Source organism: Peromyscus leucopus, chromosome 14 (genome assembly GCF_004664715.2).
Source record: "Peromyscus leucopus breed LL Stock chromosome 14, UCI_PerLeu_2.1, whole genome shotgun sequence".
Lineage (NCBI taxonomy): Eukaryota > Metazoa > Chordata > Mammalia > Rodentia > Cricetidae > Peromyscus > Peromyscus leucopus.
Genome location: NC_051075.1, coordinates 72,057,138 through 72,129,226, shown reverse-complemented (window position 1 = coordinate 72,129,226; position 72,089 = coordinate 72,057,138). Strand labels below are relative to the sequence as shown.

The following is a 72,089-nucleotide window of genomic DNA, read 5'->3' as shown; positions in this document are numbered from 1 at the left end:
GAGAAGCATCTCAGAGACAGGAAGTCTCCTGGAGAGCTCCTGGCAGACGGGGATCAGAATCAAGTTGCTTCCGTGTTGGGGACTCTCAGGGTTCCCGAAGAAAAGCGTTCTGCCCAACAGTGCACAGAGCTTTTTCCAAGGCGGAAGAAACTTCAGCTTTGCAATAGCTGGTTAATTGCAGGCAGAGGTAGGGAATGTATTCCCCGGTTAGGTTTAACTCTGTATTTTAATAAACAGTTTAGAAGAAAGAAAAATGGCTTCCTGTTGGCTGGTGAGAAGCCCCCTCTGCGCTGCTGAAATATTTAGCCTCCTGTAATTGCCGGCCATCCCTCAGGCTCAGGCAAACTGCTGTGAGGGGGAGGAGATTTGAGCTGTGAGTCAACCCAGCCTTTGCAGGGAGAACCTCCTGCCTGGGGGTAACCAGGATTGCTAACAGTCTCCTGGGCAAGTTCATTGGGGATTTATTTCTGGGTGGAATTAATTTCTTTTTAGACTGAGCAGTCTCATCTGCCTCTTCCGGAAGTGTGTGTGTGTGTGTGTGTGTGTGTGTGTGTGTGTGTGTGTGTGTGTAGGGGTTGTTCATTTCTCTCTGTGTAGCTGCTTTCCACAGGCTTGTGGGCTAGGCTAGTAAGTGCCTTTGGACAGGAAGGCAGTTTTGCTTCTAATTCAGATGAATTCAGTTTGTTTTAACTATCGTGCATTGGAAACATGAACAGTGTGCCCATTTCTTGCAAGAGCTGGGACACCAGAGACCTGGATGGTCCTACAAAGAGTCCTCTGTCAGGAGGGAGAGGAATGGGCAAGTCCAGATGAGCAGCGGTAGTGATATGTGCATACCGTTCCTAACTTCAGAACCCTCAATGGGCTGACTTGAGCATCTAAACTTTGAAGACCACATCCTTTGGATGGCAGTTTCTCTGGAGGGAAATGACTCACAGGAGGGCTGGTTGGAGAAAGCCAACCCAGGGAGCACATATATGGGAGCAGCGGCATCTGAGGAAGGCTGGAGGTTGGGAGAAATCTTTGCTCTTTTTGTTAGTTGATGGATCTCAGTAGACCCCGAAACGGGCCTTCTGATGGCTCCTTGTTCCTTTAGGCTATGAGAGAAATACATGAACTACAAGAGAACTTTACAGTTTATCAAAACATGTCACATGTGCCCTTGGTCTCTCACAACCCTATGCAGAGGCAGGAAGCGTCCAAGTCACAGTCACCAAACCAAGGAAGCAGAGATGGGTTCAGAGGTGATGTGATAGTTTGGGTTGTTATGATGTCTTAGGATCACCATGGAAACAACCCTCTGTGCATGACTGTGAGGGATCTTCTAGATGACATTAATTGAGGTGGAAAACTTACTCCCAAAATAGGGAGAGCCATGCCATGGGGTAGAGTCCTGCGCTGAGTGAAAAGGAGAAAGCAAGCTGAGCAGCAGCTTCATCTCTCTCTGAGTCCTGTCTGTGGAGGCCATGTGACCAGCGCCTCAGGCTCCTGCCGCCATGTTTTCCCTGCCATGATGGACTGTGCTTTTGAACTGTGATGCACATAAACTCTTCTTCCTTCAATTACATCTGTTTACTTTTATGCATGTGCATGAGTGTGTGCATGCGGTACATATGTACATGGATGTGTGTCCATGTGTGAAGGTCAGAAGACAATGGTCTTTCCACACATCATGTCAGGTATCACTTTCCATTTTATTCTCTTGAGAAATGGTCTCTCACTAAATGTGGGAGGGGGGTGAAGGGGGGAGGCTGGTGGCCAGCAAGCCCTCGATATCCTCCTGTTTCCAGTCCCCCCAACAATTCTGGGGTTACAGGTGCATGACCACACTGGCTTTTGATATAGGTTATGAGGATTTGAACTCAGGTTCCCATGCTTGTAGAGCGGGCTCTCCTACCCACTAAGCCGTCTCCCCAGATCTTAAGCAGCTGATGTTCGCTACAGTTTTCACGGCAGCAAGACAAGCAGCTGACACGTTGGGGAAACTAACCCAGTGCATACCACACAGCACAAAACTGGGAGTCAGCCCAATAGGCAGGGATAGAGAGGAGGCTTCGGATGGGGAATGTGAGATGCCAGCAGGGGCTGATGATTCTAGATCAGAGGTATGGGGGCGGTACTGTCCCTACACTTCCTTTCTGAATACCCAGCAGTTTGTAACTAGAACCATTCTGTGCGGTTCTCTGCTTCCTTTGGGGACTGTGGCATTTCCTGTCAGAAGGCCACTGCAGTTTTAAACTGGTAGCACACAGAACTTGGAACAGAAAGGGATGAGGAGCCCTGCCCCCACCTCATTTTCTTGAATGGTGACAGCCTCCATCCAAAAACATTCAGGTAACAGCACTCAGGATCCAGGCAGGTTTATGTCTAAATCAGCTGTGCATTCCGTCTGCACCTGGCGCTTGAAGCACAGGTGAAGGACAACCCACTCTGTAGTTTAACGAGTCAGAACGGAATGTGTGAGGGGTATGATGATAGCTGGCACAGGTGCCCTTTGTGCTAGTCACTACTCGCTACCCACTGTGTGGGTATTTAGCAATAGTAGCATGTAAGGAATGCCTGACCATGTGTTGCTCAAGAGTTGTGCGGGAAGGCCCATACTACTGAGCTAAGAGATGACATTTTCCAGACACTCGCTCTGTGCCTTTCCGACCTAGCGAATAGAATTTGGGGTCGCACGTGGCTACTGTTGTGTCTTTACCATCAAGTCAGTGACAGTTAATTTAATAATCCCAACACTATGAGGCAGGTCAACTGTGCCTCTGTTTAAGGATCAGGAAGCCTGGAGAATATGGGTACCCTACCTAAGGTCTACTTAGCTGGGGTTGAAGTCAAGCACCCTGCCTCTGGCCACTGCATGCCTCACCGGCACAGCACTCTGCCCCTGACTGTTTAATATGGTCCTGCTGCCGCGATGCTGCCGATACGCCTTTCCTTATCAGTCTCACGGTGAGGCTTCCCGTTACAGTGGCCAGCTTTCCATAGAGTTAGAACTGAGCCTCCACATTGTTGCCTTCTTGGCATACTTCCATTGTGTGAGAGACTGGGGTAGAGCACGATGGCAGAGACTCTTACCAGAAGTTTCCTTCAGTTGCTGTTGTGGTACGTAGGTAGTTAACCGGCATTGGTTTAAATGCTTATCTTACAATAGCGAGACTAAAATCTACAGAGGACCTTATTGTACGTGACACTTCCTATATGTGATTTTTATTTAACAAACTTTAATAAGCAAATTCAAATTTTAATTTAATATTAAATCACACCCAGTGATATGGGCGTAACTCTCCCCACTTTACAGAGAGACTAAATTTCAGGGGTGAAGAAACCTGGGTTTTGTCACACAGTAAGCAGGGAAGTTAAGGCTATGTACAACCTCTTGGCCACAAATTCCTTGCCTGTTGAGCTAGGTCATAATGCTTCAAGTTGCCCTGGGAAGGTAACTATAGTTTTTACCATAGTCACCCCTGGATGGATATACCTTTATCTGTTGGAGCCGAAGAGGAGGACAATGTTGGCTTTTCTGGAGCCCTGATCTGGCCACTGTGGCTGCTCCCCTAAACTTGTCTTCACAGACATGGCCTCCCATGAGAATGGACTATGTGTTTATTCTGTTCTCTGATATAACCCTGCCAGCATACAGCAGGCACCAGACACTCAAGCATTTGTTGAATGAATAAATTAAGGAATGGATGAACAAATGAATTGCCATCATTGGCTCTTCCTTAGAAACTTGGATTTCAATTGCTTTTCATCTTCTTCATGCTTCCTGACCACCAGAGATCTTGCCCAAGTTTCTGTTATTCTGACACAGGCAAGACACATGGACAGAAGAAGAATCACCTGGGAATTCAGGGTTCTGTCTTTCCTTGAGGTACCAAATCTGTGGAGAAGGTTGGAGAACAGTCTACCTTGTGAACAGTGTCTTGTGTGTGCCTGTGGGCAAGCCTGTGGAGCATTTTCTTGATTGATGGCTGATGTGGGAGGGTCCAGCCCACTGTGGGCGGTGCCACTCCCTAGGTGGCTCCGGGGTGGTATATGAAAGCAGGCTGAGCAAGGCTTGATGAGCAAGCTCATAAGTGGCATTTCTCTATGGCCTCTACTTCAGTTCCTTCCCTGACTTTCCTCGGTGACGGACTGCGAGCTATAAAATGAAATAAACCCTTTCCTCATCAAGTTGCTTTTGGGCAGTGTTTTTCTCACAGCAGTAGAAAGCAGACTAAGAAAATGGGCTTCCCGCTGGTGGAAGTTAGAGGCCCAGGGTGTCGGTCACCGTAGATCACGTGATCCAGCCTGTCAGAGCATGAGCAGAGGGGCTGGTCCAGACAGTGACAGGAGAGGCGAGCAGAAGCCACTGGGCACAGTGAGGCGTGAGACAGCTTCAGAGCCCACCTTGGAACCCGACCCTCTCCTTTTTTGCTTGGCACAAAGAGCCAGGCTTATGGAGTCTCTGGTGCACCGAAATGTCCCCGGGGATTTCCCCTGAGCTCTTCGGGCACTCGTAGTAAATTATTCACTCTTTCCATTAATATTTGATTTCCGACAAAAGAGTAGGTTTTAAGAGGCTCTCGACAGAGAAGGGAGCCAGTGTGAGCCCCGATCTGCAGCCTCATGGTGAGCCGGCTGTATCTTTGACAGCTAAATATTTTAGGGAGTAGGCAAGGGCCCGTACCATGCTTCATAAAAGCTGTTCAGAGGTTGAGTCTGGCTGTCGAGATTAAGGCACATTTATGAACACTAGCAATGAAGGTCAGCCTACTCTTCCCCAAGCTGGAAGACTCCGGTGAGCCTGGGATCTAAATATCCACACAGTGAGAAAACTATAAAGTTAAAAACCTGAAAACATTAGGTTTTGAGACAACTTAGTGCCACCAGACAGCAGACAACTATGAGAGTCTGTGTCCTGGCATGTGTCCCTGTCCCCTCCTCTTCCCGGCCCTGCCTCTACCGTCTACATCTTCCATCTAGAATCCCATGACCAAAGCCTACCCGTTATTCAAGGAGATCCTCTTCCAAGAAGGCTTCCGTTAGTTTCCATCTTGTCCTAGGTACATCTTGGGTAATGGGCTACTTCCGGATCTGTTTCCCCAGCTCCACCACACCCTAGCTTCTCATGGTGAGCCAGCAGGTGACAAACATCTCTGACGTCTCCAGCTGCACGCGTTGCTCAGAGCAGAGTGGTAGATGGTAGATGGATGAATAAATGAATCGGTGTCCTGTGGTCTCCGAGGAGGGCTAATGGCGGGGAGGTCTGTGGAAATTTGATGGAAACTGGTTTATGTTTCTGTGGGTACAGCAGGGGCCGTCGACAAGAATTTTGAGCACCCGAAGATGGCAAAAAGTGACAGAAGAGGCAAGTTTATGTGCACTCTGTCCAGGCTCCTAGGACAAAGAAGAGGGCAATAGACACTTAGTCTTCATAGTTCTGGAGGCCAGGAAGCTGGGATGCAGCCCCTGGTGAATTCAGTGTCTGGTGAGGGCCCATTCTGCAGAGATAGTGACTTCTTCAAATTGAGTCTTACATGGCAGAGGCCAGTTCTACTGTCTTTCACAAGGAAACTGACCCTAGTCCCTGGCTGTTTTACCTGAATCAAGACCCTCAAATGCATGGAGCTCTGCATCCTCTTCCTGCTCAGATAACATGCAGAGGGCTCTCTGGCAGAATGCAGAGTGCTGGTCAACCTGCCTCCCATGAGGATTTCTACCCTTGCTAGTCTTGCTCTGGGGCTTTTTAGCTCTTCCTGAGCCCTGGACGAGTCTGCTTCCATGAGCTGGATTATTTTTATAAGTCTGTATGTCTTACACACTTTAGTTGGCATTGTGTTCCAAGACCACAGCTCAGGCCACTGTCACAATTAGATATCCTCTCTGGGTCTCCCTTTCCAATTGAGCAGAGCAGGGCTATCGTTAATGCCCAGTGACTGCTTCCTGTGCCTCCTGTTCTCCTCACTCAGGACTGCTTTCTTCACCCATCAGACACTCTGTGGATTCCCCTGTTCTCTTTGTCACTGTGTTTAAACCCTTCTGTGTCCGGGGAGGCTGCCCTTCTTCTCTTCTTCACACGATGTCACCAATCAGTTCCATAATCCTTGATGCTAAAGGCACTCTTTCTCCCCTTGGATTCCTAAAAGAGGTCCTTTGGTTATTGATGTACACACTGAACATTTACACCAAGGGAATTGGAACATGCTGCAGAGTCCCTCTTGGGTCTTAAATAGTTCATATGGTCCTCTCTATGAACCGTTGCCATGACCGTCACCACTACAACCACGATCATCACTGCTATCACCATCCCACCATCACTACCATCATCACCATCACTACCATCATCACCATCACTACCAATATCAACACAGCCACAACCACTACCGTCACCACTGTCACCAGCATCACCATCACCACTACTACAACCACCATCACCACCACTAAGACCACTGCCACCATTCATGTGATTCCTGCTGTCACCACCACCACCACCATCACTACCACCGTCACCATCATCATAACCACATAGCATTTTCTCTGCCTTCCCTGGGACAGAGAAAAGGCACTGCTGGATGCCAGGGTGATGCAGATAAGCACAAATCATTCTTGCTTCCCAGGCTTTCTCAGCTTTAGCAGGGGTGTAGCATGAACCCTGACCCAAGTTACTTCCACCGAAGCATTGCAGGTATGAGATTTAATACATGGCACATCTGATTACTATCTATTTCTGAACATGAGCTTTACTAACTGAAATAAAGTTCAACCGGGAAGGAAATCGTGCTGAGCCTCTTTATGAACCCTCAGCAGAGGACCGTGTGTGGCTTTGGACTTGGGCAACTCCATTTCTGCCTCTTCTCCTTCCTCCTATGGCTAACTACTAGTGAAGAAAGGAAAGTGGCTTATGTCTGGTGGCAGCAGTTCTCTGTGGAGCACAGTTTCAAATCAATCCGATCCAGTAAGTGCTTACTGTGTACCTACCTACTGTGTGACGGCTCCAGCCTGAGCGATGAGCGCATCAGAGGGATCCTGGGTGGATGTGTCACAGAGAGGTTGTGTAAGGCCCAAAGGTCTCCTGCTCATAAGTAGCAAAGTTATTATTTAAACACAGAGGGCTGAACTCTGGGGTCTAGCTCTTATTCAGAGCCATGTAATCTCTTGTTAAGTTGCGGCCCCTTCCTTCTGCCCCTGGCTTTCACCCAGACACCCTGTCCAAGCACTCTCCCCAGCTCCCTCCTTGCTGTACCTGGCAGGTTACACAGTCCCCTGGGGGCAGGCCGTGCTTCATTTGGAATCACGGCTCATGGGCAGACCTTTGGAGGAGTTTATACAAATCTGGGCTTGGGAAGAGAAATGCTTGTTTATAACCAGACAGCCTGCATGGCAGCCTTACAAGGCCAATAAAAACTCTCTATTTGGACCAGATTCCCGGGGTAGAAAACCCAGTGGCCAGCTGTTGACAGAGAAAATCAACATCCTACCCAGCAGGCTAGAGGGCCATTCTTCCAAGGAGGTCAGGACAGTGTGTGGAGTCCTTCTTCCGATTAGCTGGCAGCTGTGTCCTCTGCCCAGGTGACTGTACATGAAGCAGCACCTGGAGTTGAGGCCTACAGCTCCCCCCATGCAGTGGCATGAATGAAGTGAGTGGTCCTCATGGGGATGGACCTCTGCCTGATGACTTTTACTGAGCTCGGCTTCCTGACTATAAAACTCCAGGGATGGGCTGGGGGATGCTGAAGAGGTCCGCACAAAAATCACAGATTCATGCATTGTGAGAGATAGGGATGCTGATGTTAAATTATTTGTGTCAGGTGATGCTGAAGTGTCTGAAAACCTTTTTTTTTTTTTTTTTGTATCTGCCTAAAGGGATATTGAGTTAGGAACACATTCATTTACCTTGAGTTTTGTGAAACACATTTATGTCATTCACAGTTAACCTTCACATATAGTTTAGCTGTTTCTAGCAGAAAAAGCTACCAGAAATATTGAATGTCACTTAACTGAGTTAACCACATTATGGACCAAAAGCCCAAAGACAAAGGTGGATTCTGTGTGTGTGTGTGTGTGTGTGTGTGTGTGTGTGTGTGTGTACGTGTGTATGTATGTGTGTGTGTGTATGTGTGTGTGTATGTGGTATGTATGTGCTTGTCTGATGTGTGTACATGTGCATATGGTGGTCACTGGTTGACATCTGTGATATTTCTTAATTGTGTTCTACCTTATTTTTTGAGACAGGGTCCCTCAGTGAACCAGGAACTCACCAGTTCAGCTAGTTCAGCTGGCAAATGAACTCCAAGGATACTCCTGTCTCTGTCTTTATTGATGATGGGCTTACATATGTCCTGCCATGTATGTTTTTTTTTTTTTTTTTTTTTTTTTTTTTTGTATAGCCAGAAGACATAATCATTCAGATGGTTGTGAGCACATGTGGTTGCGGAATGAATCAGGACCTTTGAAGAACACAGTGCTTTACCTGAGCTCTCTCTAGCCCGCCAGATGGAATCCAATCCAAAATTCAGGCCCTTATATTTGTGCAGCAAGTGTTCACTGAGGCATTTTCCCAACCACCGAAGACGTGTTCCTAGTGTGAGCTTTGTCTGTAACACCAGACCCCAAAGAACATGGCTAATGGGGAAAAATGAGTGTGAGATGTGGAAAGCTCCCTCTTCTAAGCACACAGATTTCATTGTCGGACTGTTTTAAATGCTGAGGCCTGTGGCGCTTTAATCCAGCACTGGAGCAGAGCAGGCGGATCTGTGAGTTGAGGCAGCTGGCTACAAGTAGCTCAGAAAGCGAAAGCTACACAGAGAAACCCTGTCTCAAAAAAAAAAAAAAAAAAAAAAAAAAAAACATGCCTGAGAGGTCGTGATGACGTGGCACACAGAGAAGATGTGCATGAGGCCTTATGGGATTGGTAAGCTTTGAGCTCTCGGTAACACAGCAAAGATTCTGAAGGGATTTGGAAGCCACAAACAAGATGCAACTGTCTTTATTTAGGTGAGCGAGTGTGCAGCTGGTGTTTGCCTGACCATGAAAGGTGCTTGCACCTGATCGTTCATTATTTATATGCCTTTCTTTGTTCAGTATTTGTTCCTGTCTTTTGCTTATGAAAAAACTGGGCCATATTATTCTCATTACTGATTTGTATGTGGTCTTTTTATATTCTGATTACAGGTCCTCTGTTAGATGGATGTATTGCAATTTTTTCCGTTCATGTCTTGATTATTCAGTTTTCTAATGATGGTTTTGATAAGTATAAGAATTATTTCTCAGGGCTGGAGAGATGGCTCAGTGGTTAAGAGGACTAGCTGTTCTTCCAGAGGCCCTGATTTCAATTCCCAGCAATCACATGGTGGCTCACAATCATCGGTAATGAGATCTGATGTCCTCTTCTGGCCTGAAGGCAAACATAACACTGTATGTATAATAAATACATAAATCTTTAAAAAAAGAATTACTTCTCCTCTTCCCCTTCTTTCCCTCCCAGCCTACCTCCTCTTCCTCTTCCCCTTCTTCCTCTCTTCCCTCCCTCCCCCCTCTCTTGCTCCCCCTCCTCCCCCTCCTTCTCATCTTCTCATCTTTTCTTCTTCCTTCTTAGTTCTGAGAGTCAAATCCAGGGCCTCCAGTGTGCCAGCAACTGCTCTACCTCTGAGCCACACCTCCATCCTTAGTGAACTGGGGTTGAGTTTAATCAAGTCTAGATTATCAACTGGTGTTTTACAGTGAGTGTTTTCTGTGTCTTATGGAGGAAATCTTTTCCTACCCCCAGGTTGGATGGATGCTTCCTTGCATTTTCTTATCGATTTACCTTTAGCATGGCGTTCACATCAATTCTGTACCGGGTGAGAGGAAGGGGACCAGGTTCACACAGACTCAACCATTTTCCTCAATGGCTTCCACATTGTTGAAAAGATTCTCATTTTGCCACCAAATTGCACTAGGACCTTCATGAAAATCCACTGTTCTATTAGATGTGAGTTTATTTTTGGATGCTCTATTCTGTTTCATTGATCTCTTTTTCTTCCAACCAAGCCCCAAACACCTTGTTCTTTGTTGCTTTAAAGTGAGTCGTGAAATTAAGTGAAGTGGGTCCTGAGGCTTTGTTCTTTTTAAACACTGCTTGGTTGTGCTAGAATTCCCACATACATTTCCAAATTGTCTTGTCAATTTCAACCCAAAACGACAGCTGAGGTTTGAAAGGGATTTTGCTGAATTCATGGATAAAATGTAGAGAAAACTGAATCTTAACAGTAGCAAGTCTTTTCATCCGAAGATCTGGAGTGTCTTCTCTTGCCTAGATCTTTCAGAATCTTCCTTAGCAAAGGTCTGCCATTTTCATTCACTTATCCATATTTAAAAAATTATCCTTAGTCAACTCATAATTTTAAATTGATATTTTGCTTCCAGCTTTGAGAGGGAAAGAATTTAAATTTTTACCATTAAGAAAGTGTTTAAGTGAGCCGGGTGGTGGTGGCGCATGCCTTTAATCCCAGCACTCGGGAGGCAGAGACAGGCGGATCTCTGTGAGTTCGAGGCCAGCCTGGGCTACCAAGTGAGCTCCAGGAAAGGCGCAAAGCTACGCAGAGAAACGCTGTCTCAAAAAACAAAACAAAACAAAACAAAAAAAAAAGTGTTTAAGTTTACTTTCTCCTCGTAGATATGACTTGGGGTGTTTAAACTGTCCCATTATGAGGCGATGTGATACGAGTTTTAGAAGCCCTAAGTGAACATCAGACTCCGGCAGCTTCTTTTCTGAACCTCTCATGTTCACCTCGCTCTTCTTCTGTGCTCTGAATGCGGTGGACTACAGCAGCCCCTTTCAATGGTTAAATTAACCTTGCGTTTCTGAGCGAGACCTCATTTTGTCATAATATATTACATTGCAGATTGTGTTTGCTAATTTTAAAGTGACTTTTGTATCTATGCTCAGGATAGCCATTGGTGCCCTTGGGAAAAAAAATCATTATTTGATTTTTGTATCAGGGTAATGTTGTGTAATGAGCTGATAGTTATTCCCAACTACTTTGCTATCTGGAGGCCTTTGCACCCTGTTGGTGTTGTTTCTACTGCACCCAGAGACCCAGAGGGTGCTGTGAGTTCTTCTAGTGACCGGGCAAGGACATTGAGATAGCTCAGCAGGTAATGATGCTCTCCAAGTCAGATGGCCTGACTTTGATCCCCAGAAACCACAAGGTGGAAGGGGAAAACGGACTCCTACAGGTCATCCTCTGACCTCCACACAGGTGCCATGGCACATGCGTGCATGCGTGCGTGCGTGCGTGCGTGCGTGCGTGTGTGTGTGTGTGTGTGTGTGTGTGTGTGTGTGTGTGTGTGTGTAGGGGCCCTGAACCCTGCCATGGAGCTCTGGAAGCACGTCTCTGTTTTCTCCTTCCACCTCACAGAGTTGCTTCTGATGTTCACCAGGAACAAGAGGGTGAGGCGCACAGCAGGGTCCATCTCTACAGAGGGTTCCCAGCACTTCCCACACTGCCATATGATTCGGGACACTCACACCTCTGCCTTCCCCACAACCGTGTCCCTCTCTGTTTGTTTCCTTAGTCAGTAAAAGATAGAGCACAAACCCCAAGTCTCTACTGGAGAGCTCACTCCACTTGGGCTTCAACATGTCGCTACTTGCATTATCTTCACACTCCATCATCTGCCTCCATCATCCACCTCCATCATCTTCACACTAGGCGTTTTCAATCAGGTAACCTGGACACCATCCCTGGTTCCACTTCGACAGGAAAAAGATTTTGCAACAATATTGAATCTGAACTGAACCTAATATTATCTATCCCTTAGTATGACCAGAGCTGATACATCTCTCTATCATCAATTTTTAATCACTTAATTAATGGCAAATTAAAGCATACATTTCTTTGCTTCCAAATGATTTTATATTGAAATGTAATTCATATGACATTGAGGAAATGAAGATTCAGAAACACTGAGGATTTGGTCCAAGGTCAATAGCCAATAAACGTTAGAGCCAGAACTTAAATTCAGATTTGTCTTCACATATTGTATTTCTGTTTCTTGGTCATGTTTTTGGTATTCAGAAAAAAGAGGGAATGTCCTGGGAAAGGAGGACTAGACAGGCTCTCTATATCCATTTACTGCTCAGACATCCACCAACTTTTCTGTAGAAAAAGGTGACAATTGAGAGCTTGCATGGCTGAGCCAATATCAATCACATCATAGGACACTTCAATACTGAGGCGACCTCAGAACTTCAGAGCCCAAAGTCCTACTGTGGAGTCTTTAGTGCTAAAAACACCGAAGCGAACTCTTCAGAACCAAAGACAAGACTCAAAGACAGAACGGGCCTGGCATGGTCAGATGAGGACCTTGGTAACCGAGATAATGAATTCCATCGATGGGAAGGGGAGGGGGTGGTAATTCCCAGGGAAAGATGGTGGTGGTGTGATGGGAAGCCAAGAACTGTGAGTGTGAATCCCCTTGTAAACCGACTGTGGAGTTAGGTATGTTGATTCTCTGTAGACTCCAGGAGAAATCAGCAAACCCACGATAGTTTATTCCTGAATACATCCCTATGGGCAGATACCTGCAGTCAACTGCTGGATTGGAAGTCATAGGGATGAGGTGACAACAGATAGCTCAGTAGATTTCACTCATGACTAGTCCACATGAACAGTCCATGAGGAGGCAATCCCCCCTTCTCAATGACAGAAATGAAGGACAGATGGAGAACAATTTTTAGATATTTCCAGAATTAGGACTGACTCAACCTTGTGCTTATTCTAACTTTGATTCCTATACTCCTGATCAGGTAGATGGTGGTTTTTATTAGTATTAGTATTATTAGTATTACTGACCTTCAGCATTTAAATTCTGTCATTGCCCCTCTGTTTCCTGAACTTGGCTAGGCAGGACATAGAGTAGTGCTGGCCATCAGGGGACCAGGACCAATGACAGAGTTGAATACTCAGGTGTGAGTCCAACTCTCAGAGTCCCTAGGAGGTACACTTACCTTTAGTAAAAGGCCTTCTCATTGAGACATCCCTTCTTGACTCTGTTCCATCCTTCCATGGAAGTAGAGGGAAAAAACACACCTTTCCACAGTCTTAAGAAAAAATTTACAGAGGCTGTGTGATTCTATTTCTTAGGACAAAACAGCCCATCTTCTGGGAAAGCACGCGTAGATTTGTGTCAAATGTTTACGAACACAAAATATGAGCAATCTGTTCCTTCCATCTGCTTTCCACGAGAGAGCAAGAACCCTTATATAACAATGGGAGGATCTTCGCAACCACATGGTGGTCTTTCTGAAGGACTGCCATGGCAGAGGCCCCGTGTATAGCAAGGCCAGGTCACAGGGTATGCGAGGAGGGCTTTCAGAATAGGAGTGGGTAATTTGGTCTCTCAGTTTTTCTCTTCTCTGGATGTAGTGGTATCATCATCAGCCTGGGCTTCCAAAGTAGCTGTTAGGGAAGTGCTTGGATGCTCAATGGATTGTTTCCATGGAGAACAATGAAAGAGGGAGGTGAGTAGGTTTCTCATGCTCGAAGGCAGCTAATACAAGGGGCCCTACGCTGAGCCTATGTGTTGGTTATGTCTAACGCCCTGTCCTGGGTTTTAGAGGCAAATCTGAGAGTGGGTATATTGGATATATTGGAGAGAGAGCGGGAGAACACACACATTTTGAGATTGTCTGTGTTCCACAGCGGGTGGAAGGTGCTGGAACCAGAGTGTGGGTGCTGGCTGAGGCTGGGCTAGACTGACCCAATCAATGGGAAGAGAAGGTTGTGCTCCCCCTGGGTCCAATATCCCAGCCCCAAACTTCAGGTCAGGTGATGGCTATGAGCCTGCCCAGTGTGTGTTATTATTATTTTCTACTAAACAGCCAGAGTGGACACAGGAGCTGGAGCTATGAGAAGAATGGTCCCCACTGTGTGTCAGTCACACAAAGGGCAGAAATGGTCCCCACTGTGTGTCAGTCACACAAAGGGCAGAAATGGTCCTCACTGTGTGTCAGCTATGCAAAGGTCAGCCTTATTTCCAGGCTGTAGATTAGAGCCAGGTAGAAGAACGGACAGGATATTGTGCTGAGGTTATGAAAGGTGATCTCTCCCTCCCCTCCTCTTCCATACATTCCTAATTAACACCCTCAAAAGTCACGGAGGCATGCCCAGTTCAAGCCACACAGAATTCTGTTTAACAAAATCACATTCTTTCAGGCTATGGTGGCACACGCCTGTGATCCCAGTACTGGGGAGGTGGAGGCACAAAGATCGGGAACTGAAGGTCATTCTCAGCTACATGGCAAGTTCAAGACCAGCCTGTGCTACGTGAGACTCCGCCTCAAAGTCAAGAAACTGAAATGAAATAAATACAGCCACGGTCAAGTTTTATTAAATAAAATGAGGACACGGACACTCCCAAGGAAGCTGGCGACACCGATAGTGTTTTTCCCCATCGCACCTTTATTGCTCACTGTCCAGAATTACAGTTTTTCCAGAACCACACAGCCTGTGGGTAGCGCTCTCCCCTCGATGGCTCTCACATTTCTAACTAGCCTCTCGCCGCTGTCTTTATTTGTGTCCTATTCTGCCAGCATCCAAGAAGTTCTCAGGTTGTTTCCTGTTATGGGGGTGGGGTAGGGAGGTATGCTGAGCTGGCCCTCCGCAAAACAATAGGCTTTCCCTTGCTGGGATTAAGGAAGTGGACAGGCTGGGGCTAGGACCTGACTCCACTGGGTGCCAGGTAATCTCGGGGAAGATTCCTGGTCTGAACTGTCCTTGCTTCTTCACAGGTGAGAGGCTCTCTTTCTCTCTCTCTCACGGGCAACTAAGAGGGCCCCGGTGGCTTGTGTACAAGGTGTCCTTCCTTCTGGTGGGGAAATGGAGACACCTCTGGCCAGAGCCAGGTGCTCACGGGTATTTGATTTATAAGAGAAACTGGTCCCTTAGTGGAGCCCTAGAAATGACTCCTTCATGGTGTCATTTAAGGAAGGGGGCAGGCAGAGACCCCCTCGGTGTGTATCATCTGAATCCACTGGGGCAGGCTGTTGCTGTTTCTGCCAGGGGCGGAATGAACACTGGCCCTTTCCTCAAGGCCGTCCACGGCAGCCAGGCTGGGGCCATGTTAGGGAGCCAGGGAGCAGGGCAAACTTGTATTTATTCAACCGCCCCCTCAGAGAGAAAACAGCTTCGTGTGGGTGGAAACCCGCTTTAAAATGTGCAAGGGGTCCTTTACAGAGATCACTAAGTCCCCTGCCAATGCCCTTGAAGGGTCACTTGTCACAGAGGCGTCTTTACAGCAGGAACTGACTGTGCATGCGTGCTTACAGTGGGGAGGTTTCCCATCATTCACATCCCATCGACTTCCGAAGAGACCACCCACCCCCTAGGCATCTCACCAAAGAAGGGATGGCACACCGAACATTGAGCTTCACCCATTCCCATCCCTCACAGTCACAAAAAAATCAAAATCTGATAAAAGAATGGTTACAGGAGTGAATGAGCAACACTGCCAGTGAGCTGCTGACCGCTCCATCCCACGGGTGACCCGCAGGCAGGGCACCCACGCTCATCTTCCTCCGTGGTAGTCCTTTTAAAACACGTGGGAAGCTGATCTGTCACTCAGCCCTTGTTCATGCATAATTCTCACGAAAGACAGGGTGCATCTAAGGTCCGGCATGCCCACAATCATTTTAGATCTCTGACAGAACAACGAAAAGCCGCTCGACAATCTTGAAACATGCACCAGCCAAGACCATGGCTGGTATTACGGAAAAATGTCCTCTAGACAGGAGATGAGGGAGAATGGGAGAGAAGTGGGGAGGGGTGGAGAGGAGGAGAGGAGAATGGGAGGGGAGAGAAGGGGAGAAGAGAGGGGAAGAGGAATGGGAGGAGAAAATGGAGGGGCAGAGATGGGGAGAGAGAAGAGCATGAAGGCAAAGAGTTGAGATGAGCTGAGACAACCGGAAAGCTACAGAAAAGGATGTCCTGTGGTTGATGGAGCAAAGCGATTAAAACCAAGAAAGGCTATGGATCCAGAAGCGCTTCTCCAAATATTTGGTTCATGCTAAAAAATAGAGCACATTTATTAAAAATATATATTTATATACCTTGATATGAACAGATACACACATCAAGCCAATGAAAAATGAAAAATAAGTTATCTCCCGTATCAAACAGCTGGAAACATCTGATGAATGGGATGCCTGTGAGCGGACCACCCCTACAGCTGGTCCCAGGAGGTGGCCAGCTGAGCTGCATCTGCTCGGCTCATCCTCCTTTCCAGTATGGGATGTGGTCAGTACTCCAGGATGAGGCATTTTCTCACGCATTTGCTCACCACTAGTGCCAAAGGCTGGTCTTTCCAGCATCCCGTCAGCTCCCCAGTCAGAGATGCTGAGTTCCTCGTGGCCTGAATGAGTTTTGTTGGATTCATTGTGCTTCAGAGTGTCTGCTCCTCACAGCAGGACGGGTTCATTTGGTGACCTACCAGAAAGTTCGAAGGTGCATTGATGAAGTAGTGTGTGGTCTTCAAACCCGCTGGCCCCCTGCCGTGTCCGGTCACCGATATGTGGACACACAGGACCCGTGTCTCGTGGCCATCCTGAGGCCGCCGAGGCTGCGCGGGGCCATTCACAGGGTGGTATATATGTATACAAAGATGATGACGATCAGGTTCAGGATGGTCCCAATGATGCCCAGCATGGCCAGCACGCTCTCTTCTTTGCTCTCTTTCTCTTGGCCTCCCCGGTCTTCATCATTTCCACTCGTGATTACCATCTTGGTTGCAAATGTCTTTATCTTCCGCGCCAGGCTAACCTGTAACGAAGAGAAACAGAACAACAAAACCAAGGTCATCTCCCAGCATCCTTGCTGAGGCCAGGTGGAAGGGCGGGGCGACTATAGGCTTGAGGACTAGATCATGGGTTGGAGTGACATCCATCGCATCGGACACCATCTTGGGTTACATCTCTCTTGGTCACTGGGAGATGGTAGAACCTGGGGGCTGGGCAGATTGTTCAGCCAGTCAAGCGCTTGCCTTGCAAGTACAAGGACCTGAATTAGATCCCCAGTGCCCACAAACAAAGCATGCATACTTGGAGTCCCAGTGTTGGGGAGGCAGACCCAGGGGATTCCTGGAGCTCACTGGCCAGCCAGTCCAGTCTAATTGGTTAGCTTCAGGAAAATAAGAGATACAGTTTCCAAGAAGGTGGACAACTTCCCTAAGGACGAGAGCCTGAGGTTGATCTCTGGCCTCCACACGTGCATATGTGCACACACATGTCCACCGACAAACACACACACACACACACACACACACACACACACACACACACACACACACACGTCAGAACGTAAGTTTTGAATTTCAAGGATGAGATATTAATAACATAAAGACATGTACCCTGAAGTCCAGCCTTCGGGCCACCCACTCTGTGTACCTTGCCCTCCCCTTTCCCATGAAGCAGAAACAGACAGCTGTTGCAGTCACACTAAAACCAGCGGGGAGGTCGTATATGTTTACGTGCTGGGTCAAAGCCAGGAGATGAGTCCTCCTCGGTGTTCGGGAGGGCATGGGGCATCATGGTCACACATGTTCTAAAGCTCTGGCTGAGAAAGGGACAGGAGTAGGCAGGTCCGAGAGGAGGTGATTCTGTACCCAGAGAGGCTGTGAGCACTCCCTGCAAGGTGCGAAGGAGGTGGCCCTGCAAGAGCCTCTCATGGTCTCTGGCGGGAATACATGTTGGCACAACTGTTCTGGAACGCCATTTGGCACTAGTTAGGAAAGCAAAGAGACACAGTCTGTAGCTGGGCACCTGCTCTCACAGCTGTGCATGGAGGGAGGGAAAGGGAGGGAGGGAGGGAGAGAGAGAGAGAGAGAGAGAGACGAGAGCGAGAGCGAGAGAGAGCTGCTTTGTGTACCTGGAGACTAGAGGCCACTCACCCAGCTGCAGAAGCAGCTGTCCCAGCAAAGGGCTGGAGGCCGCCCAGGTGTGCGTCAGTGACCATGTGGTAACAGAACCACACAACTGGAATATTCCATGACAATGAGATGGCTGAGCTGCAGCTGTCTGTGACAGCAGTGGACCAAGCCCAGACACTGGAGGGAAAGATCATGTCACAGCAGAATGTGCGCAGCCTGACTATCTGCGAAGGCTCCAGACAGTATACTCTGGCCAAAGTGCATTTTGAGTTCTGTAACAAAGAATGACGGGACAAGAAATTCAGGAGCGTGTCTTCCTCAAGCCAAAGCAGTAAGGAATTCCCTGAGGGCACAATGACCATCACTGGGCAATGGATTCTGGGGTGTTCGCTGCTGTCATTGTGAACGACAGGTGTATGTTTATGCTATTCTTTTGTATGCCTTGTGTATTTTTAATAGGCAAGACTAACGTTCATGTGTTAGGGTACTTAGCACAGCCATGCAGAGGTCAACGGTTGAAATCTTCCTTGTCTATTTCTACCCCAATTATATTTAAAATATGCTGACACATGGGGCCTTTGTGGGGATGGGATCCGGGCACAGACCAGACTAGACTTCCTCCACGAGGCAACTGCATCTTTCCAGCCTAAAGCTTTCTGGTATTTAGGGGCTAGCATGGGTGATAATACCTCTGTATGTGCTGGTTGGATTTTGTTCACTTGTCACAAGCACAGATCTATCTGTGAAGAGAAAGCTCACCGGAGAAAAGATTGCAAATGGTCTGTAGACAAGTCTATAGAACATTTTTCTCGATTAATGATTGATGTGGGAGGGCCCACCTCATCAGGGGTGGCGTCACTCCTGGGCAGTTGATACTGGGTTGCATAAGCAAGCCGTGGAGAACAAGGCAGTGAGGAGTGTCCCTCCATGGCCTCTGCTTCAATCCCAGCTTCTGGGTTCCTACCCTGACTTTCTGTGATGGTGGGCTGCAGGCTGAGAGATGAAATAGACCTTTTACTCCTCAAGTTGCTTTTAGTTCATGTATTTATCACACTAGAAATCTAACTAGGACAATATGTGTAAATAGAAACACATATGTCGATGTGTGTATAGAGATACACATAAGACACACACACACACACACACACACACACACACACACACACACACACACGTACCCCCCACCACACACACACACCACACGTGCCCACCCAAACATGCTTCCTCACACACCATTGGTTTTGTTTCTCTGGAGACTCCTAATGCACAAGTCAAATAATGTCTCAGGACGTCCATCCCAAGAGGATCATCATTGGAAATCTGGGTGTTAGGAGTGAGGATCAGCCATGAATGTCTTCTCACCCCTTCTATGGTGCATGTGAACTCCTGGAAAACCTCACAGAGCCACTTGTTATACTGAGTAGAGCATCCTGTCTGTGTGAAGGACAGAGCCCATCAGTGACCACTGGAGAGACCGACGCTGCGGAGTGCGTAAGTGAATGAACAGATGTATTCTGAAGGAATGCATTCTGTTCCCTTCACAGCTGTGGGCTTTGAGTGGGTTCTGATGCCCCAGAGCAGTTAGGAAAAGCTGTTTGGTCTTCCTTCCTTCCATTTCCAATGCTGTATAAAGGGACACATTCTTAAGTGTATAGCTTGATGCACTCTTTAGTGCTAAGATAAAAAAGAAAAGCCAGCCTTCTGCACCCCTGGGGGCCTGCCTTGGTGACCCACTAAGTCACTGTTCCTCAATTCCTCCTTTTGACAACTCTCAAGTGACTCCTAACACCATAGACAGCTTTGCTTGGTTTTGAATTTTTTTACACACAGACTCACACAGCATTCTCTTTGAGGACTCTGGCTTCTTCCCCCCACATTGCTTTGTCAGGCTCACCCTTGTGGCTGGGCGGTAGCCTAGCTCATCTAGGCTTTCTTAGGAATAGCGGTCTCTTGGATCTACACACCGGAGACGGGTGGGTCTAGTCTACTATTAACGGAACCTGAGAGGAGTTGTTGTTTGGGACTGTCATGGATAGCACCACTGTGAACATTCTTGTTGTACTCATTGTCTGGTGCCACACGTGCACATTGCATAGGAGAATGGTCCACATTTAGCAAAGCTGAAGGACTCTTACGGTGAGCATCCACACACCTGCTCCACCATGCCTGTGTGCTGGCATGCGCTTGTTTCAACACACATCCACCCACCCCGTCTACTCATCTTCTGTTTCAGAACATTTCAAGGTGAAGCAGATCTGACAACTCTCCCTTTAAACACTGAAGCATGCCTGTTTTAATTCTAGTCCCGTAACCACTCACATTGTTTTTCTAATGTAAAATGTACATGTATGTCATTTCTTCATAGCTACATATACTCAGCAGGAAAACAGGCATGGGGTGTGCATGTGTGTGGCTTTGGTAGTGTTGTCAAGCAGATTTTCAATGCAGTGACATCTGTTTGCTTGTTGGCCAGTGAGGACTGACTCCCTTCCCCTTGATTTTGGCCACTCTGTGGTCCAGACATTACATAAGCCTTAAGAAGATACAAGCTCTGTAGAAACCCACTCCTCATTCTGCTCTGGCTGGAAGGGTCTCCAAACACTGGTCCCTTCTGTGCTGGGGTCTGTTGATACTTATCTGCTTTCTTCTAGACGCTGAGGATTCTGGGACAGGAGCAACTGAGCCTCTACTTCAGAGCACAGTGCCCAGATGATCCATGCTGAGTGAACGAGCAGGTCCTGTGAGGGACTGGGCATCTCCTGTGTCTACAGGGCAAGAGCTGGACGGCCACAGCTGCTCTCCGGAGATGAGATTAGTGCTCTCCTTCTGACCAGAGACCCATCATCGCAGTCACTCAAGCACAACAAAGTGCCTGTCATCCAGGCGGCTTGGTTTCAAGGCTTAATTTAGCCCCTTCCCTGAGTTAACCCCAGATGGTTCTGACTCAGGAGGAAGGGGAGGGCATAATCAGGTCGCCTGTGTTTACATTCCAAGGACTCTGCAGCTAACCAGAAAGGCCTTTCTGACCCATGGGAGAGAGCTGCAATCCTGAAGTTAGTCCCTGGTTGTTGCTAGGACACCAGCCCACCTTTCTCCATAGAAACCACCCCAGGAGGGTGGCTGGACTCTCAGGGGTGTAACTGAGGGCCCCACTGGAGGGAAGCTCTTAGGACATTGTTTCCTTATGTAAACTGGGTAGGGGACGGGGGACCGACAGTATTGACTGGAGGACATGAGGGGCTGGGAGCTTAGCCTGGAAACCAGGGCAGTGACAGAGTCAAAATAAGTGCTTCCTCCTTCAGGCAGCCTTTTTACCGGTTGTCTGGTCACCACGATGAGGTAAGCAATACACCATATCAAGAGTGAAGTCAAACCGGTAGATCATCAATTCCAGATGGAGCAGAGATGAGTGGGGAATATGAAAAGTATGATCTCTAATAGTCAGGAGAAAGGGGTGTGTTTGTGACCACAGGGTAGAGACAGCTATCTGAAGACAGAAAAGCTCTAACTATGAGCACAGCTATGAATGGATCCCCAGGAGTTATGCCTGAGATCCTTGGTTATCAAATGCTACCATAAAAACGAACCACAGAAGCTGCCAACTAGGAAATAAAGACATACGGCTAGTGAGTGACATGGAGTGGCCTATGACATATGATTGCACATTAGTATCAAATCAGTAAGAAAGTGATAAACACACAATAGAAAAGTGGGTAAAATCCTAACTGGGAACTTCTCAAAAGAGAAGCCACAGAGACAATGAACATGGTCCTCAGACAAACGGAAATGAAAACACAATCAAGTACCCTTCAAGAACCATGAGACTGGTAAGAAAGGAAACTCCAAGTGACAAACACTAACCACGACATAAGGCTGCAGGGACACCAGATACTGGCTTCAGGACCCATTGGGCCACCTTGGAAAACTGTATGGCACCTGGTAAAGCTGAGCACACTCCATCCCTGATGGACAGCCATCGACTTCCCAGGACAAGCCCTGAATACACCTGCATATGCACACACCAGGGCACGTGGACAAGATCTTACATTTGTGGGCAGTTAGTATTCATCTCAGCGGAATGCTTGAACACTGTGCAGATGACCATAGACCTTCGAGAGCTCTTACACTGTGAGTAGAGGGAAGGCAGGAGATGTTGGGACCTCACAGGCACAATGTTGAGAGGAAAGGCGCACTGCAGGCTACAGAAAGAGGTTACCGTTAATACGGAAAATGCACCACCACACTGTTTGGAAGTCTAAACCTGATGAATCTGCAAAAGAAAGCAGCGGAATGCCAAAGCCAGGGTAGTGGTTCCCACCAAGTGGATGGGATGGGCGGATGCTGATGGATGCTCTGAGGCTCTGGTAGTGCTTTCTAAGCTGGTGGCTAGCACATGGGTGCTTGTGCGTTATAACTTCCATTTCCTAAATGGCTCCTTTTGTCTATCCATTAACTAATAAACCCATTACTTATGGTCATAAGTGAATTAGCCAATTAATAAGCTATACTAAAAGTGAATATAATAAACGAGTAGAAACAACGTTGAGGGTGTATTTGCAGGTGGATGTTCACGGATGGGCACGTGCAAGCATGGGAATGCGTAAGTGTGTGCGTATGCATATGGGCCAGAGGTCAACCTCAGGTGTTCATCTTCAGGAACCATACCCCTTGTTTCTGGTCTCTCATTGAGAGCCAGGGCTTGCCTATTAGGCTAGGCTGACTGGCCAGGGAGCTCCAGGGAGGCCCAACCTCCATCTCTTCCCACCACTGGGATAATGCGCACACCGCCATGCCTAGCATTTTACACGGATACTGGGGGACTGATTCCAGCTCCTGTGGCTGCGTGGCAAGCACTTACCCACTGAGCCAGCTCCCCAGGCCATAACAGAAACAACTTTAAAAACAACAATCATGTTTTAAGGGCTGCCATGTTAACCTTCAAAAGGAGCCCTTGCTTGTCACCAGAAAGAGGGTCATGATTCTGCAAAGACAGAACACTGTCCACAGCCTAGCCTCCCTAAGGTGGAAAATTGATGGGGCCCTTACTTTTGAGCAGACTCAGCAAGCTGGTCCTCCGCTGGGCTGCTCCTGCTAAACACACTGGAGAGTTTTAATCGCTTGCCTAACTGGGATGCCCGTCTTGGGAAATAAAGCAGGAGTACACAGCGATACAGTGGTACTGTGGTTTGGGTGTGGAGGCTGTGGGAGAGCTGGGAGCACAGACAGGAGTGGAGGCTCTGTGTGCTTGCTGGAGTCAGAGCTGGTCAAGAGAGGGGCAACAAGGATGCTCGCTGCTGCTCACAGCATCGCCAGCATCCATGCCCTCCTCCGTGTATCAGCATCTCAGGTTTCTTCTGGAAAATTACCCTCCATAGCAGATGCTGTCAGTCAGGGTACTGAAGGGATGGCCTGCATCTGGCTAAGCTTACCAAATGGATGGTCTCTTTCTACACTCAACCTTAGAAAGAGATACAAGGTGGGCCGCAGTAAACTCTGATTCATCCACCCTGATAGTCAAAGATGCATTTTAGCCACGCTGCCCAGAGGAGAACCCACTGGCTGCTGCCTCTTGGAATCAGCCCTCTGCAAAGCTTGGCTCACCATCTCCTCGTGCCCCCCAAGAACAACCTCTGTATTCCTGCCATGAAAATACTATTCTTGCTTAAGTGAATTGGAACCCAGTATGATCAGTAATGATCTCAGGTAACCAGAGAACATTTACTCTTCCAGAACGGATATTCAAAGTTATTCTGTTTTTAATTCCTCATCTGAAACCTAAAATACCCTGAGAGGAGAGCCTGACCATTTAGCATTGCAAAACAGCATCATCAGCTACAGAGTTCATACTCAAGAACCACACAATGGAGCTATTTAAAAAATTGTGAAAAATCTGTTTTTAAGTAAGTTTACAGCTTTGTGTTGGGTTATCCCTAGCCTTATGTAGCTGCACACAGCCCTGCAAGCTATAGGCTGAAGGTGTTCGCTAGAACTCTATGGAGTGTCAGCAGTATTCTCCCCACCATTCTGGGATTTACCACCTCTCAACACAGCTGACTCCACCTCCTGACAGCTTTATTCAGGACCATTCTTCTTTGCCTTCAAATAAAATCTCTTCACTATATCTTGTACCCACTGGGGTCATTTTAAAAACTAGTCCCAAAGCCAAAGTAAATCCTCACCATCCCCAGCAACAATTCTGTTTTTGAAAAATTAACATTGATAGCTCTGGCATCAGTTACAGCAGGGACCCTATCTTATCTCCACGGCTGGCCAGCTGTAAGATCTGGTCAGGATGCTGCATTCCTCAGAGCCCCAGGTTCCTCTTTAACGTGAGGGGTGGTACATAGCTTGTAGGATGAAAGCTAAGGGATGAACCTGCATAGCTGAGTGACCGAGAGCTGCTGTGATCAAAGGTGACATTGATGGAGACTCCTTACGGCTCCACAAGACCCCGTTCTTCAGTGAAGCACCTTCCTGCTCCCTACTCATCCAGAGAACCCATCTCATTCCAGTTCTTCTCTTGAGAAGGTTCCAACTAAAACATGACATTACTCTGGGATAGGTTTCCCAGGCTACATAAGAGGATCCTTCCTCCTTTCTTCTGGAATGTTCTGACATGGTCAGCTTTCCCCTACAGCGTGAGCCTCCATGTACTCTCCAAACAGAGTAAGAAGTACAACTAGAACCTGCGAGTGACTCCAGGAGAGAGACACGGTTGAGGGACAGTCAGTTTCAGGTGTCAACTGTGGTTTGTTCTAGTTATTTTCTTTGGCTGTGAGAAGACTCTCTAACCAAAGACAACGTCGGGAAGGAAGGGTTTGCTCATTTCCAGGTAGTAGTCCATCATGGAGGGAAATCAGGGAAGGACCTCAGGCAGGAATTGAAGCAGAAACCATGGAAGAATGCTTCTTGTTGTACCTAGGATGCCACCCACAGTGGACTGCACCCTCCCATGTCATCTTCAGTCAAGGTAGTGTCTCATGAACTTGGCCACAGGCCAATCCGATCTGGCAACTCCTCCACTGAGCCTCTTCCCAGGCGACTCTAGGTTTTGCCCAGCTGACAATAAACTTACCAACACATGGTTTGAATGTAAAATGCCCCCCTCGGGCTCCTGTATTTGAACACTTGGTCTCTGGGTAGTGGTGCTGTTTGGGAAGGTTGTGGAGTATTTAGGAAGCAGAGACTTCCTGGGGGAAGTGGAATCAAACCAGACTGGCCTGGAGGTTTTACAGCCCAGTCCTACTTCCTGCTCACTCTCTGCTTCCTGACCGCTGATGTACTGTAGTCAGCCAGTCTGTTCCTGCTGCCACCACTGAGCTGGATCATAAGACCTGGACTATAAGCCAAAGCAAACCCTCCTGTGGTGATATTTTATTTGTGCTCTAACAAATAAAGCTTGCTTGGGGATCTGAGGACAAAGCCAGCCACTATGTTAAACACAGAGGTCAGACAGTGGTAGCACACGCCTTTTATCCTAGCATGGGGAGACAGAGATTCATCTGGATCTCTGTGAGTTCAAGGCCACACTGGGAACAGAGTCAGGCGTGGTGGCACACGCCTTTAATCCCAGCACTAGTTAACCATAGAGGTCTGGAGGTCTGTACAGACAGACGGGAAGTGATAGAGCTGAGCGGAAAGAGGAAGTGATGTAGCTGGGCAGAGAGAGGAAGTAAGATGGTAGGGCACAGAAAGGTATATAGGTGTGAGTATACAGGAAGCAGCTCTCTCTTGGGCTGAGGATTTCCCAGCATTAAGAACTTGTGGCTGGCTTGTTCTATCCCTCTGGTCGTTCAGCTTTTACCCCAATATCTGGCTCCGGATTTTAATTTTTTTAATTAATAAGACCTTTTAAGATTCGTGTTACACTCTCCCTTCTTTAAGTTGCATTTGTTGGGTGTTGTATCACAGTACCAAGAAACATCATTAATACAGCTCCTACCCCAGCTCTAACATGCTCTGTCCCTATGCTTTGAAGTCCCTTCTCTCTGCACTTGTTTCTCAGAGAAGCTTCCTAAGAACTGGAGATCAACCCTGGCAGAGCCAATGACTGGCTGACAGTGACCTGGGGACCAGAGAATGCTGGTGTGGCAGTTAAGAACAATGGTGGCAAAGACCATGCGGCACATGACGTCCTGCACGTGAAGGGAAGACAAAGGATATCAAAATCCAGGTCCACTTATGATTACAAATAATAATTCCAAAAGCCTTACTTGCATAGGAAAAAAAAACTAGAAAAACATGCCTGGTTGGGGGGGGGGATTCAGAAATTTTCTGCAACATGGTTGATCATTCTTTCACTTGTGTCTTGTTAAAAGCAATCAATGTGTAAGTAAAAAAAACAGTGAAGACCCTGAGTATGTCTGCTTTATCACAATCTTAGAAGAACCTCAGCTCCCAAGAGCAAGGCAGCCTCTGCTGGTGTGTGAGGAGAGACCTTAGCATCTGCTGCTGGAGAGGCAGGAGTGGGTCAGAGAGGGGCTGGAGCTGGCTGTGAAGACCACAAGAGACGAAGGTTCTGGGACTGGGGAGAGCTGAGACGCTCAAGTGTTTGTCTTGCAAGTATGAGGACCCAAAGTCAATCTCCAGGATCCACAGGGTTTTTTGTTGTTGTTCTTTGTTTGTTTATTTTGTTTTTGTTTTGTTTTTTGTTTTTCCGAGACAGAGTTTCTCTGTGTAGCTTTGGAGCCTGTCCTGGAACTCACTCTGTAGCCCAGGCTGGCCTTGAGCTCACAGAGATCCACCTGGCTCTGCCTTCCGAGTGCTGGGATTAAAGGCATGCGTCACCTCTGCCCGGCAGGATCCACAGTTTTTAAAAAGGCCAGGGGAACAAGGAGATGGCTCAGTGGGTATGCTTGCTGCCTAAGCATGAGGACCTGGGTTCAGATTGCCAGCTGTGTGTTCCCAGAACCCCAGCATGGACAGGAGGGGAAACAGAGTCAGGTGGGGACTACTGACTGAGTCTAGCAGGAAAATAGTGATCTCCAGGTCTAGCAAGAAACCCTGTTCCAAAGGAATAAGGCAGCAAGCCATGGAGGACACCTGGTATCCTCTTCCTGCCTCTGCATGTACACACGGGTGTGTGCACCTTCACACACACATAGTCACATATGAAGGCAGATGTGGCGGTATATGCTTATAATCCCAGCACTGGGTCTCATTGGCTAGCCAGGTGGCTCCAGGCCAAAAGGAGAATCTACACACACACACACACACACACACACACACACACACACACACACACACACTTGAACGCGCGTGCACACACACATGCGCACGCACACACACATGAACACGCACGCACACGCACGCGCACACGCACACGCCCACAGACGAAAGTCTCAGTACTCTTTGGACAAGCAGCGCTATTTACCTTGAGTGGGAGTTGGCACCCGTGTCCTTTCACCCCATCAGGTACATCTCAGAATTCAATCTTTGCTCCTCAGTGTGTGAAAGGTACCCCGTGTTCCAGAAGGCCAGGGGAGGAGACCTTGCGTCCACACTCCCTGCATCCTTGCTCTGCAGCCAGTCACCTGGCTCAATTGTCATTCCGAGCACTTCCCTCCCAGAACATCTCACACGTTGGGACGAGGACGGTTCATTCTGGCCCTATTTACAAGGACAAGCTGCTCTTTTTAAATCCAGACTACTATCCAGTTGATAAGTCTAGTGGATGGTGCTAGAGGGCTGGGCTGGGGCAGCATCAGCTTTTCCCTCAAGAAAAGACCTCAGTGGTCTCCAAATCACAGTAGCTCCTGGAGAACTCAGGCCGGCCTCCTTGAGCATCCTCTGAGTGTGACAATGAGTCGAGTCCTACACTAAGTGGTGGTGTGGCACAAATGGCAGACAATGCTTGAGTCTGAAGGTCTAAATGCAAGTAGATCATGAAGGCCGTGTGAGTCCAGGGTGCTATGGGAACCCAGAACGGGGCATCTGACTGCCTGGGATGGCAGGCCAGGGATCACTCCTGGAAGACAGGCAGTCTAAGCCAAAGTGGAAAAGGAGAGTGAGATTAGCTTAGTGAGTGCTGGAGAGAACAACTAGTGAGAGACTGACGGACATAAAGGAAAAGGGAATATAAACACACAGGACCGTTGCAAGGCTAGGCCATGAAGCTCACGTGAGCTAGGAGGGCCTGGGCTGGAAGGAGACGCAGCAATCGTAGCTAGGGCTCTATAAGCCTCAGAAAGCAATTTTGGAATTTATTCAGTAGATACAACATAGATGTTCATTTCGTATATTTTCTCAGCCACACACATTCACTATTTACACTCCCTTGCATGCACGAGATATTTCGTAATAAATTTTTAAAGCTCAATTAGCTTCTCAAATCAAACCACAGTAAGCAAACACGGCTAGCTTGCTCACTGGGTAAAACACAGCCCCTCGCCTCCGGCTCCGCCAGTGCCGCACACACAGCTCTCACTTCCTGCTTTCCTGGCTCCCAGGGCATGAGCTGGGAGCCCTGTGCAAGTGGGCGACTTCCTGTGCTCACATAAGGTCTTCATCAGGACCAGGGCAAGAGTTTCTCCAAGGGACAAACTCCTCTCCCTGGGTCCCTGCACAGCTCAGGTGGTCACAGAATGGCCTGCTGTTATAACACAGTTTCCTGACGGAGAGTGGTAACCAGGTTGTCCGGCAATTGGAATCCTCCCCTCCCCCACCCCAGCAGCTTTTAAGAGCCACTTAAGACAGAAAACATTTGTAAGACATTTAGCTTGCTCAACAGAGCATCACAGTTATGACTATTAATTAGAGCACTGCCTCTCTAATTGCCGCTATGTGGCTGGATCTAGCCTTGTGCTTGGTACCTCTCATGATGTAGCCGGTTACTGCTTTCCAGTTACATAAGACTACAATAGTCACAGCTATTTAGCAAGCAAGAGTGTGACCAGGCCCTATATGGTCTTCCACCCATCCATCCATCCATCCATCCATCCCCTCAGAAAGGGACTTCAGGATTAGAAATGGAAAGAGGGACAAGCTACAGACATGGTAAGATTTTTTAAAACTTAATAACAGTAATATGTACAACTGTATGGCAAGTATCTTTAAACATTTATTTAGTATCTACTATATGCCAAGACCTGTTTTACTATATTGGGGTGCACCAGGAGAAGCATACCGATATTAATCCTATTTTAGGAACAAGGTCTTCAGACTTGAAAATGATTCCTGAACACCCACACCATGGCAAGCAATGGTTGTAAACACCAGGAATACAGCTGTGATTAAAGCGAAGAACCGGGCAGAAACTGAGTCAGGAACTGTATGGATGCTGCTCACAGCATTACTGTCTCCTGCCTGTCAAATGCTTCAAATGCCACGTTCCAAGCCCGTGCCTCTCACTCCAGTTCATCTGCTTACACACTCCTCTTGACTTACGTAACTAACTGCTGATCACCCTCAGAGGCGCAGGCTCAGCAGCATTTCTGGGACCCTGTATTCAGGCTGCATCGGAACATCTCTCATCCTGGCCTGAAGTCTTCGTTTTACCCAGTCCTTCTGCACTAATCCATGAGTTTGTTTGAGATGGATGATCCATTTTTGCTGCCTCCAACCCCTGGGTCTGGTATGAAGGCACCATGGTACTCCAGAAATAAACAAGCTAATGGATGGTTGATGGATAGACTGAGGATGAGTGGATGAATAACGGGAGAATGAATGATGGATGGATAAATATGTAGGTAAACTATGGGTAAATGTATGCATGGATGATGGATGGATATAAGGATACGTGGATGAATGATAGGTATACCTATCATGTGTGTGTGTTTGAATGTATGAATGCTATATGAATGGATGATGGATGGATGGATACATGGATGGATGCACAGACAGAAGTAAGTTATAGGGAAAGCACAGGAATCAGATGAGCTGGGTGAGAAAACAATGCAGCCCAGACTTCCAGCTGGATGCCACTGTGTATGGATACCCAGTGAAGAAAATGGCCCAAATAAATAAATAAGTGTGTGTGTGTGTGTGTGTGTGTGTGTGTGTGTGTGTGTGTATGTGTGTGTGTGTGTGTGTGTGTTAGGAGTGTGGCATGGGGAGACAATAAGGAGTCCTTTGCCTCAAGGCTAAGTGAAAGACCGTCCCTTCCGGTTCAGTAACTTCTTGTGTCTTGTCTTCTCTCGCCATCTGAAAACGGTGACACCTGTGAGTGTCAAACTCCAAGTGTGACACTAGCAGTTCACAGACAGGACTCAGTTTCCAGCCGTGCTTGCTCCCAAGGAAAGAGCATGATCGGTTGCCCCAGGATGCGTTTGTCCATGAGCACAAGGAGAAAATTGGGAGATGACCTGGTCAAGAGCCTTTGGTGGACTGACTTATTTTCTCTCTCGCCTTAAAGTCCGATGACAAGAAAGGTCAGTTTACTGTGGTGAGTAAAAAAACAACCACAAAAAACAAAAACAAAACAAAAACCTTGAACACCAGCATAAAGAGAACAAGCAGCTCCCCATACCCACACTTAAGGATAAATTAATCAGCATTTCCCTTACTCAGTGAAAGAACATGGTTTTAGGTGTGGGAAAATCAATTATATCAGCCGAAACTTCCCTGAGGAGTGCAAGCCATCAGGTAGTCCTGAGGCAAGGGCATGGAAACTAAACAGGACACATGAGATCCAGGCCTGAGGGACTGTCTTCCGTCAGAACTCTACCCTGCCTGCCTGCCACTTCCTCTGAGCCACAGGCCCTACTGACGAGTCAGCAGATTCCACTCCACCCAGAGAACAAGCAAGACCCAAGGGCAATGGCGGGGATTCGAACTCATGCTTGGCTCCAAGGAGCTGTGCCACAAAGCTCACACAAGCCTGGGTGGTGATGGCTGCCACAGGCGACAGAATCCTTGGGATCACTTTCATTTTTACACACATCTCATTGGTGGTTAAAATGCTAAGGCCCCTCTGAGCAAGACTGTAACTCTCAGCTCTGACCAGAGATGCCCAGGAAGAACAAGACCAGCCCAGCAGCTGTGTGCACACCTGGTACCCAGATCTTGGTCGGGGTATGCCACTCTTCAGTGGAAAGAACCAGGGCTTCCCGACTCTTGGGTTGAGGAAGGGCAAATTCGAGGTGGGGTTTGGGTACCCTGTGCTGCTACAAAGTAAGGAAGTGCTCAAGAAAAGATGGGTGGGAGGATCTGGCAGAGGATGCCAGCACAAACCTGAGTGGCTAGAGCTGGGACAATGTGACCGAGAAACCAACCCCAGCATTCGAGGGCAACTCATAAAGTAAAACACACGCCTACGAGTCTTTACTGATACAAATGACCACAGAAAGGAATAAATGTGTGGGTGGGTCTGTTGTTTTTTTCAGTAGAGCCCCAGATAATAAATGCAGAAGAAAACAGAGGTGAACAATTGCCACAGGCAACAGCCCTACACAGTAACTGTGGACCAGATCCACTGAAGGATGCTAAAACTAGAGAGGAATGTTTGACAGAAAGATTCACCCAGATTCACATGCTCTCAAGTATCACTTTCAGGGCAGCGGTAGAGAAAGGAAAGATGGCCAGTCTACTAGTCTGTTGGAAGCCCCTTAACCAAGCCATCAAGGTCAACATCACCATGGAGATACTGACATCGCGTACCCTGACATGAAGGGCCAAGAAGGACATAGCATAGCTCCAGGGGAATCTGTCCTGAAAAGTTCAACCTTATCCAGGGCTGAGCTTAGAGACAGACATTGGACAAAATTGCTAAGTGCTCTTCTGAAATGCCAAGGTTGTGGAAGACGAGGAACTGTCACAGGTTGGGGGACACCGAGCAACGGTGTTCACCACCTTTGAGGACTAAGGTACTGCAGTCACAAAAGATGTAAATCTGAGGGGACCTCAGTAAGATAGCTGCATGTTTTCTATAAGTCCAAAGTCTCCCCAAAAGAAGCAGTTCAAGAGATGACAGGGTCCATTTCCTGTGCAGTCTGTTGAGCCTGGACACCAGACACCAGATACCAGACACCAGACATCAGATGCACCGGACACACCAGACACCCAGAAGGAGCCTTCATTGCTCCAGCTTCAACGCCAAGAGCCCAGGAGAGCCATGCGAGAGATCACTAGGTCCTGTCAGCACAAGCCACAGAACCAAGAGAGATATGAACAAGTTTTTGGTTTCAAACCAAGCACTTGAGGATGAATGACCAGTTATTCAGCAGTAGACACAGGGAGGCAGGTTCAGAGAGGCCGTTTGCCATCCTACGGGAAGAAGTGTTTTCTTCAAGCAGGAGCAAGGGATTCTGGGGACATCTGAGAAACAGGCAGGTCAGAGCCTGTTTTAGTCAGGGTGTCTATTGCTGCGAAGAGACACCATGACCATGGCAACTCTTACAAAGAAAAACATTTAACTGTGGTGGCTTACAGTTTCAGAGGTTCAGTTCACTACCATCATCATGGCGGGGAGCATGGTGGCGTGCAGGCAGATATACTGCTGGAGCTGAGAGTCCGACATCTTGACTCAGAGGCAACAGGAAGTCGACTGACTGTCACACTGAGGAAAGCTTGAGCAAAAGAGACCTCAAAGCCCACCTCCACAGTGACACACTTCCTCCAAGAAGGCCACACCTCCTGATAGTGCCACTCCTTTGGGGGGCATTTTCTTTCAAACCACCACAGAGCCTCTAGAGAGCAGCAAAGAATATGAACATCGCCGGGCCGGGGTGGCGCAAGCCTTTGATTCCAGCACTCGGGAGGCAGAGTTAGGTAGATGTCTGTGAGTTCGAGGCCAGCCTGGTCTATAGAACGAGATCCAGGACAGGCACCAAAACTACATGGAGAAATCCTGTCTCAAAAAAACAAAAAACAAAACAAAACAAAACAAAAGAATGTCAATTTTCTTATCTGTAAAGTGGGGAGAATAATTCTCTGGGCATTTGAATAAGTGATGTTAGCCGAACAGCAGACCAAGCTTGCTGAATTTGTAACTGTATCCAAAGCATGCCACTGTGTGCGTAGGGGTACTGAGGTGTGGGCTTGCTTATTCCAGAACCTTGTGACTTGATGTCTTCATTGTCATAGATCCAGATGGTCACAGAGGTTCCCTGGGTTTGGTTTTCCCTAACAAGGACAGTGCCACTGTGCTATTCTGACACTGTAACCACATGCTCCATGCTAACTAAGCCACCCTAGACTCACTGATCAGCCCTGTTTTTCTGAGCTTTCCTAGGGCATAGGGGACATTGTTTTAATCACTCCATACCTGCTGACTTTTATTTGTGCATGGGGAAATGCCAGTGAGTGCACGTGTGTGGCCAGAGGTCAACCTTAGATGTCATTGCTCAGGAGCTATCTGCCCTGTGTTTAGAGACAGGGTCTCTCCTTGGCCTGGAGCTCATTGATCATGCTATATACTGACCGGCCTGCGAGCCTGGAGGAGCTGTTGGCCTGTCTCCACCTCCTGAGTGCTGGGATTACAAGCGCATACCACCATGGCCAGATGTTGTCACATGGCTTCTGGGGTGCAAACTCAGATCTTAGCAAGCACCTTATCCACTGAGCTATCTCCCCAGCACCCCCTCACTGAGTGCTCACATTTGTGATAATGAAGAAGGGACAAGCACCACCGTCCTAGTTCATAAAGGAGGGGGATAAGCTGTGCAGGAGGAGGATTGCTCTCAGTGGATCTCACAGATGGACCCACGGCTGGCAGGGCACAAAACGAGTCACACAGTCTGGACCAAGCCCATGATCTAAGCGTGTCACTACAGAGCATCCATGCCCTAGTCTCCCTGCTGAAAAATGAGATCGTACACCTTAGCTGATGATAACTGCTGCCCATATTAAATGAGGAACATTCTAGAAGCTGTTACACCTTTCTCCTCTTTTCCCTGCCATGCTTTATGGCTCAAAGTCACAAATAAATGGTATCTACTTAGAAAAAAATATATGTTCTAACACCCTAAATCCCCTCAAAGGAAAAGGCAAAGCTTTTAAAGAAAATTTACTTGGGGACACTGTTGAGATCAGAAATCAAAGAAGTTGGAGCATGTGGAAGGTTTTGGAGACCCCAACTCTTGGCAATGTGGAGGGGTCACAGTCTCCATTCTTTGCCCCTAGATGCAAGCTGAGATGTCCCAACAGAGACTGGCAGGATGCGATTAGACCGTGCTGTTAGGAAGCGGGCTCCCCACACCACTTCATGACTGACAGCACGTGAGGGCCCCTGTTTCCAAATGCCCTGGAGAGAACCAGGTCTGCACAGAACAGCTTCATTACTGAGATTTCCCGGTGTTCACTATGGCTGGGCAAATGGCTGGGCTGTGCTAGCAGTGGATAAACAGTGCATATTTCATGAATCTCCTCTGGTAGGCTGCTACTCATCCGAATTCCACTTACTTGGGAGCATTTACATTTTAATGTGATTTTTTCCGACAAGACCAGACAGCTGGGTGGGTTTTTACCAGCTCTTGAGATACAAAAATCTCATCTCTGCATAGGAATCCTTGCAATCATTTTTGTGTGTGCGTCCAGGCTGGAAATGGCCCCTTCTGAACTTTCTGGCTGATAACTTCCTGAAGAAACAGCTATTGACAGGCAGAGAAAAGTCAGGCTGACAGTTCTGATCCAATGCTTGTCCACAACTAATAGAGAGAAAAGAGATTTTTCAAGAAGCCACCATTGCTGAGAAATGTACACCGTGTCATCCCTGCCTACCCATCCCAAATTCTCCCACGCTCTCCCTGAGTCAACCCTCTGTCAATGGCACTGGCATCCTTGGTCTTTTGTGAATGCACCATCTCAGGCCCCCTGCACTTGCTGTTTCCCCCAGTGGCACACACTGTTTAGACCTTCAAACTGGCTTGTTCTAACCTGACACCCAGAGGCCACCTCCTGAGCACAGGTCTCCTACTCTTCTCACTCCCCACCAGAGTAATGGTCAGTGTTGTCAGTTTGGCAGAAGTTAGAATCACCCCTGAGGATCCCTGTGGGGGTTATCTTGACTATTTGATTTGAGGTGGGAAGACATGTCCACTGTGGGTGGCACCATTCCCTAGCTGGGATCCTGGACTGTGTAAATGGGGGACAGGAGCCAAGCAGCAGCAGGCATTCATCACTCTCTGCTTCTTCATTCTGGATACAATGTGACCAGCTGCTTCAAAGGCCTGCCGCCTTGCGCCTTGCAATCCCCACCACGAAGGACTGTACCTTGAAGTGTGAGCCAAAATACATACTTTCTCCCTTGAGTTGCCTGTGTCAAGGTATTTTTATCACAGTAACTGGAAAAGAAATCGAGATCATTGGCATCCCTCCATCTTCCTCAAAGCACTGATCACTTGGGAGCAAGCAAAAAAATGTTTTCATTTCTCATTCCTACCTTGAAGATAAGCGGCATCATGACAACGACCTTGATGGCAGCCCCTGTGCCAAGCCCTGTCCCAGACATACTGGAGAGGCTCTGTGAGTAGACTTTGCATGAATGAGGAACCGCCAATTCCCCAGAAAGCGAAGCACTAGCTCCTGGGGGCAATTGTTCAGGATGACATGGCTGGGTATCAGTATTCTTAATCCTGGGGTTGTCATAAATCCAGTACTAGTAGATTAACTCTTATGTTCTACACTTGCATAACTGACATTTTCTGTCCTTCTCTCTCCCTTAACATCTTTTTATGTTGTGTGTATGTGTATGCAGGTGTGGGTGCATGTATGTGCACATGCATGCAAAACCCAGAGGACACCTCGGTACTGGTCCTCAGGCAATGCCTATCCTTTTTTGAGGCAAAGTCTCTTACTTGCCCAGACCTTATCAGGTAGGCTTGGCTAGTTGGCCAGCAAGCCCCAGGAATCTACCTGTCGCCACCTCCCCGGCACTGGCATTCCAAGCACATATCACCACACCCAATATTTTTTGAACATGCCTTCTGGGGGTTACTGTCAGGTCCTCAGGCTTGCAAGGGAAGCACTTTATTGACTGATCCATCTCCTCAGCCCTCCCTTGAGATCTGTGTCTCCATCTGGATCCCAGCAGGTAAGAGACCTCAGGGAATTCCTGCTTATGGAGGACACGTATACAGGCATAAAGTCCCCTGGCCTCTGATTCTCAGAAAAGGAGCAGACATTAAAGCCTTGCAATCTGATCCCCAATGGAGCCCTCCACCTTGTCCAACAGTTTAGCCCCATGGTTACCCAGAATTCTCTGGGAGCATCACAGAGCCTGTGGCTGCATGAGTGGAGGCCTCCCAAAGTAGCTTGTAAGCCATTGCTTCCGACAGCTCTAGTGGGCAGAGTTCTCACAGGGAGCCACACAGCAGAGCTTCCTTCTGTCTCCCTATCCCCCCTACCCCCACATGCTGTTTCCTACATCATCTCTTACCCATCACAAACATGAGGCTTGACATGAAAAGAAAATCAATAAATAATTACAGGAAATAAAAAGCAGAGAAAAATGTGCTTTCAAAATATAAGGAAAGAAAGGAAGGAAGGAAGGAAGGAAGGAAGAAGGAAGGAAGGAAGAAAGAAAGAAAGAAAGAAAGAAAGAAAGAAAGAAAGAAAGAAAGAAAGAAAGCCAGCCTTCCTTAGCCACATCTTGCTACAACAATTAGCCACATTCGATTGGCCTGACCTTTGGATGAGGGTTCAGCTTAGTTGGTTTTACCCCATCTGAAGATGTGAACTGCTTGTTAAGGCTGATAATAGGAAATCCCCCACAACTCGCCCTCCAAACAAGTCCTTCTCTGGCTACCTACCTTGTGGGCAGTGCTGGGAGTTGCACTGGATTATGACTTATCTGCACCCAGACAGAAGCCAGCACAATCTGGCACAGCCCTGAGGTAGACAGATACTGTGTCCTCATCTGCCGAGAAGCCCACATATCCAGTCCAGCCCCAATGGCCTGTGTTCATTCTGCCTGAATTCCCTGGAGCAAATCCACTCTCTTCAGTCAGCTCATTGCCTTAGGAGAGCAGCCCTGCCATGCAGACTTCAGCCAGCCTCTGCTCATCTGTTTACATTCGCTTGTCTCTAAGCTACGAGAATAGCTTCGAGCTCGAAGACAATGACTCCATTGCTCTTGCATCCCCGAGCTTCTTGTATTGAAAAGAGCGATTGTGTGCTTATAGAGAGATTCCACATACAGCTGCTGAAGACGTGGAGACATAAAGAAATAAATAAAAGTCCCTGGAAGCGGCTCCCTCTGAGGCACTCGCCCGGGCTTACAGACTGGAAGAGCCTCCTTTAGTTTCTTTCCTGGGTCCTGTCAGAAGTTCTAGAGAAGAAAGTTCTTACATCTGAAGTGACGGCAACATGGGCTGAAGTGACTGCTTAATGTTTATGTAACATTTCCCTAATTCTGCACTGTGTGGTCCAGATTCTGTGCCCTCGTCCAATCCGTGTGCTGGCATCTTAACTCCCAAGATGATTGTACTAGAAATAAAGCTCTTTGGGGGAGGTGATGAAATTCTGGAAGGTGGAGTCCCCAGGGATGAGACCAGTGTCCGTACAGAAGGGACTCCAGAGAGAGCCCTCCTTACTTCTATACCACAAGAACACCATGAAGACAGAAAACACAAACAACAACGAAACCATTTAAATTAAAACCCCTCCTTAAGAACCTGGCCCTGAATACTTGAGTTATGAAGTCTTGCACAGGCATCTGGAACCTGACTCATAACGGAATCCAAACCCAATGGCCAGTCTCAAGAAAAAAACATCTGTGCTGTAAAATTTACTACTGAATGAGGTAGCAAGATGTCTACCTGCTGATCCAAATATGGATAACCCAGAAATGACTCACAGGACAAGACCAAGGAACTTAAGAACTTAAGTAAGAAGAATCTCCCACTCCTTCTTGGTGGTGTGGTCTCCTCTGTGGGAACTCACATACTACCTACCATCTTAGTATATTTCATTAAGTTCTCTCTGCCTGTTTGTGTCTTAGTAAATTCTTTTACTGCCCACATCACATGTAGCCAAGGCATCATCTATGAACTGGTACCCACAAGGACTAAGACATCTATCAGTCTGCAGTCAGAACTCTCATTGAATATGTCCCAGTGTGGTAGAGATGTCTATCTAAATGATCCCTGGGTCCCAGGAGTCCTTTCAGTGGGTGCTCCCCAAACTAGCCAGCAGGCACACTGGGTTCCCCATATGGTACCCAGAATAGCATCTTCCGATCTGAAAGGGAGAATCTTGAGTTTTTAGTGGTGCTTGTCAAGCACATAGTATGGAATTGAAGGCCTTGCCTTTGGCAGAAAATGTTGTTGGCTCTGCACAAAGAAACTAATATGGTATGATGGGACCACCCAGTTTCTGAAGTCTGGGAGCACCTCAGAACTTGGGACAAGGGGGGTATAAATGTCACACTTATCCCGAAGCCTATTAGTAGGAAAGATCAACTTTCAGTCAGTAAAGAGGAAATATCCTTGACCCTAAAACTGCTTCAAATCTATCAATTGCTTTGAATGATAAGTGGTGTAGAGATCAGAAAGTCTGATCACCAGATGCCCATTACCACCCCTGTGATCCTAGCCAATGATGCAGACTTTCTGGGTTTGATGACCAGAGTCCTTAGTAGACACAGGTGATTGGTTCCATGATTCCCAAAGTTACAAAAATCCATAAACATGAAAGTCTCATATAAAAATGCACAGTATTTTCTTATAACCCACACACCCTCCCATATACTTTAAATTGTCTCTAAGTTATTGATAACTCTTAATATGATGTGAATACCATGTAAGTCATTGTCATTCTGCGGCGTTCAGCAAATGATAGCGTGAAATGAAACTGCATATTTGGTATAGGTTGTACCACTGTAGGCCTGCCTAACTGCCCAGTCTGCAGTGCAGAATCCATAGAGGCAGACCCTAAATATGAAGCAGACTTTTCTCAACCCGGGATGAGTAAGTCTGTGAGGAATCGAAGGAGTATGCAGAAGAAGACTGAAAAAAAATGCAGAAACTGACCTCCGAGGAGAGAGAAATCATTCCCAGCCTGCCACAAAGGCACAGGCATTCCAGTACTCTGTGCACCTGCAACCACCAAACAAAAGTGATTTCCATGAAAAAGGGTGATCAGAGAACAAGACAAAGCTCCCAGAAAATAAAGAAGAATCAGCCCTGACAGTGTATTAAAAAAAAAAAAAGTAGAGTGGAAAACAAGGCCAATAAACTGTACAAAAAAGTAAAGAATGGGAAAACACAGGAAAAGGTACACAGAGAACTACAAATCCTTTCTGCAAGTTCTTAGAGATGGCAAATAGGTTCAAAAAATGAAAAATGGAAACCAGGATTGTTTTAGTTTTAAACCAAAATGTACTAGAATCCCTAAAGTAAAGGAGCCCATGGTGAGTCCAAAACAAATTCCCCGGTAATATATGTACACTAGGGATGAAGAAGAATTCTTAAAACCTTCTAGGAAAAGAACACAGAGCACAGATTTTCAACAAGGAACTGAGAATCAGGATGTGTATCTGCTGTGAAGTTTCAAAACTCTGGAGGAAATTGCCGTGGACCTGGAAATCCACCTTCAGTATGAGTGTAAAATGCTGGCATGTTCGGGGAGCCCATGGTCCAAGATCTGAGCTCTAAGAGGCTGGTGACATCACAGTAATGCTGGAGGCAGGAGTCAAAAATTGAATGTCATCCTTCATTACACAGTGAGTTTAAGGCCAGTCTAAGGTAAGTGAAAAGCTGACTGAAAACACAAAAACAAACAAACAAACAAGCAAAAAACGAAAAGAAAAGCAGTTAGAAACCTCAGGAGACAATAATCCTGGCCAATAAAGTCACAAGCTACGTTAGTTACTTTGTGTTGCTGTGATTAAAACACCATGACCAAAAGTGATGTGTGAAAGAAAAAGTACTTCGGCTGACAGTCCCAAAGGGAGAGTCCAAAATGGCAGGGAGGCGTGGCGGTAGGCAGCTGGGGCAGGAAGCTGAGAGATCTCATTTTCAACTACACCCAGAAAGCAGGGAGAGCTAGAAGTGGGTGGATGCTAGACCCCCAGGTCCCGCCCCGCCCCCACCCTGATGATGCATTTCCTCCGGCAAGGCTCCATCTCCTAAGGGTTCCACAACCTCCCTAGACAGCACTACCAGCCAACAGGGACCATGAGTTCAAACATGAGAGTGTGCAGCGGATAGTCACATTCAAACCACATGATCCCGATGAAACATGGTGGGATGCTAAGACACTGATGGAGAACACAGAAGCACAGAGAATGTTCCAGGCCCTTCTGTTCCTCCTGGTTCAAGACTTCAGGTGTTTGTCTCTGGAGAACATATCCCAGCATGTGGCTTACCCCAGCACTTGACACTTCTGTTGCAGTAAAAAACAAACAAACAAACAAACAAACAAAACAATCAATGCCAGTGACACCTGCCTCTTTCAAGTCCTTTGCCAAGCTACAGCAATAGCTATGCCGAGAACACAGGACAAGTCACTTAAGTGAAGGACCCTCATGCAAAGTGAGTGACGCTGAGGCTGAGACAGACGTCAGGAGACATCTCACAAAACAAGGAGACATGGGCACTGCACAGGGACGATGGCAGATTTTCCGATTAAAAGGTAACTGACAGAAGGGGCTGGGGAGACGGCTCAGTAGGTAAGAGCACCGACAGCTCTTGCAGAGGACCCAGGTTCAGTTCCCAGCATCTCCACGGCAGCTCACTACCATCTGTAACTCTACTTCCAGGGGATCCGATGTTCTTTTCTGGCCTCTGCAAGCGCCAGGTATGCATGTGGTACGCAGACATACATACAGACAAACACACACATAAAATAATAAAATAAACCAAACTTAAAAGACAAAAGAACACACTTACCATCAAAAAAAGTAACTAGTGGAAGCGTCTGAGGAAGCATAGAGGTGTGTGGAGAGCCAGTATGGGGGCCAAGTCTTCCTGTTTTGAATTAGGGTGCCCGTGGCAGGGCAGACTGGGCTCCATCAACCATGTGGACAGGACTCTTAGCGTCTGCAGAAGGGGACTTGGCTGCAGTGAGTAAACGCGTTCATCTGAGAAACGTTTCAGGACAGTGTAAGCACTCAATATGTAACAGGAGTTTATTGTACGCCTGTCTGCACAATTTTATTTATCATGTGAATGTGTTAATTAAAAAGTAATTTTAATACAAAGTAAAAAAAAATATGCCAGGCAGAGCTATTTGAAGGAGCAAATGGAGTAGAGTGTGTGACTGAGGCCCCAGCGAGGGGGAGGATCTCTTGAGGCCAAGGGTTCAAAGCTCAGCCGGGCAACATAGTGAAACCGAGTCTCAAAACAGCAGCAACACAGTGGGAGCCAGCAATATGGCTTAGTGGGTAAAGGCGCTTGCCGCAACACCTGATGACCCGAGTTCAATCTTCAGGGCCCACAGATGGACGGAGGGAATTGATTCCCACAAGTTACACTCTCACCCCTGCAGGCTCCCCTCAATAAATAAATAAAATCTAATTAAAAAACAACAGCGAGCATGTATTGAGTCATGAGCTGCATGTTACTGTTTCAGAGGCAGCTGAGCAGAATGAAGCTGCAGTGGGGGGCGGATGGATGGTGAGGCACAGGCAGGAGGAGGGAGGGCCGAGGAAGCCTCTCAGAGAGGCTCCGCTGCCTCGCCGGCGGGGGGGGGGGGGGGGGGCAGAGGAGGGGAGATGTGGCCCCTTGTCCTGCCGAGTGCAAACTGTAGAGTGCCCTGCACGGTGGACCAACACAGCAAAGTGTTTTGGCTATTGTGTAAATAGAAAATAAGAGTAACCACTTTTGGGGGACCCCCGTGCATTTCTGCAAACTGCAGCAAATGGGATCCGCACTTCTCCTGAAGGCAAACCCTGCAGGACCTTCCACCCCCAGGTGCTGAAGTGAGGTCGTGGATGAGTGAGTTCCAGAGAGCCTGCTCCAGCTCCTGCCCTGTGCCCAGCTCCTCCATGGAACCTTCATGAGGACAGGGGTTTTCATGTCCCCTCCCGAGAACAGGGGCTGAGAAAAAGGTAACTAACTGCCTTAGATGAGGTCTCCCGTGACACAGGGTAATGACTATCCACAGGCCTTACTTAGCTGGCTCAGGTCAATCTCTGTTACTGGGCTTTTGTCTCAGTTTCCCCAGAGAGCCTGACCAACAAGGCCCCAACATGGTGCCTGGCTCAATCCAGTCTTCTCTGGCTGGTAAGCAGGTCTGGGTTGTTTTTCCTGTTGCCAGCTGCAGAGTTCTCAAGGCCCAAGAAGAAAGGCTGGTGTCGTGTGGGGAGTCCTGGCCTTCCCTGCTCTCTCAACGACTCTGTCGTTTCTCTAACAAATATTTCAGTCAAGCACCAACCTGGGGCCAGGAACCGTGTTTAAAACTGAAGACTCAACCGGTACGTGATCAGGCACTGGGGTCTATCACAGCCCGGAGACCTGGCCCACAGGAGAGTGTCATAGGTCAGGGAGAAGGGTGACAGCTGAGCTAGGGGCTGGAGGAGGGCAAAGGAGGAGGCTGTTCTTGGGGAAGTAACTGCACATGCTGTGTCTCTGGGGAAGGAGGTACCCAACCCAAAGAAGTTCTGAGATCCATGGTGCTGGTAGTGAGGAAGTTTCCAGAAAGCCAAGTGAATGAGGTAAGAGGCACAGGAGGTTCAACACTGGGAAGGGCCTGAGACACTGGGAAAATAACAACTCAATAGGAAAGTTGGGCAGTTTAAGAATCCATGATGGCGGAGGGGCTGCCCTAGGCAACTTGGTGGTGTCATGGGTTAGGGAACCATCCTGTAAGGCACAGGTTGACTTATCTGTCCCACTGCCTGGATTTTGGTGAGCTCCATTCTACAACTCTTCATATTCTCTCTCTACCTTCTCTCCATGCACACATGTATATTAAGTATGTGTGTATATCCCAACACCCACACACACATAGAGACACAAGTGCATACACATCTACATATACACAGACACACATAGACACAAACATACACACATAGATGCACAGGCAGACAGACACAAATATACACACATACACAGACACACACACACATATACACACATGCACACAAATACACACACATACACAAACACACAGAGACACACAAATACAGACAGGCACACATAGACACACAAACACAGACACACATAGACACACACACAGAAACATAGACACAGAAACACATACAGAGACAGATACACACACAGAAACAAACACACAGAGAGACACAGAGATAGACAGATACATACAGATATACATACACACAGAGACACACAGACACATGAACACACACAGAAACACACAGACAGATACACACACACACACACACACACACACACACACACACACACACACATGCTCACTTTGCCAGGACAAACTCTTGGATGCTAGAATGAGGTCCTGGAATGTCTACTACCAAATCCATTCTGCATCCGAGTCTGTGTGCCTCCCTCCAGAGGCCCTGGGCTCCAGCTCTCCCTATCCACTTGGGCCAAACCCAAGCAGGCCTGGCCGAGCACTATCCTCCCAGGCTCAGCCACAGACCTGTTCTCACAGCAGAGACCACCCTCACCCCTGAGGCTCACAGCAGCTTCCCCCTCCAGGAGCAGCTCAGAATCTCCTTCCCGGGATGCAGACGGGGTATGTATTTCCTGTGGCCCCCTCTGTTGTAGTGATGTCCCCGTTCTCCCCACACTAGCAGTTTAGACCGACTCCTCTGTTTGCACTCTCTCCGTGCCCTGGGCTCCAACCCAGCACCAGCAGAGAGACGTGCTTAGCAGATACAGGCACCAGGGTGGCCGTTTGATTGGACAGAGCTGTCCCAATATGCATGAGCGGATAAACATCAAGCAGAGGTCGGCTGTGATGGACCCCCCCCCCCCCCCGTTGCTTCCCTTCTGTGACTATTCTACCCAACGCCCCCTCAGTCATCTAGGCTAGGGTGAGGCTGGCAGACTCACGATCCAAGAAGTGCCTCAGCATGCTCAGAGAAGCAGGTCAACTGGTAGGGTGGCTCATTCTCTGCAGGTCAGCCCTGGGGACGTTCTGTTTTATGGAAAATCCTAACAATCTATAGACCCACTGCTCAGTACCTGCAGAAGGTCATGGGCCTGGTTCCAAATCTCCTTTCTCGGTTGACTGTGAACTGTTTATACCAAAAAAAAAAAAAGACCTTGATGAGTGTAGAGGCTGCCCGTGGTCCTGAGCACCCCAAGGTCTAGAGCCCTGGGCCTGAGGGATGAATCCTGCCCTTCCTGCCATTCCCCCTACAAACCTGGTTCCCGAGGGTTAAGGAAAGGGGGACCCCAAACATGCCGGGCTCTAGTGGGGCATGAATCTGTCTAATTTGTCGAATCCATTTAGGGTCCCCGAGCTGCAGCACGTAGTATGTGCTCAATTCAAGCTCGTTAGCAGCAGGAGTGCCTCCTCCCCAAGGAGAGACATTTCCTGCAAAATGTCATTTTATTTTATTTTTTAACCAAAAAGAGACCAGGGCCAAGGATCTGAGTTCTTTTCTTTCAGCCCCTCTCAACATCCCGCTAGAAGTTAACGGCACACCGGAAGTCAGGGGTCCTAGCCACTCTGCCTGCCAGGTGACCTGTCTGGACCCGCTGCTCAGGTTCCTCTCACAGAGATGCACTAGCAAGAGGCTTCACTCACTGCTGTGACAAAGGATTTGAAAGCAACCTAAGGAAGGCAGCGCTCACTTTAATTTGCATTTCGAGGGCAGAGCCCATCCTGGTGGGGAAGGGCGGTCACATTGCATCCATATTCAGGGAACAGCGAGAGATGGATGCCGATGCTCAGCTCACTTTCTCCTTTTCATGCAGCCTGAGATGCCACCCATGGGGATGGTGCTGCCCACGTTCAGGGTGGGCATTCCTACTTCAATCAACTCAGTCTAAGAATTCCCTCACAGACATGCCCAGAGGCTTGTTTTCCTGGCAACTCTGAATCCCACCAAAGAGAGAATCAAAATTAATGATTACACCTACCCAGCTGAGGACAATAGCATCAGGAGGCTGCTCTGACCCACGGGAGCCAAGGGTTTCAGTGTGCCTGGACTCCTGGGGTCTCAATGTTCCTCTTTGCTAGGTTGGGCCTCAAACCAATGAAGGAACAGGCCCATCGAGGCAGGGCTAGTACCCACACAGTGCATTCATGTCCTAGAGCTGCAGGGGATGTTCAACTTTAGATACAGTGTCCTGGGAACGTTGAGATTAACTGGTCCCAGACCCTGCTTCAGAACCACCAGGCCTCCTCTAAAAGTAAGAGCCTAGATATCAGCACTTTTCAATGGCTGCCCATTAGGATGTTCCAGAATACCCCTGAGGTGAGAGTTCCAGCACCTGAGCAGGATGCTTGCACTATTGGGACTCCTTCTTCCTTGCTAAATGAGGCTTCTGGCTGCTGCAGGAAGCCCGCGCTTCTTCAGAAGCGGCCACTTGGGGCCACCATGGAGTCCACTGTGCAGCAATACTTTTCTTTTGTCGGAGCTGAGGACGGAACCCAGGGCCTTGCACTTGCTAGGCAAGCGCTCTACCACTGAGCTAAATCCCCAACCCCAGCAATACTTTTCTTAAAGAGCCAGGACGTCTGTGGTTTTAGCAAGGCTGCTCCAGGCTCTTGTCTCCTGAAGCACTGAAGTATCCCTGCCACCTCTAGCCGTCACAGACCGCTACCCACCATCCCAAAAGAATTCTTGCCCAGGTTCCTGTGCTGCCCCCGCCCCTTCCCCCACCCCATCTACACCCACTTCCTTGAATTTCCAGCAATCCCTGGAAGAAGACAACCTTGCAAAACTCCAGAGGAGTTTGGAAAACACAGTGTGTGTCCCCCCCCCCCCCCCCCCCCCCCCTCAGGCGTTCACATACAATTGTGACAAAGTCTTTCATGGGTCCACCTCCTCCAAACCCATAAGCCTACAAGTGGTTCAAATGGGGCCACATTGTCACCCATGCCTATAGCAGACACACGGGGACACCGTCTTCCACTACGCTCCTCAGCCAAGTGCGTCCCAGGCTCTAAGGCAAGTGCCGGAATATTCAAGGACAAGGGCCACAATCCCAGAATGAGGAATCTGCCCAAGGGAGTCTCACACAGCCCCCAGGAGGCAAGAGATGCTGAAGCCACGCAGAAGTCCCCCTACACCATAAATGAGGAGAGGAAACAGACACACTTGTCACTCGGTGAAGAGAACCCAATCACCTGAACGGTCCAGGTTCCCAGTCTCGTGCCCAAACACAGCTGCCCCTCAGCCACACGGAGGTCGATGACACCCTGACCTGTCAGGGGCTGCCAGAAACCCCGAGGAAAATGACACACGCGGCTGGCTGGGGGCGGGGAGAGGTTAGCCTTGCAAACACACACTGTGCCCAAGCTGCCACCCACTCACTGTGCCGGGAGTTGGCAGTGGCCCCAAACAGATGCCAAAGTAGCACAAACTGTCTCCGTGGCTCCAAGCTGGCAGCAGCAGGAGCTGTGCCCATCCTGGCAGAGGGGTGAGGGGGGCACAGGGCCTTAGGGGGACATTCACCAAGCTGACCCAGGCAGGAGACAGTGAGGCCCCAGGGTGAGACATCACTGAACACTCACAGAACCTTCTAGCTGAGAGTGTGGTCCTGAGGCCCACCCCCAGCTCTAATGTGAGCTTCAGGCCTCCACTGGATATGTCCAAATCCTAGCCCACAGTCCTGTTTGAAGATGTAATTAAGTTAAGATGGGATCATGCTGGATTAGGGTGGGCCCTGTACCTGACTCATATCATTGTAAGAGAAAGAAATGCAGAGTTGGCTGGGGACACACAGGGAGAATGTAGAGTTGGCGGGGGACACACAGGGAGAATGTAGAGTTGGCGGGGGACACACAGGGAGAATGTAGAGTTGGCGGGGGACACACAGGGAGCTTGTGATGACAGCAGAAATGGAGCAACTTCTACGAATCAAGGGTCAGCAAGGACTGCTGGCCGCCGCCGCCACGAACTGGGAAGAAGCAAAGAACGGAGAGGGCTGCCCTCCCCTGGAACCAGCAAGGAAAGCAGCCCGCCAGCCTTGCCTTTGGCTTCCGACATCTACACGATGAGGCGGTGCGTTATTGTTCTTTGCAGCCTGGCTTAGTGGGACTGTGTAAAGTGCTTCTAGGGTGGGCTGCGGAGGTAAACCTGGCTCCATGTGTAAAGGTGTGAGGGCCTGTGTTCAGGTCCTGCCTAGAGATGGATACGCTACTGCCCGTCAGTAATCCGGGTGTTCCTGTGGTGAGATGGGAGGTGGAAATAGGAGAACCCCCCACCCCGAAGCTGAGAGCCAGCTAGCTTGGTACATACAATGGTGAATCACAAGGGGTCCCTTTTCAAACAAGGTGGAGGGTGAGCGTTGAAATCTGAGATTGTTTTCTGACCTTTATACATACGCCGTGGCATGAGCCTGCCCAAACTCATAGATACGAATACGCACGCAAGAATTAAAAAAGAAAAACCCTCCCGCAACTGGGAACAAGGGACCACCAGCGTCACAGGCAAGCACTCTCTCCATAGCATAGAAGCAGCTGTCCAAAAGAAGGGGACAGGTTTCTTATGATGCTGTTACAGGTAACTTAACAGGAGACAGCTCTGATCCACATTGCTACCCTACTTCTTAGGAGGCAAGTGACCCAGAACCATCACCCCATGCGGTCTCTGCCGGTTTCCTCATTTGTTATCTGGGGCCATCGTGAACGGGTTGTACAAATAAGGTTCACGAAAGGAATCTAGCTGAGAGAGGGCAGACTTTCTTCTAAAAACCAGGGGCTTTCTCCAAGGACTCAGCACTCAAAGTCAAGATCGTTTCCACATCTCTGTAGCTCAGGTTTTGTTTCTATTGTGTGTTTGTTTGTGACAATGTTTTGCTGTCTAGCCCAGGCTGACCTCAAACACACAGTGATCCTTGTGATTCAACCTCTCGAGGGCTTGGAGTATAGGCATGCACCACCATGCCAGGCTCAGCCTGCATCTTTTGACTCAGAGATGGGTAATGGACAGAGCGTTCCAAACACAGGTCTCTCACATTGCCAGGGGATATCTTTCCAAGCCACAAGCTGGATGGTGTTGGTTTTCTACAATTCAGCCCTGGCCAGCCCTGGACATGGGCCAGCTCTTCTTGTTGCTGTCAACGTCCAGACTTTAAGTTGAGTGACCTCCAGGACTCCTAATGCCTCCGGTCCCCAATGCACGTCCACAAACCCAGCTCACGCGTGTCTACAACCAAAGCCTTAACTGGGGTGGGAAAAAAAAAAACCCCAAGTCGTGCCTGACGACTAATTAACTTTATTAACTAATTAAAAAGAATTACTCTGGCAAATCCTGATATCAAGATCTTCCTAGTCCTTAAATTATTTATCATATGATAATATTAAAATCATAGGCTGGTTTCTCAAGGATACATACAGCAAGTATCCCAGCAACTGCCAGGAAGGAGTCCTGAGACAGAGAGCATGCCACCCCTGACTCCCCACCCTGTATGCCCTTCCTGAGGAACACATCACACTTAGAGCCCCAGGAGAGAGCTCTCCCCACTATGGGACACAATGACTAGCTACAGCTTCGCGAACCAGACATGCTCATCCAGGCAAGCCACTCAGCTTCTTATATAGGAGCCAATGTGCCAAGGGAGACTGAATGAGTCATGAGGATGCAGGGCTAAGGCTACCATTACAGGGTGACTGTTATTTGACTACCTGTTCAGAGGAGAGACAGAAAGTCAAAGCTGAGAGACTGCGGGGTACAGGAGAAAGCAGGGCCCAGTGCTGGGAGCAGAGGCCACCCTGGTCTTCCTCAGACAAGAGTCTGATCATCATCCCATCCTCTCTCGGGCAAACAGACTGAACTTATTGCTTTGAATTCTTGAAATGCCAATTACGTATCAAAACTCCTCTGTTGCCTGCAGCCATTTCTCTGTGGAGTTTTCTTGTTTACCATTCTGACTGAGTCTCCAAGGACAGGAACCAGGTAGCCCTTGTGACAGGCCCGGCACAGAGCAGCTGTTCGGTACAAAATGGAAGGGGGGGACCATGGGGATCAGAACCTGACTGGGGGTATCTGTCTCTGAAGACAGGGAGACCCAACAGAAGCAGCGCTCTCCATCGCCATTCAGGGAAACAAGGGAGGCCCTGTCAGAGCTCTGCTCCCAGCGACCAGCCAGAAGCCAAGGGAGACAGTTCTTAGCTAAAGGCAGGCCTGTCCCCAGTGAAGCACCTGAAGAGAGGAGACTCCAGGTAGCGGGAATGGATGAGAGCTTGCTCAATGATGCAGAGAAGGACTTAGGAGATTCAGGCTGGGAGAGGAGCATGGCCAGCGGTAGGGACCAGGAGGGCAGAAGGAAGTGGGAGGAGGTAGGTGGGAGAGAGGGCAGTCGTGACTCCTCTCTCCATTCGATGTGGTAGGCACAGCGCCCAGTGCCCACACATGTACCATTTCTTATAAAATCAATAGAAAAAAATCTGGCACTCCTAGGTAAACACACACACACACACACACACACACACACACACACACACACACACACACACACGAGTTTTAGGGTAGAAGAAAACATGTTAATTCAGCACATTAGAACATTCTTCTTTATATTAACTCATGTGTCACGAGACACATGCAATCTAAAACATGAAAGCATAACATACACACATGAGAGGGGGTGGGGTACCCATGAAGGCAAAAGTCTTCAGGCCCTAGAAGAGTACAGATGTGACTATAGGCTGAGGAAAAAGATGAAGAGATGGGATGAGAAGGGTGGTTGGTACCTGGGCTGGACCAAGAGCTCTGTAACCTGAAGGGGCAGTATCCTGGCAACAGCGCTGATGTTTACAGAGCTCTGGTGACATGCTCTGCCATGTGTATCACCATAGCTCCCCATTTTAGCCAAAAATTCTGCTTCAATTCTTTCTAACTATTCTAGTCAAAAGATGGAGTCTACCTGCTCTTTTTTTTCTCCAAATACTAGCGACTTGTTTCTAACCATATATCAGAGGTGATGCCACACGATTTCCATGACTGTCATAAAAGGTGCAGATCCTTGGCAGGCTTCTGTCCTTCACCCCCACCCCACCCCACCCCAACACACCAGTTACCTGTGGGAATATCCTGCCTGCCTCTATGCTAAGGAACACAGAGTGGCCACAGAGGGATGGAGGAGGGGGGCTCCCCATCCACATGCTGCTTGCTTTCCAGCCCTCACCTTGGGCTGTGCACCTCTTCTAAGTCTGGGTACCAGGGATGTATGTCTTCCAGACGGTTCCAACCCCAGCCTCAGTCTGAGTGCAAGCTCTCATGAGGCCCTAGCAAGAACTACCTATGTCAATTAACAATCAAGACAGTTCTCCAAAGACATGCCCATAGGTCAACCTGATCTCAGCAATTCCTTATGAAGACACTCTTCTCAGGTGATTCTAGGTTGTGTAGGGTTGACGGTTAAACCAGCACAGGTCTGTGTCCACGGCAAGCAGCTACATAGACAGCCTATGCCTCTCATCAATGGCTGTTATTGCAAAGCAGCTACACAGAAAGCCTATGCCTCTCATCAGTGATTGCTATCGCACCATTTGCAGAGGAGAAAACTGTGCTCGTAAGAGCTACAGAGAATTGTCCGAGAAACTGAGAGTGAGAGGATGCAACTGGACTTAAACCCAGATCTGCGCAAGGCTCCGGTTTTCTCCCTGCGAACAGCTTCAGGCAACAGGTGCAGAGCCCTGGAAGTGGTTGTGACAGCGTGAAGACGCTTGCTGGGGAACTGTCATTCCAAATGTGGGACTTCAGGTAGAGGAGCCATCAGTCGAGTGGAAGGGGATCTAGGAAGTGGCCAGGAGGTCCTCGCCCAGAAAAAGCAAGCCTAAGAAAGACATTCAAAATGTCCTTTCTGTTTTCCTTTTCATTCACTTGTTTGTTTGTTTATTTATTTTCTGAGACAGGGTCTCCTGTATCCCAGACTGCCTTTAAACTCACTCTGTAGCCATGGATGACCTTGAACTCCTAACCCTATTCCTGCCTACACCCTCCCGAGTGCTGAGACAGAAGTTACGTTCCATCACATCTTAGCTAAAATAATCTTAACCATAACCATCCTAAAAGCCTGCCTGGCAATCATATTTTTTTTTTTACAACTACCTTACTACCCTTAATTCTCTTGGGGTTTCTACCCCACAGGGACAGGGTTTTAGCAACTCTCCTCTCCTTTCTTTAAAATCAATAACATCAGCAAACAGGTGCCATTTAGAATCTGGTAGATTACTTCTGCATAGAACTGCAGTAACCAACAGGCCCGCCACAGAGATTGGCCACGTTTAGGGATAATAACCTGAGAAGGCTCAAAACAGCCTCTTCATGTTCTGAAGCACTGGGCTGGATACTCGATGGGCGGAAACTGTAGGTACAGCTATGCCCGGGAAGGCCCCGAGGCTTTGAACAGACACCCCCTGTTCCCCAACTCGGGAGGACGTGTCTGAGAAGGTACAAGGCAGTACAGAAAGTCAGGCCACTGAGAAAGCCCAGCTGGGATGCCCATGAAGCCTAGCACCTCTCACTCAGTCATATTTGGTGAGCAGCAATCGCCAAAGGCGTGCATCAAATTTGTCCTCAGGTACTGGGGACCCAGAGAAGAGGGACCCGGAGAAGGAGGGTAGCCTCTGAGGGTGATGCCCAGAAATCATTCAGGTGGATCTCAGGGTTGGTGTAGGAGCTCTGATAGGCAGATGCAAGGCTGCCCCAGAGCCAGGTGGTGCAGCCTGAGACATACCATACCCTCAGAGCTCCAACACAGAGCACAAACCCATCTCTTCCCAGACATGGGGATTCTGGCAATCTGCTTTGATAACTGGTTACTGAGTTCTTCTCTTTGCTTGCCCTAAAAATCCACCCAAGCTTCAGAAACCAGGAAGGGGTGAGATCCATGAGGAGGGGAAGGAAGGGGAGTTCCAGGACCCGTGGGCAGCATGGTCACGTGAGCTTAGCTGCCTATTTCCAGGTGGACGCAAGCCAGCTCTGAGCCCCAGCCACCCTCAATAACCACGGTGGCTGCAGAATGACTGAGTCCCCGCCTCTCTTCATAGTTCCTGTGTCACCTTGGGCTGTTTTCTCCCCATCTCTGGTCTTTGGTTTCTTGACCTGTAAGGGGGCCTGTGATTGACTATGGCTGTGTTCCTTTCTCCAGGTCCACAGCAGGGGCGGAAACCCTTCAGAGGGCACCTCTTTACATGCCTGTTACTCTTGGCATGGCAGGGTTGTCAGGCTGTCTTGAAGAAGCCTCTCTGCCAGGGGCATAATCCCCAGAAAATGCTAAGCAATTTGTCCACTGGCTAGTAAGGAAGGCTTCTGGGGAGGGAGGAAGGGAGGGAGGGAGGGAGGGAGGGAGGGAAATAATAGAGGTAGGCCAAGTGTAACCACCTGTGATCCTGAGACATGCTTCTTCTTGTCCTATCTTTCCAGTCAACTCTGCGAAAGTCACCCACCTTGCTGAGCATGTTTACTTCAAATCAACTGCTTACTTAGTGGTTTGGACACTGACTTTCTCTTTCCACCTATCATGGCCACTGCCAGGGCAGAGCTCCGGGATGCTGGTGCCCTGGATTCTCTCAGCTGTGGATGTCGGTCCGGGAGGCTGTTTTCAGGCCAGAAGCATCCTAAATGCATTTGCAAAGACACGGGGAGCCCCATGGCTCAGTGAATCAGGCTGGGACACTGCCCACTCCATTTCCTGTTGGCCAATGTCCACAAGAGCTGGGCAGCCAGGGCTGCAGCCAGCATCTACCTGGCTTTCCCTGCAAACCCCAGCAAGGTCAATGGAGCCAGGGTCTGGACAGCAGGACCTTCCTGGAAGATCAGCCAATGGGAATAAGCAGTGCAGAGGGAGGGGCAGTGCTGGTGACCCCAAGTTCATTGCTGGGCAATGGGTTTCCTTCAACAGTCCACACACCTTTGCTGTTCTATACTTATGTTACAGAGTATCCAGGATTGGCAACACCATACACTGTTTTAAATCCACAGTCTTACTCAGATACCTCTTACAGCTCCCCATCATCTACAAGAGAGGGAAGTACCCCTTCCACTGGTGTTCAAGACCCACTTCCATCAATGCAAGACTGACCCAGCCTTTCTCTCCCTTGGCCCAGCACTTTCGCCTACTGTACACTTGCCCCTGCCTCAACCCTTGGGCTTCCACTCTTCCAGAAATGCCTCTTACAACTTCCCCCCAACCAGAAATGCCTCTCCCACTTCCTCTCTGCTTGACAAACCTCAGCTCATCTCTTATCCTCCCCAGACAATCTAAACTCTCCCTCTCTCCCTCTCCAGACACACCAGCCATTCTAGCCACAGGTAATTACTTATTAGGCTTCTCTAAATGTCCCCTGAGTTTGTTGAAAGGAGGTGTCACCTCATTTACCTTCATCCTCCATAGCATCCTGCCTCTGGCCTCTCTGCACAAGCAAAGAAAACGCAACTCCTAAGTTGGTAGCCCCGGACAAGACCAGCGCTGAGAAAATCCAGATGATGCGGCTCCGCTCATCCTGGTTGTGTCCACAAAGGACTCACATTTGACGTGCCACAGAGACACATGTTCCACCCCTGCTTTCTGTGGCTCCACACGCAACAGCTGGGATATAGAACCAGCTCAGATACCCCTCGCCCAAGGAAAGGGTAAAGAAATCAGAATTTTATTTAACCATAAAGAATGAAACTTCATCATTTGCGAGAAAAATGGATGGAACTGGAGATCATCTTGCTAAGTGAAATAAGCCAGACTCAGAAAGACAAATATTACATGCTTTCTTTCCTATGTGGAATCGAGATTTAAATGCACATACACACAACATCAAAGTATAAATGGAGCTAGCTTGAGGAGAGGTAGGGTGAAGTGGAAAGATGAAAAGCAAGAGAAGGAACTGAGGATAAAAAAATATGAACAGAATACACGATGTACATGTATAAAAGTGTCATAATAAAACCTATCATTATATTCAATAGATAGATACTAATTAAGGGGCTGGGGTAATAGCTGAGTCAGCAAAGTATTTGCTCATTTAGTACGAGGACCTGATTTGACCTTAGCACTCACATAAAAAGCCAGGCATAGGGACACAAACGTGTCATCCCAGCGTTGGGGAGGCAGAGACAGGTAGCTCCCTGGAGCTCACTGGCCAGCCAGACTAGTCTAATGAACAAGCTCTGGTTCCCACATGAGAGAACTATGTCCCCAAACACAAAGTGGATAGCTTCTGAAGAATGTCACCTGAGGTTGTCCTCTGGCTTACACACACACACACACACACACACACACACACACACACACACACACGCACACCCACACGCACACGCACACGCACACCACAAGACAATGAAGTTTCTTTTTCTTTTTAAGTCAAGGAAAAGCATGTGCATTAGGTGTGAGAGTGGAAGGGTAGAAGTGTCTGTGGCCTTTGGGGGGATGTCCTGCTGCTGAGTGGGTAGGCTAGCTTCCCAGCTCCAAACCCTAGTTTCATGTGATAGCCCCATGTTCCACCCCAAAGACTCTGTTCTTCCCGATCACAAGCTCAGACCACCTTTGAGTTCAGTCTCTGAGATGGCCACCAAGTGGCAAGTCTGAGTGTAGCTTGCTCAACCAAGGCACCGAAAGGGCCCCTAAGATAAAAGAAGCCAGAGAGGGACTCTGCTGACCTGCATGAAAGCCAGAGAGACCGCTGACTTCAATCTTCAGATCTATCCAAGGCCTGCGATGGCGCCTGGATGTAGCAGGTAACCTGTGAGTGTGGAAAGCCAGCAAAGATGGGACCACCGGGGTCTAAGGCAGCTGAAGAGATAGTCTAGTGAAAGAGAGACACAATCTATTTCTAGAAACTCCTTCTGAAAGACACTTCTAGAGCCACACTGGCAATCCAGCCCTTGTAGCGATGAGTCATCCTCTAACACCATGCCGGAAATTAGAGAGCCACTTTGAAGTCAGCTTCAGCTGGGATGGTGACCCCAGAAGCCGAGGCTCATCCCAAGGGTGCAAGAGAAAAGGTTCTGCAGATTTTCACAAAGTAGAAGATGGCAGTTCCTGTCAGATGACCCTACTCGCCCAAGGTTCTCAGAGGGCACACCTGGGCAAATGGGTGGATTGAAGGCTGGCCAAAAAGCCAGTCTGGCCGGAGTGGAGTGGGAGAGCAGGTGAGATCCAGGCCCAGATAGTACAGGGGCCTACAGGGTGTCCCACGGGTGTCTGTAGCGGGCAGAAAGGGAGCAGGGGGTGTGGCTGGGAGGGAACCAGTGCTAGGGTGGCAGAGGTGTGGAGGGAAGTGGAGTAGGGGACAATCCCAAGCATGGGAGCTTGTCCCAGGAGGAACATGTGGAGCAGAAACGGCCGTTGGCGACCACACCCGTGACAAGTGGCAGCCTGGAATTTCATTGAGATGACACTGACCCGGAAATTGTGTTCGAAACAACACAATTGGTCCCTCAGAGGTTCTGATTCAACAGATGTGCGACAAAGCCAAATAATCTGCATTTTAATAAGCTCTCCAGAGGCTGCACAGACCGGATACCTGATCCCGTTTGGAAAATGACACTGGACAGTGACAGCCTCCCAGCCTAGATGGCTACAGAAGCCAATGGAGAACAAGAGTGGAGTGTTGGCTTTTCCCGCGGCACCTAGTGGAGACAAGAGAGAATCAGGGCTCACAGGCACACCACTAACTCGCACCCCAGTCTCACTCACCCTCATCCAGCCTGCCTCCAGGTCCCATGTGGCAGCTAAGCCCTCCAGGCTCTAACAAAGAGCAAGGGTGATGTCCCACAACACAATGAAGCTGTATGTGTCTGCCGCGGTAGCCTCGGCGTGCATGCTAAGTTACTGCAAAAACGCTGACAGCTGACGTGTGTCTGAGAGGAGGAAGATGCTGTGGTCCAGTCAGCGGGCAGTAAGTACTGGAGTGGGGCATTCCACTGGTGGAGGAGATAGTGCCAGGCCTGCACAGATGGACACTGCAGCTCTTAGGAGGTGACGGGAGTGTCCTGGAGCGGGCCTGAGTGTGGAGGCTGCAGCTGCACCCACAGGGACTTTCTGGATGGAGGCAATGTTGATCTTGTCAGGAAGAGTGACGGGGGAGAAGCCTCCAGCTCTCCTTTTCAGAAAGCAGGTGGATTTTTCCACTTTCGCTTTTCAGACAGAAGGCCCGGGATGTCGGCTTTGCACTTCTACATTCAGATTTTAGCACTGCAGAGCAGGGCGTACTGCTTTAGAAGTCGTCAATAAAGCAAGCGAAAGGGGAGACCCTACAGTCACAAATCATTTGAAGCTCGCACGTGATGCTTTACTTCAAAATCTGAGAGCTGTCATTTTCCATCATTAGAAGACAATGATCATCATTATCATCCACTTTCTGAATTAAGGAAGTCAGAGAACCCCAAGTGGGTGGAGACATGTCAAGGCCAATCTGAACTCCACTGGCTTCTCCGCAGCTGGACGGAGGAGCGTGTGCCATCGGTGAGATCCCCAGATTATATTAGCAGATCCAGGCTGAGAATCAGGGACTGCTGGGAAAATGCTCTGGGCATTCCCTACTTGCTTCTTAGCTCCCTGATGCTAAATGAGGCGCACACAGCAGGCTCACGGCAGATCAAATTATTAAGAAACAAACCCCACTAGGAAGCCATCGACCCCCTCAAACACCACCTCCTGACCTTGAGATTCGGGTTTCCATCATGTCACCGCATCGAGCACTAATACACACCTCTCCATTGGGAGGGTCTTGAGTAAATGTAGGCTTTAACCCCAGAAAGCCACTGACATCTGTCATAAGCCATACAGCACGAACATCTAGAATGGCTTAGCTGAATGAATCCTGTGATGACGTTGAATCAAATCAACTTACCAGGGCCTGGGAAACTCCCAGCATTCACACACTCTGATGCCTCTGTATCCTACTTTTTAATAGCCACACATCTAGAAATCTCACTGAGGCTACCAGGCACCCATCCATTCTCTCAAAGTTTGGACTCTCTAGGAGGTCTTACTGGGAACAAGCACTGGGAATCCTCACAAATAAAAACTCCATGCTGAGTGCCAGGAGGCTGCTGGTATTTTACAGGTCACAGATGAATCACCATCAAGTTTTCTAGCCCATTGTTGGCTCCCCCACCTACCCTCATGAATCACCTATGATGAAACTTAAGGCTTTGGGCACCAGAGCAGCTTGGCAGCCCAAAGGAGGTGGAAGGGGGCAGGGGTTCTATTTGTTAAGACTTCACTAGGAAGACACAGGCAAAGCTGACATCAGAACTGGACATTCAGCTGCTAGAGAAAATAACTAGGATGAGTTTTCATTCCTAGAATGTAAAGCCACATAGCCAGCTACGGTGTACTCTAGTGATCTCTCTTTATTCTCCATAAATTGTGGGCTGCAGATGGGACCTGGAAGTCTTGGCTCCTGAGGAGGGCTGATCTGAAGAAGTTTTGTAAAGCCAACAGCAAAGATCATTAGGACCCCAGCCTGGCGGAGCCTCCAAGGCCATCCTAGACATCTGCCCCACCTGTCTCCTAAAAGCCTTTGGAACGTACACTCCCCAAGTCCTAAGCTTCCTCAACACTGGGAGTGAACTTTGAAAGCCTCACATCTATCTCCCGCTTGTGTTTGGGAGGATTAGCTCGCTGGCACCCTGGCGGGGAGGAAAAACCGACCTTTGAAAGTTTCTGTTATGTAATTTTTATTCCGTGTCCCTTGTCAGCAGGTATGGGCTCACAGTGCCTTCTAAAGGGACTGGGGTGTCATCCTGCCTATCACTTCCCACGGAACCCCAGGGGCATGTGGAACCTGGTGGAGTTATTTTAGCTGTCCCCAAAGAACAGCTAACAGCAACCTTTTTCAGGTCACACCTGGCTTAGTTCTGACTCTCTTTGGGGACACATGGACTCAATATTATGCGGTTAAAAGAAATCTGATGTCCCCCCCTTTCTAAAAAAAAAAAAAAGGACACAATTCAGGAATTCAGGAGTCTATCAATAGCTGAATCACTCCATATGGTCTCCACGTCAACTCTTCCACATGCTTTTTTTAGTACAGTGGCATTATTTAAAAATTTGGGAGGAAGGACACACTTTGGTTAGCAGACACTCTGCAGCACCAGAGGACATAAGCTACAGCGTGGGGTGGTTTAAAACCTCTCACTGTACTCTGAGCATCGCGCCAGGTCCTGCCATTTTGATACCTCTGTAAGTTTTGAAGACTCACCAGCACTCTGGGCTCAGCTTCCTCCTCTAGCACACAAGGTGGACAAGGACCGCTCTGTAAGGGACAAGATGTTTACGGTCTGGTGGCTGCTCTCCCTCACTCTATGTGAAAATGACTTCAACAGGAAGCCTTGACCCCCCAGGCATCATGCTACCTACCTACATGACACAGGAAGTCTGACTGCATGAAGAAGCTGGCAGAGACAGCCAGCCACTGTGCCTAGCCACTCTGAGCCTTCCACTGAGTTCAGGGCTCTAATTAAGTACTTTCCATTTTCAAAACAAAGACAAGCAGTAATTACAATCTTCCCTCCTTACCTTCCAGGAATAGCCTGAGAACGAGGCAAAATCCCCAAGTCCCTTGACTTTGAAGCTCTGCAGCTAGGGCGTCATGTTCTTCCTACCCCACTGACCCAAATTATATAACCCTTCTTGAGTGTCCTGCCACATGGATCCCAGACAGGGTCACGGCTCATTCTAATGTTCTCAGATGTGTTCAAGGGAGGCCCCTGAGGGAAACTGGCATGTGTCTTTCAGGATGGGAGTTCCATCGTCATGTACTCAGGGCACTGAGACTTGACCTAAGGTAACAAACGCATCTTTTAAAGTGACCGGGTCTTCATTGTTTATATGGATGTCTAATTGAACTCGTTACATAACTTGAGTGCACACAGCATTCTGGATCTATTAATAACCAGCTGTAGCCAAACTCTAAGGATTCTTCGAGTTTAGAGTTGAAGGGCATCATTTGTTACTAACCATACACGTTTATACACAAACATAAAGCCCCATCACAGAGTTGAGCCCAGACCCAGAGAGCAGGAATAAGCTATCCCAAGCTACAGAGCCATGTTAACACAAAGATGAATTCTAGTTTCTTGGCCTCTCCCTTTTCTTGTACACCCTGATGTTCTCTGTCCATACAAGCATCTTCAGTGGCAATCACTGTGGAATGGAATACTTCAGAGACCTCCCAGAGCTGAGCACCTCCCCACCACCAAAGAAGCCAATGGCCTCGCTCCCACTTAGCTGGGGTAAGCCCACAGAGCAACCGCCTTCACCTTGTCTTTTATGGATGCACCATACATATCCTTCTGCTCTCCCTCAGAAATCTAGGAACCTCAGATGGACTTTAACCAGAGGCCAGCCTCTGAGATCTTCTAGAAAGGAAGTGGGTTTAACTGAGAAAAACTGAGAAGGAAGAATCTATAATGCATTGTCCATTTTCACAGTGCTGTGCATGTATTTGTAGGGAAAAGCCCCAAAGATGTGAGAAAACTGATGACTTAAAAATTAAGTATCAGAATGGGGATCAATGGTGTATTGTGTAATCCAGTTTCAGGCGCTAGCAGTATGATATATGATCTGAAAATCGTTATTTCATAATTACGTTGTCATCTTCAGGAGTAACATAATAAAGATCATTCCTCTGCATTCATTTTTATTCAAAACTGTACCCGTTAATCATGAGGACCTAAAACACACAATTCTGGGAGATTAATAACACCACCAAGATGCATTATTTTCCCGTCACAGACCCCACAAGCATGCAAAAAAGAAAGGAAGCTTTTTTCCTCTAGTTTTGTGAATTTCAAATAGCCATCAAACCCTGCTGGGAGCCGAGTTTCTGGGAAAGGGTGGCGTGTGTCCATTTGATTTGGGATTCCGTACTGCTTTAAAAGGCTCATTAATCTACATCTTTAAAAGGCTGATGACAACCCATTAACAGCCCATAGGTCAACTTGATGCATTCAGCTCTAATAACGGCCCCAAATGAAACAGAGTTAAGTGAGGGTCTGAACACCCTCGCTGACCACCTTTCTTGTCACCGTCTCTCTGAGTGCCCTCAGTGGACTCGCCTGTCACCAACATCACCAGCAGGGAGTAGAGGTGTAAGACCAAACCACTACTGACCGTTGTTACTCACATTGATGGTTCAGGCTGAGATTCGCTTACAACGTGTAGCTGATTCCTTCCAGAGGGCCACAAGGCTTGTTAGCCATGTTGCTTCCCAGCCTGCTGCGTGTCACGGTGATACACTGAATTTGATCAGTTCTTAGGGGCCAAAGTCATCTCTGCAACTGAAATGCCTAACCTATCCCACAACCCCAGTCTGGCATCTTGGGACATTTTATAGCCGCTACGTTTTTGCCCAATAAATAATCCACTAAAGCAGGGGCATAACCTCCTTTGGCTGAACATGCCTCTGACGGCTCTTTCAACACCGAGTCCTCTTCCTGGAAATCAACAACCTATTCAGTCCATCAGTCTGTGACTGATGGGCCTCCCACACCCTGGTTCAGTCTTGTGACCCACTAGTTCTCATACTCAGAGTCCTGGAGCTGAGAGGGAACTGAGACATCACCCAACCCAGCCCTGATCCTTCTGTTGACAGACACTGAGGCCCCGGTGGCACAAGGGCTTCCCCTGCACGGCACCATCACTTTCCACATGGTGTAGACTTAAACACTCAACCTCTTAAACAAGTGCTCAGACAAGGACCAAACGATTCCCCATGGCCTCCTTGGTGAGGATTACCTACATGCACGGATGGGAAGAGTCACAGGCTGCCTATCAGGGAAGCTGGGCAAGCCTCACGTCTGTATCACAGTCCATGCCCTCTCCCTCCGGGCTAAGAAGTGTGAAGTTCTGCTGACACACAGAGCGATGGCAACTATGAGTCAGGACCCAGGTGGCCTCTGCCTTACAGCCATGTGGAATCAGCCCCCAGCTTCTGCGGGGTAGCTATCTCCAATATTTGCACACCCAGCGCAGGTGCTGCTGATGGGTCTTGCCCAGGGGTAAGGCTGAGGATGCCATGTGAGGCTGAACTTGGTTGAGGCACACAGCACAGAAGGGGACACACGGGAGTAACTGAAACCCTTCTCCATCCTCCAAGAGCCCTGGAAAACAGAGCCCGGAAAGAAAGCACAAGGAAAACGTATTGACGCCACCCCCCCAACACACACACACACACACACACACACACACACACACACACACACAACTGAACTAAGAGGAGGCTTCACAGTTAACATACACATCAGCATTGGCAGCATTAGATGGAGGAGTGAATGGAAAATCAATTCTACTAGCAATCTATTCCATCTCAACCGTCATTGGAAGGAGTATTTTCACACACATGCAGTGGCTCTGGAGACGGAAGCAGCTAGTGGAGGAAATGAGGCAGGCGTGTCTGTGATAAAAGGGTCAGTTTGATGAGGTGGTGAGCACCTTGATTTCCGCCTCGTGACCTTGATTAGCACATCCAATCACTCTGGGCCTCAGTTTCCTTCTCTGAAATACTGAGAAGGGGAACCTTGGAGTGGTTTGAAGACACACCACTCAGCAATGCCTGGGCACCCACCAAACATCATGGTCCCCCAAGTGACTAAGTCCGAATCCAGGTTTCACACATAGATGGTTATCTAGACCAAACAGGTCTCTTGCTTGCCTGCATGTCAAGCCCGCTGCTGTCTCCCAGATAGCCCAGAAAAACACCAGGTCTTGAAGGTACCTGGGCAGTTCAGACTCAGGTAGGGTTTGGGGACAGATTCCAGGCACTGGGTGGTGGATGGAGAGGGGGCTTAGAGGGTGCCCCCGAGCCTAGTGAAGGGGCTTTGTTCCTGAGGAGAAGGGCCTGGCTTACCGAGAAGAGCATCCGGAGGCAGGTGGGGGGCGCGCAGGGCACGCAGCAGAGCCACAGCCTGGCCCGGGCCTGGGGCGCGGGAGCCAGAGGAAGGCGAGAAGAAGGAAGAGAGAGAGGTGGCCGCGGGTTCCTGCCTCATTCTCCCAAGCAGCAAGGACCCACTGGCCGCTGCCGGCTGAGGCTGGTCGCCCAGCACCGGAGCCCGATCGTGCTGCTCATGTCCCCGTCAGCCGCTGGCGAGGTGTGAGCGTGGCTGGGTTGTCCGCAGGCGATACCGGGGGCTCTTCATGCCCCGCGCCTGGGCTGGGAGGGAAGATCTCTGAGGGCAGCAGCGCCCGGGAAAGGAGAGAAAGAAAGCATGAGAGCGCACTGAGCTGCGCCCCGCGGGGCCAGGGGCGGGCAGCACCGCGCGCCCCACCCACCGCGCTCTGCGCCCCGCGCCGTGCACCCGCCGGCCAGCCGAGCCCCAGAAACTTTAGCACATGGCCGGTCGGCCGGCCGCGGTGGCCCGAACCGCCCCGCTGGTGGCGTAGTCCCGCCCCCGCCCCAGATCGCAGCTTACCAGCCGCCACCGCAACCGCAGCGGAGGGTCGCCCACCTGGCCGCGGGGAGAGTGGTGCGCACCAGTGGGGGAGAAGGAAGGGGCGGCGACGTCGGGGTCCCCGCAGGGGAGGGGCAGCTCAACAGCACCCTTAAGACATCCAGGGAGGGGACCGCGAGTCAGCTCAGGGGGGCTGCAGGCCCGTATTGGGAAGGGTCCGTGCGTCCCCCGCCCCGCGGCGCAGATGCTGACGACGCGCGCGGGCTTCCCTGGCCCGGGTCTGCGGAGCCAGCCTTGTTACCTAGCGACTCGCTCCGGGAAGCCCACGCTGACGCGCTAGGAGCTGGGCTGCGGCAGAGGGGAGGGGAAGAGCAGGGAGGGGAACGAAGGGGGAGAGGAGGGGAGCTCGGGAGGGGGAGGGGAAGGCTGGTGTGGCTGGCCAGAGCTCCTCCCTCTACCTCTACGTCGCTGCTGGGGAGTGGGCCGGGAAGACTGTGGCCTCAGGCTGGACCCGAGTATCATCAGGGACCTGCTCCTGGGAGAGGGTGGATGGAGGGAAAATGGTGATGCAGGTTTCCCAGTGCTGGGGTTACAGCAGCAGGTGGCGGCGACGTGGCCCGTGGAGGCCTGACGCCCACAGGGATGCAGGGATGAGCCAGTGAATGTGGCTGTGGGCCCGTGGGTGAGTGTGTGTCAGATGCCCCCACCCACGTGGAGTACTTGGGGACCTAGGGACTTGGATGAGAGAGGTGCCTCCCCTTTCCTGGCCTCCTTCCCGGACATTTTGCTCTTGTGCTGTCCTTATCATGGAAGCTCTGGTCTCTATCTCAAGGTTCTGAGCTCCTCCTACCTCTTGGAGAACCAGAGGATGGCTGCTAGGTTAGTGATGGCTCTGTCGCCGCTCCATGACTCCTGGCCAATGCACCTGGTGTCTAGTTGCAGGAAGTAAAAAACCTGCCTCCAGGTGCTTCCTTCTATAGATTGGCTGCCTCTCAGGCCAGAATAGGTTTCAAGCCCTGGTGCATCCAATTCTTTGCAGCTTATAGGACGCTTCAGAGTAACTTAAAATCCTCACTAAAAGGTCATAGCTAAGTACTGGTCCCTGGGGTACATGAATGTGAGCACACATTTTCTGTAATGTGTACAGGACATCTCCTGATTCTCCAGAACCTCTCCAAAAGACACCCTCAAGGATCAAAAAGAGCCCTTGTCAAAGCAGGCAGGGACCACAGTCTCTGTGGATCATGAGGCAAAATGCCAAATTCAGTGGGTACCTCTGAAATAGAACCCAGACCCTTCGGTCAGCAGATTCTCAGATCCAATCACCACCATCACCACCACCACCACCACCACCACCACCACCACCACCACCACCACCAGGGTAGCAGCTGGGTGCAAGGACTTCATACATAAAAGGCTCGCACAGTCCCTTCCCTACCAGGCCCAGGACAGGAGCACCTGCCACCTCCTGGGAGGACCAGTCCCAGCCTCACCCTTCACTCTTTCCAAGGCTGCCGTTCTCTTCCTGGCTGGTGTGAATGAAGAAGTCGCAGCAGAAGGCAGATCTTACAGAGAATCAGACCTGTGTGGGATCTCCCGCAGAGCAGAGCGGCTCCCTCCATGAAGACTTTGAGCGTGTGAGAGGGAGGAGAAGCCGCTGAGGCTTTTCCTTGGGGGAGGGGTGTCTGCAAATGGGGCTTTTTCTCTATTCATTTATTCATCTATATTGTCGAACCCCCTACGGACCATTCCAATCAGAAAGCAGGCAGGGCCCCCAGACAGCACTTTTCTAGAGAAAACGGCCGTCATTCCTAAGCCCCGGGCAGCACTTATGTTCTGACATTTCCCAGCAAATTTGAAATCAACATCTTCCAGTTTGCCCCCAGTTTTTATGGGTGATGGCAGCTCAACAACCCACTTTCTTCAGCCTAACTTCTCACTTTGGGGGATAATTTGACATTTCATTTGGTCAGGGAGTTCAGTGCTTAAAATATACAAAACCTCAGAGTGTCTATTCCAGGCCCAGCAATTTGCAGGTCTCACTATCCCAGAAGCCTGAGAGCCGGTGGGAAAGCATGATTTGTTAGTATGTCTCAGTCATGGTTTATAGTATAGTAACACATCAAAAACAAAACAATACAAAACAGTGCTTTCATCGTGTGTGTGTGTGTGTGTGTGTGTGTGTGTGTGTGTGTGTGTGTGTGTTTTCATGGGGTATATGCATATGTGCTTGGGAATGTATGTGCACACGTGTGCAGAGGTCAAAGGTTGATAAGTCTATGTCTGGTATGTCCTCTGACACACTCTGCCTCTATCTTTTGAGCCAGGGTCTCTCACTGAACCCTAAGTTCATCAATTTGGCTAGAATGCTTGGCCAATGAACCTCAGAAATGTGCCTGTTTTTGTCCAACCCACCCCACCTCTCATGCTGGCATTCACCACTATATCTGTTTTTTTTTTTTTTTAAAATATGGGTTATATGTTTGTATGACAAGCACCTTACAAACTGAGCTCTCTTCCCAGCCCCTGGACTCAGTACACTGAGATCTAAATGTCCACATTCATGCAGCAGTACTCAAAATAGCTAGAATATGGTTCGATCTAAATGTTCCACAACATATGGATAAACTGTGGTATATATACACAGTAGAATACTATATTAAATCATAAGAAGAATGAAATGCTGTCATTTGTGGCACCCTCTGTGAGTCTGGAGGACGTTCATTAATGGAAATGAGGCAGACACAGGATATTAATCAGGGATCTCTAGAAGAGCAGAGCTGATAGAGTAAGTATATTTTAAAAGGGATTATTCAGATTGGCTATGTAATATGGTCTGGGCAGTCAAACAAGGACTACCTTACATCAGAGAGATTGAGTGAGACCCCAGCCATTGCTCAGTCCATGAGGCTGAATGTTTCAGCCATCCCAAGATGGTGCGGAAGGCCCATCAGATTTCTGGAGGGCTGCCCTCTACTCCACATTGGAAGCCAAAGCTGGGTCCTAGTATCAGTGAAGGATGCGGTAGAGCCAACAAAGTAGATGAACTTGCCAACAAGAGTGAAGGCAAGCAGGTAAAAAGTAAAAAGCAAACAACAACAAAAACAGAAGGACCACTAACATTCAGAATAGGTCTCTCCACTTCAAATAATCTGATCAAGAAAATTCCTCACAGCAGTTCCTAGAGGCCTCCCCTTAGTTGATTCCAGATTGAACCAACCGCCATGCATAATTAGTTAAACACTGTGTGGAAACTAGAGACACTGGAGTAGAAAATACAATAGTACACAGCAACAGGACAGGAGAGGACAGGGTGAGGAAAGCCCCAAGGTTCAAAGTTACAGTCAGGAGGAATCATTGTGACTGTAGCATGTGGCACAGTTGAGTGGCTACACGCAACAATATCACAATGCATATTTCAAAATACGTGGAAGAGAATGGGAACCAACGTTCCCTTCCCTCCTCTCCCCTCCCGTCCCCTCCCCTCCCTTCCTCCCTTCCTTCCTCCCTCCTCCCCTCTTTCTTTCTGTCTTTTTTTCTTTCAACAGGTTCTTTCTATGTATCCCAGGCTAGCCTAAAATTTCCAACCCTCCTGTCTCAGCCTGCTGAGTGTGGATGTCAGGAGAGAGAATTTCAAATGTGTTTTACCACCAAAAAAAAAAAAAAATGTTTGAAGTAGTGGGTATGTCTGATCAGATGGTGGTGTCATGCATGCAAGCATCAAACGTCACCCTGGGTACTATACGTGTGTGCAATGATCATGAGTAATAAAACAAATTTGCAAGATCAGGATCTCTGCCTGTTGCTAATGACTTTCATTCTCCAGTGCTCATCGCTCCTGAAGCTTCCAGGTCCCTGTTGCACTGGCTTCTGTCACACACGTAGGTGGGTGGAGCAATACCTGGGTCTCACAGCCAATCTCAGGGCAGAGCTTGGTTCTGTGCTTTTCCCTGGGTGGTGTGGGAAGGCCCTTTCCCAATCATCTTCCTGAGTGTTCCTTGCTGACCTCACAATGTCAGCTTCTGTGGGATAAATGCCACAGGGAGATGAGCAGAGCATATGATAGCCAGCAATGAAGGATGACTAGGAGGCCTCATCCACACAGCCGCAGCCACTTGATGCATAGAACATGGAACAGTGTGGGAAGTGATGAGATCTGACCAGATGGAGGAGAGGAAGCAGAAGGACACCAGCGTTCTGTAGGAAAGGAAGTACTGGGATCCACGGCTTTCCTTTGCAATGCTCACATCAAACCAATTAACCTCTTGACTTCATTGCAGAGGGAAGAAATACCTGGAATGGACACTGGGAACAGCCAAGGCAGTGGGCGAAAGGAAAGATGCTAAGAAAGAGGTGTCATCAGCTTCCAAGGACTGTTTTGCTGGACCTATGTGGCCCCTACGGGTCAATCCAGATCACCAAAGACACCGTTGCATTTCTTCAGAACAAGGAAGAGCACTTTCATACTAGGCCAATGGTGAGGAAATTATACTTCATAAAGCTCAGCAACGACTTTCACTGACCATTATATGGGTTCACAGCTGCCTGTTTGTTTATGTGATAAAGTGGGATATGGAGACTTATTAATATCCAGCCCCAGCTCAGAGAAGCCCAATACTAGATGGTCCATTTTGGTAGGTAGTGAGTTCTCTGTCACCTGTAATTTTCAATCAAAAACAGAAGCTCTAATAAACTGTAACTTATTGAGAAGGCCCCAAGAGGACCCACTTAGATACTTTGAGGGTCCAGCCTCATGTCAGGGTTCCTTGCTTTCTGGTCATCATGAGAGTTTAAACTATAGATGAGCAACCCCTCCACAGAGCACCCTCAGGAGGATCTGTTGCTTCCCAAACCAGTATCTGATGCCTAATGATGAATGCACTGGCTCTCGTTTCCTGCTTTCTGGGTCACCATTATATTCAGGTGACTCATGTGAGGTTTTCATGTGTTTACAAGGGGTTAGATTTGGTGTCAGGGAAGTCAGTTCATCATTGGGCTTTTGTTGGGATTTCCAGGGACATCATTCAGCAAACTGCCAGACTCTGCACTGGAGAGAGCACTTGCCCTTGGAGGCCTGGCCCCCTGGGCCCCTAGACAGCTTGAGGAGATTTCAGAGATGATTTGGACAATGTCAAAAGCAAATGAGATCTACAGCCAGGCACATGGATCCAAGGAAGCTGACTCTCAATGCTATTAACTGGGGACTTGTTTCCTTTCCAAGTGGGATCCAATGATCTGGAGGAGAACCCAAACCCCATGGTCATTTTGCTCCCCCACTTTATGCTAGATTGAATATAAAACAGGTTAAGTCTCTCCATCCCAGACAGTCTGGAAAACACTGTGGTGTGACAGTGACAGAAGCAGAATGTCTCCTGCCATAATCTACGGCGAGTGCAGAGACTTCTCGACCTGCAAAGGAGAAGGTCCCTTAATGAGTAACATTGGCAAAGGCTGAATTGATTAGACTAGCTTGTACTGTCTCTGTGCACAGACCGACTTTCCAGTCCCTAAGTGGCTCTATCCCACCCACGCTGCAGCGAATTCTAGGTACCAATTTTCCTACAGCCCTCACTACTTTGAGAATTGATTCCTCCCCTGCATCAAAGTAAAATGGCAGGAAGAAGGAGCTCAGTCCGCTTTGCAGTTGGCATTATTCTTGCCATGGCTATTTCCAGGTGCTGGTAAGGTGTTTTGGTCCTTTGTATGCCCCCAGGGTGGAGCTTTCCTCCTGAGAGGCACTGAAGCCTCTTCAGACTCATAGGCAATTCATCCCCTGGTAGTTAATTATACTCAATACCTGCTTAAACCAAAGACACGGCTTGCTTTCTAGCAAGGAGAAATCTTAATGTTATCTAGAGCATCATTAGAATTGTGTACGTCACAAAGAATAACAGGGGCTTCCACCCGGTGAGACTCAAATCAAGCATCATGAATAGCATCTCTGATTGCCTTTGCGGAGATCCCCTAAGCCAGACATTCCAGCGTTCCCTGTTCCCATTCGTCTGTGACAGCGATTATCTCACCTTAAAGCAGAGATGCTACCTCTAGCTTCTCCTTCCCCTCTGGCTTCTTTACAGGACACATTCCCTTTCTGCCTGCATCATGCTCACATCTCCCACAGCTAGAGCTTGCACAATGTTAAATTCTTAAGCAAGAGTTGCTTCTTATTCTTCTGCTTTTTATTTGTCTCTCATGATAATGTGTGGTGTGAGGGACAGAAGAACAATAGCCTTGTTGCCACTTAATTACAAACAAAACCCATTCCTGGCTATTTTATTTATGATTAGCCAGAGTTGACCTGCTGGGTTTGGGCTCTTGAGGTTAGATGGGGAAATACTGTGAAATTAATTGCTGTGTACACACCACACTCATTATTCCATTTTACAGATTAATGTTACCATAGTAAATTCAAGTCTGCTGGGAGATTGTTCCATAAAATGGGCATTTCCATAAAATTGCTAGAAATGTGAAGGCTGTCACACTCCCCCGTCTTTCCTATCAGACTCAACCGTCCATAATGTTAATTGCTCCCAAACCTGACGAATGTTCTCTGATGATGGGGGAGCCATGGTGATGATGAGACAAGCTGACACATGATCTGAAGCCACTTAGCAGACCTGCCTCCTCCACCATACGTGCCCAGCTGACCATGCCATCGGGGGCCACTGACAGGAGCTTCCAGCTGTCACCCCAGTCACACTTACACAAGAGATGTCTTGAATACCCGGAAAGCAAGGTTTCTTCCCCTTGCCTCTCCATTGATGATTGTTATAACAGCTTTATTTATTCTAACCAGTCACAGACCAGTTTGCCCCATTAGAGGCTCTGCATAAACAGTCCACTTTGATCCTTTAGCAATAACAGAAGGGGGGGATCTGGATTGCCTATACAGAAAGCCCATGTTTCCTGAGACATGGGAAGAACGTTGGGCAGCAAGGGTGATTATATTGATAACCTGTTCTGGAAAACTCCCAAAGCTGTGTCCCTGAGGAAAGAGAGCCGAGGCCTGAGATCAAGCATCCTCAAGAACTACCCTCATTACCACCACCACCACCACCACCACCACTGTCGTCTCCTACATTAATCGAGTCACAGTTCTGTGGCAGCCCCTTGCACCTGAACCCACAGTTCACAAGCAAGTACATGTCATGACCTGTTTGAGAGACAGAAATATAGCAATCTCTAGAGCTCAAGACCGTCTTTCTTCTTCCACACCCTAACATATCAGAGGACCATGTCAGACACTGAACAGCTGTCAGTTGCATGCTAACAGCAAATTACGCTCACATCTTACAAGTCAGGGGGTATTGTGACTAAAATCCAGCACCTTCTGCCACTCAACAAACACAAATGAAAAAACTTTCGAGAAAAGGCTCTCCCTTTTTTTGAGGGAAAAAAAAACCAATAACAATGAAAACAAAAACCAAACAACCCTGTGGCTGAAAGGCCACCCTCTGTCCTGTGTGACTTCTGACACCTTCAGCGTGCTCTCACTCAGAGCCCTGTGCTGTCTCACCTACTTCTGGACAAAGAAAACGTCTTTTTTCCAGTTCTTCTCCATCTTTATTTCCATCAGTTTTAATTGTAAGGAACCTCATTAACCACATCATTGGAATGTACTGTGTTTTCAGAGATCATCAAAAGTACATGTCAGGGGCTGACAAGATGGTTCAGTGGGTAAAGGCGCTTGCTGCCAAGTCTGACAACCTGGGTTTGATTCCCAGGAGAGAACTGACTCCTACAAGTTGTGCTACTACCTCAACATGTGTACTGTGACACATGCATGCGTGTGTGTGTGTGTGTGTGTGTGTGTGTGTGTGTAAGTGCACACATGCAAATAGAATAAATACATAGTTGTAAAAATTTTTCAACAAAAATACATGTCCAAAGTAGGACTGGGGAAATGGCTCAGCGGGTGTAATGTTTGCCCCACAAACACGCAGACCCGAGTCCAGATTTCCTGCACACATAAAAAGCCAGCATGATAGGGCATGCCTGCAGTGCCAGCCACGTGAGAGGGGAGGGCAGAGGCAGGAGGATCCCAGGGGCTCAGGGGCCAGCCAGTCTAGCTGAATCAGTGAGCTGCGGGTCAGCGAGAGACCCTGCCTGGAAAGTAAGATGGAGAGCAAGCGAGGAAGACACGACTGTCAATTTCTGCACCCCTAACATGAACTCTCACACACAAATACATACACACTAAACACACAGGAAGGAGGGAAGGAGGATGGAGGGAGGGAGGGAGGAGCCTATCAGAATGGTATGTCTCCATCAGTTTCTTCTTCATGCCAGTCATTCAAAGTCCTTGCTGAGCGGGTGTCACAGAAACTTGTATGGAAGTGCACAGTCCTTGAGAACAGAAAAGGTAGATTGAAGTGAAACTCATAAAAATGAAATGTGTCACCGGCTCTCCACTTTCCATGGTGTCACTAATTCAGAGAAGGGGGTGTGGGAGGGTGCGTTTGTGCAGGTGTGTGCATGCACGCTCCTCTGTGCTCAGTCACACGGCTGGAGAAACTAGAGAAGGCAAGGCGTATGAGTGAGAGTACAGAAGCAACAGGCAGTGATGGGGGATGGCTGAGTTAATACAGACAGAGCAAAAAGAGAAAGGAAACGGAGCACAAATACAGTGAAATCTGCCCTAAGAACGCTGACTCTGTTGAATCAGCCAAACTTCTCTGGAAATGCAGTAGAGAATATGTTCGCCCTCCCTGTTCTGTCTCGCAGCTGCGAAGTGACTAGTACCCACCGGCTGTTGTGTGGAAAACTGAGTGGGATAGAGGCGTGAAAAAGAAAGCGCAGTGCTCTAAACAACGACGTTGACTTGTGAATGTTGACTTGAGAACTAGCTTGCAGCTGCCCTTCTCTTCCCTAACTTACTCTGTCTTACAAGGACCCTGGGAATTCTTTGGTGAGAGAGATCAGACTGTGATGCATCAGAGTCAGAGCTTGTGAGGGGTTACAGCATTTAGAGAGGTTTTCCCCTGTCCTGGAGTGTAATATCTAGGAGAAGTCCACAGAGCCACGAACATTGCCCAATAGGTGGGAAAACACACACAATTTATTTTAAAAAAAAAATCTATTGCAGTTGTTTTTCCTTTATTTGGAGTGGGTGGTGACAACAGCTGTAGTGACCGTAGATTGAACACACCTGTCATAAACTTTGCAAAATGCTGACATTCTACAACTTATTTAATTCCTTAACCAAGCCCGAGAGGTGGGCCACATGTACACCACTTACAGAGAAGGACATGCAGTCAGAGGTAGTCGGGACACAGCCAAAGCCAATGTACTGGTTAGCTTTTGCTGGTAGCCACAACACACAGTGACTAAAAACAACACATATTTTGTATGCGCATGTGGGGTGCACATATGTGTGCATGCACAGGAAGGCCAAACACTGATGTCGGGTGTCTTCTTCAATCTCTCTCCACCTCATTTGTTGAGATAGGGTCTCTCACTGAACCTGGATGTCATTGATTAGGCTGCCTGACCTGTGAATCCCAGGGGTCCACGTTTCTCTACTTCCCCAGGCTAGGATAATAGGGGCTTTCATAAGGATATTGAGGATTAAATTCAGGTCCTCCTGCGTGCACAGCCATTTCTCCAGCTTGTCTCTCAACAACACACTTGATTATCTCACAGTCATTGTGTTAGAGACAGTAGTCCATCTTTGTTGGGTTTTCTCTCAAACACACCAGCCAGGGCTGGAATCCCATCAGAGGGCTTGCTCGGTGGGCTCCTATCCACCTCAGCTATTGCTCACGGCATCGTTGGCACAGTGGAGTTCCTTGAGGGAAGCTGGACGAGCTTCAGCATTTCCCAGCTGACTTTTGGCTAGAGGCCACTCTCAGTTCCTTGCCACGTGGGCCTCTCCATCAGTTTGCAAACTGTG

The 72,089-nt window shown here is 48.6% G+C and overlaps 1 long non-coding RNA gene across 2 annotated transcripts; it reads right to left on the bottom strand.

Annotated features, from left to right (window-relative positions):
• Positions 1-14,406: 14,406 nt before the first annotated feature.
• Positions 14,407-62,550, bottom strand: LOC114701885. Of its 2 annotated transcripts, XR_003735889.2 has the most exons (3): positions 62,219-62,550; positions 61,657-61,975; positions 14,407-16,781 (listed from the first exon to the last, which is right to left on the bottom strand). It is a non-coding gene; the product is annotated as an uncharacterized LOC114701885 (long non-coding RNA). The 2 variants fall into 2 exon arrangements; XR_005092797.1 differs by lacking the exon at positions 62,219-62,550 and having other exon boundaries at positions 61,657-62,088.
• Positions 62,551-72,089: the final 9,539 nt, after the last annotated feature.